Source organism: Ursus arctos, unplaced genomic scaffold, assembly GCF_023065955.2.
Source record: "Ursus arctos isolate Adak ecotype North America unplaced genomic scaffold, UrsArc2.0 scaffold_28, whole genome shotgun sequence".
Lineage (NCBI taxonomy): Eukaryota > Metazoa > Chordata > Mammalia > Carnivora > Ursidae > Ursus > Ursus arctos.
In genome coordinates, this window is record NW_026622963.1 from 6556132 (window position 1) to 6627482 (window position 71351).

The window sequence follows — 71351 nt, forward strand, 5'->3', positions numbered from 1 at the left end:
TCTTTACCTGATGGCATGATGTTACGCTTTGTCAGTAGAAGGTTCTGGAAGGACTCCACAAAAGAGCAAGAGAAAGGGACTTCCCTCCTTGGTTCTGATGTGCCTTCTTCTCTTCTTACCCCTATGGCTTTCCCGTGGCCAGGGACAGAGGGTGGGGCACGCGCACCTCAAGCACGTTTCTGTGGCACCCCCGCAGGAAGCTTCTGTGGAGTTCCACAAGCACCCTCGCTGGCCTCCCAGCAAGACCGGTAGCACTCCCAGGGGCAGTTTCTCAACAAGTTCCTCTAGTGCCCGGTGGTTGATGACTCCTTGCCTGCCCGCCCAGCCCGTAACACCTCAGAGAATTTCTGTGCCAGTCACTGAGTGACAGCTACATGGTCAGCCTTGGGGGTGGGGACGCTCCAACGTGTCCCTTCCTCAGGTACTTGGCCTCAGCCCAAGGGTAAGCCCCAGGCTGCTCCTTCTGTGTGCTATTCCAGTACTCTTCCGAGTTCGCGTTACCCCTCAGTAACTAGTTCTCTGAGTTAATAATTCTTTATATGGCACTTTCCCTGTTCCAAATACTGTGTGGTTTCTGTCTCCTGACCGGATCCTGAATCACACAGATAGAAGGAAAGGGAAGCATTTCGTGTGACCCCCTTGCTTTATAGGTGATGAGATGGGGCCAGAGGTACAAGGAGGCGGATGCGAAAAGTAAGCGCTTTGCCCAAGTCCCACAGCTTGTGAGCAGAAGCAGAGGTGGGAGTCACAGCAGTGACCACGCTGTGCCCACCCGGCACACTGGATGGGCGGATGTGTGCCAGGTGAATGGATCAATGAATTAGGGCTCTGAGAGCAAGGCTTTGTTGGGGAAGGTCAGGAAAGAGAAAGCATGAAAGCCCAGAAATCTTTGATAGTGATAAAAAAACATTATCAGTGAGATAAGGAAAGTACACAGGAGAGGCCAAGACCTCTTAGCAAAGAATTTACCAGTTGCTTCACAATGGAATAGGTTCAACCGACAGCCTGACTTCAGTCCACAGATGGTCAGGGAATTGGGGGGGGGGGGGTAATTTCTTGAGGGCATTTGCCCTCCAGATTCCGGAGTCTTGAACCTCCTTGGCCAGAAGGCATGTGTGTCTGTGTATCCCAGTGCCCACCCACCGACTTTTCAGATCACCCAGAGTGCCTAAATATTCACCAGATGGTGGCCGCTTCCCTGGCAGGGTCCCAACCTGATTGCTTTGTGGTGTCCTACGGGCAGACAGCTTTCTGTTGTGGGTGAAAGCTAATGGCAGTGAGAAAGGCCCGTCCAGAACTACCCCATCCCCCACCCAGGCTCACCAGATCCCTACAGTCCACGAAGCAATGGTTTGGGTTCTGTAATTAACAGTCTGTCTTTTACGAGGAAGGTTTTGGCATAGTGAGTGCCAATACACAGTCTCTTTGAAGCATTGGCCTGGGCCCAGGAGTTGCTTCTGATTTCTAATTAGGGCATGTTTAGATAGCAAGAGGAGAAGGGCCCGTCTAGCATTGTGATTAGAGTAAGAAGGTGGTGGGAAGGGTAAGCCTCAGTTACGCTTACTTTAGACAAGTTGGTGGGGTTTTTTGTTTGTTTGCTTTAAAGATTTGGTTTATCTATTTGACAGAGAGAGAGAGAAAGAGAACAGCAAGGAGAGCAGCAGACAGAGGGAGAGGGAGAAGCAGGCTCCTTGCTGAGTAGGAAGCCCTACCCGGGGCTCGATCCCATGACTCTGGGGTCATGATCTGAGCCAAAGGCAGACGCTTCACTGACTGAACCGCCCAGGCGCCCCTAAGGAAGTTGTTTTGACAAGTTCAGTAAAAGGGAGGGGATTTCAGGGGTAGCAAGATAGAATAGAAAGAACACTAACCTTGAAGTCCAGAGGTCAAGTCCCATTGATAGTGGGAACTGGTTGTATGATTCTAGGCAAGTCACTTCACCGTGGGAGCCCCAATATTCTCACCTATGAAAGGTTGACCTAAATGACTTCTGGACCCCAGCAATAACATTCTAAGAGATTGTGGGATTCAGGGACTCCAGGAAGGAACTAGGAAAATACCTCTCCTCTTCATCAACTGCTCCCTTCAAGAAACTGACTCCTGTGTGTTTCAGAGTAAATGTTATTCTTTTTTAAAAATGGGTTTTCGCTTTGTACCTGTGTAAGAACAAATAGCCAAAGTATTTTTCTTTTTCTTTTTCTTTCTTTTTTTTAAGATTTTATTTATTTATTTGACAGAGAGGGACACAGCCAGCGAGAGAGGGAACACAGCAGGGGAGTGGGAGAGGAAGAAGCAGGCTCCCAGCGGAGGAGCCCGATGCGGGGCTCGATCCCAGAATGCCGGGATCACGTCCTGAGCCGAAGGCAGACGCTTAATGACTGAGCCACCCAGGCGCCCCACCAAAGTATTTTTCTTATGCATTAATTCATTCAGTTCTTCTCTGAGCACCTTCCAGGGCTGAAGGAGGCAGCCAAGTCCTGATCATCGTTCAGTTCACACTCAAAGCTCTCCTCTACAAAGCTGTCCTGCTCACCGGCACACACCAACTCCTTCTTTTCTGTCTTCGTTGCACTTAGCGTTCATACAAGTCAGTGCATAATTAATCCTGTAACCTGTACAGTTCAGCCCTGAAAGTGCTGCTTGCTCTCAGAGCCTTAATTCATTAATTTGTTAATCCGTTCACAGAGACGTTTGCCATGTCTTTATAACTAGACTGTCAGATCTCAAGGCTAAGAAGTGGATTTTAGGCTTTGTATCTCCCAGAGTCAAGTTCAGCGTCCTGCTGTGGTTAGTCCTCCCTTAATGATGCCTAGCTGGCCTATTAGCATTATGGATGTACAAAGGCAGGTAAGAGGATAGTCTTGTCCTCCAGGAGGATTCAGTCCAACCGTGGGCTGTAGTCCAACCGGAAGACTTAGGTGACAATCATCCCTTGGTCTGTGATTCTTTGTATATAAATGAAATAGGTCAGTGGTTCCCAAACTTTGGACCTTGGTTCCCTCAAAATCTATGGGTTATACTAAGCATCACAAATCCTTATATCTGTAAGATGATTCAGACACAACTCAGAAGGTACATACCTTATTTTTAAAATGTATATTGCAATTGCGGGACACCTAGGTGGCTCAGTTAGTTAAGTGTCTGCCTTCGGCTCAGGTCATGATCCCAGGGTCCTGGGATGAGTCCTGAATTGGGGTCCCTGCTCAGCAGGGAGTCTGCTTCTCTCTCTGACCGCTGCTTCCCCTGCTTGTTCTCTCTCTCTCTCATGAATCAATCAATCTATCAATCTTTTTTTTTTTAAGATTTTATTTATTTATTTAACAGAGATAGGGACAGCCAGTGAGAGAGGGAACACAAGCAGGGGGAGTGGGAGAGGAAGAAGCAGGCTCATAGCAGAGGAGCCTGATGTGGGGCTCGAACCCAGAATGCTGGGATCACGCCCTGAGCCGAAGGCAGACGCTTAACCGCTGTGCCACCCAGGCGCCTCTATCAATCAGTCTTTTAAAACATGTATATTGTGATTGCAAAACACATAGCCACTTAAAAGCCCAGGATGTCATGCTATCCCTCGGTCTTCATGAACTTTTAAAATTGTCGTGTGGGTGTGTATACATTTTTTTGAAGTGAAAAAGGAGAGATTATCCTACCTAAATAGGGTGGTTCAAACCACTGGCATAGACGGCCACAGCTTGGAAGAGAAAGTGGCTACTTGACCATAGGTGGGTCAAAGGATTTTTTTTTCTCCTGAAAGAGATGGGATTTGAAGTCAGCCGCGAATAACAATGAGGTTTTTAACACCAAGATCCTATCTAAGGTTAAGCCTATTTCAGGTGTCCTGATGTGTATGAAAGGAGAAAGGCCACAACACTCATACCCACGCACTTTAATTCTCTCCGTGGCAGAGATGCACACCTCCCATTAAGTTACTTTAAGAGCATCTAGAAAATAGCAAAGACCCGAGAAACCGTTCACCCTCGTAATGAATACCAATCAGTCAGGAAACTCGGAAACTTACATTGTTAGAATTTTTTAAAGTGTGCCTTCTTAGCACTGTAGACAACTGCACAACGTCAGCCGCCCTCACAACTTAGGAGGGAAGCATATGCACGAGGAATCATGTATACAAGGGTTGTGCTAAGAACAGTGGCTTCTGTCTGCCTGCCAAGGCGGATGGAGATACGGGTATTAGTCCAAGATTTGCCAAGAAACAAGCTGTGAGTAGCTTCTGGGGCAAGCGAGGCTTTGATCTGATAAAGTGAGCGCTGGACCAGACAAGCTTTTTTTATTTTTTTATTTTTTCTTTTTCTTTTTCTTTCTTTTTTTTAAGATTTTATTTTATTCATGTGACAGAGAGAAAGACAGCCAGCAAGAAAGGGAACACAGGTAGGGGAGTGGGAAAGGAAGAAGCAGGCTCCCAGCGGAGAAGCCTGATGTGGGGCTCAATCCCAGGACCCCAGGATCACGCCCTGAGCTGAAGGCAGACGCTTAACGACTACACCACCCAGGCACCCCTGGACCAGACAAACTTTAAGATCTCTTTCTTTTGGATAGTGGCTATGGTGGGCAGAGCAGAGCCATCTGCCCCCAGGGAAGCTGGAACTGCCACTGCTCAGCCCTCCGTCCCAGGAGAAATGGGTGAGGGAATCGCCCAGGGAGGTGAGCAGAGGAAAAGCAGATGGTGGCTTCCCAGATTAATCTGGAAAAAGTCCCCATAGGCTCTCCTTCCTATAACCTTTTGGTTAAAGTTGTTCTCTCTGCTAGAGGTGACACTTCACTCTTTCCCTTTCTGACCTCTCACTTTAGGCTAAAATTTGCCAGTGAATCTGATTTTTCTTCCTTCCTTCCTTCCTTCCTTCCTTCCTTCCTTCCTTCCTTCCTTCCCTCCTTTCATTCTTTCTTTCCTTCTTTGAATTTGGTTTCACTTACACCCAAATGCTGCCTATTCACTCCTCTTCTCTGCTGGGAGGAGATCATGTAAGATGGAAAACCTTTCAGCATGAAAGGTCACAATGCTTAAAAAGGTTCATAGCCTTTTATCTCATAATCCTACTTCTAGAAATTGATCTTAAGGAAGTAATTCTAAACCTCATTAAAGACCCAGGCGTAACAACGTTCCTCATCAAGTTGTATACTTTATAATTGCAAAAAATTGGAAGCACCCTCAGAATAAGGGAATGGCTAAGTAAGCCATAGTTTCTTGAAACCACAAAATACTGTGTGAACAAATGGTCTTTAAAAGTTTGACATAAAAAGTTGAAAACTGCAGAATGAGAAGTGGCGAAATGAGATACAAAATTGACTGTGTGGTGTAATTTCAACTCTGTAAACAAAAAATGAATTGGAAAATATTGAAAAGCTTTTATGATCATCAGGATAAAAATATAACTCAAATATGAAGAGATAAGACTGGGCAAAATATTACAAGGAAATCTCTTAGTGAAGGATATACAGATGTGATTTATTTTGTTTCCTATTTTTCTGCATTTTCCAATTTAGATATTATTTACATAAGCTAAGAAACAATTGTAAGGAAGCCCACAGTGCAGGAGACCCCAGCAGGACGACTATCCTGGGGCTCCCACACCACACCAACTCTCCACCCCCACTGGGGCCCAGCGCTCATTAGCAGCTCAGTGGCCTGAGGCCAGGCAGAGGGTGTTCTCCTGTGCTGGTCGCTAAATTTAGACTACAGGTGGCAGGAAGGACACAGGAGGAGGATAAAGATCTAAGGGGGTGGCTGCTTAGGATATCTCAGGAACCTAAATCTGGGTTGTGCTGTTGAGTGGAAACACCAGGTCCAAACATCTCAGCCAGCCACGGCTGCACGCGGTGTTCATCCTGAGAACTGGAGGTTATCACTTATCCCCACGCTTAGCCGCGCTTATCCCCACGCTTAGCCGCGCTTATCCCCACAAATGCCCAACCCACGCGTCACCGGCAGGAGTCAGTCGAGAGCAAAAGCCAACGGGACAGATGACCCCACTAGAGACTTGGGGATGTGCTCGGCCCCTTCCCTCCGTTGCTCCAAAAGCTGACAGACTCCACCTGCTGGGAGGTCAGATTCCCAGCAGATTCCAAGCTGGACAAAACCCAGGGAATGCATGAGTTCTTTCCTCCATCTCAAACGTCCGGCATGGAGGTGAAGAGCGAGGGCTGAGGAGCGAGCTCTGTTTGCCTTCCAGCTCTTCCACCAACCGGCTGGGGGACCTTGGATAAGTTGCTTGATCGGTGGCTCAGTTTCCCCACTAGCTTTGAACCTAGGACCTGGCATACAGTTGGTGCTTGATAAAAGGTGTTGAATGAATGATAAGGAGTAAGATAGGGTGGGCCTTGTCAAGCAGTCCCCGGGGAAGGCTCACGGGGGCTTCCCCCCATTGGGAAGAGACATACAGTATGGTGTTGCTTGCCCTACCACACCCATACCCCACTTCCGACAGGTGAATTCCTTTCTGCCCATTCAGGCAACTTTTCTGGCTTCCCTCTTGGCAGGCAGGCACAATTTGACGACCCAGTCCACCATGAGGGATGACTCTGTCTTGTCTCCCGCATCACCATCTCGACTTCATTCGATATCTGTTCAAACACAAGTTAAAGAAATAGGTACTAAGTAGAGCGGAAACATAATAGATACAGAAGATCCAGTCCTTATCCTTACCATCAGGAGCCAGGGAGCTAACTGTGACCCAAAGTGCTAGTTGTAAAGGAGAAGCTGGGATCCAGCGCTCCCTGGGGGCCTTGGATCGTGCGCCGGGGAGGCTGATGGGAAGGGTACCGCAAGCCTTCACCTTTGCACGGATGCTGCGGGAGTAGTGGCTACCCTGACAATTGAACGGGAGCTAAAGGGGGCCCCGCTGCAGAGGACTGGGTGAGAAAGGGAGAATCTGCCTGTTCTGGGGACAGAGTGAAGAGACATAGGGATAGAGAGAGGAGTCCCTTAATGTGGGCAGGAGAGTGCATGCAGTGGGGGGAAGAGGGGCTGGAGCCCTTGCCCGGGAGGGGAGGCTGGGATGGGAGTTTCCAAGCTCGTGGTGCAGAGATGAGGCTCAGAAACCAACAGTGGGCTGAGGTTGGTCTCGGAGCTGTCATAGGGTTAAACAGAGACACACCGCAAGACAGACCGTAGGTGCAGGGAGCAGAGGGCTTCTCGGTGAAAGAAGCCCAGGGCTCTCAAGAACTAGCAGGGAGAGCTTCCTCGGCTCAGGCAGAGAGGCGGTCAAGAGCTAGGCTGGGGGGAGCGTGCCCAGTGGCAGCTGGGGGTTGGTGGGGTAGTGGGAACTGTTTTTGCCCATCGGTCCCACAATCTCCCTTTCTCTAGCCATACTTGCATCTTCGTCTCAACCATGATGTTATTGTATTATCTTTAAAAACGTGGAAAAGCCCCCCACCCCCCTTTCCCACCACCCCTACCCTATTACACTGCCTCTGGTCACACACAGTGGAGTCCAGGCTGGAGCCAAGTGTAACCAGCCCAGCCCACAAGGGTCAAGGGGGCCTCAGGGGACCTTAACCACTAAAGGAAAAATAGCACATCAAGGCATCCCCCAAGGGGCCGGCCAAGAGATGCCGAAGCCCACGCAAACTTCTCCAAGGGTCAAGAGGGGTGGGAGAGCTTCCCTTGAGTGGGCCTGAGGGGAAAGATAAACAAAAAGGAAAAGCAGCATCCAGAGGAGAGGAGGAGAGAGCAGAGGCCACCCCCAAATGCGGCCCGAATGTCTGAGTGCCCTGCGGCCCAGAACAGTTCATCCAGACCCTCTCATTCGTAGGGAATCTCTCCATGGCCTCCAAACCCACACTGACTGTGGTACCGGAGGTAGTTTCCTTTCAACCACTCAAGTAGGGGCCGGGCCACATGAGGAGTGCGTCCACTGCTCCCAGCCACCAGTCCACGCTGGGAATTCAAGCGGAGGAGGGAGCATGCAGCCGGTTTAACGCCTGGCCGGGCTGTGTGGATGTAGGGGCGAGTGTGCTCACATGTGTGTGCACGCATGCTTGCGTGAGCGCACACGTGTGTGCGAGTGTGCGTGTGCGAGTGTGTGTGTTAAAATGGAGCTTGCTCGCCAGTGGATCCGGCCCACCAGCAACAACTGCGCCGGCAGTTGGAGATGAGGGGGCTTCCGGGCGAGGCCAGTGTGGCTAATTTAAGTCATCTGTCTGCTGAAACTTCGCGAAAACGAAGTTTTAGTAGGATGCTTCATGTGGGCGCTGTGGTTCAACAGAAATTCCTTTGAAATGATGTCTGAAGAGTGAGTCAAAATAAGGCCGAAAGCTGGGGATGAGTAACTCCGGGTCGGAGCCCGGGCTGGGCGGAGAAGGTATTTGCAGAGAGCGCCAGGCGAAGTGGAAGGGAGATGCGGGCCTCCCGGGCTCTCAGCCCAGGGCGTGGCCCCCGCTGCCACCCGGTCCCGCGCTCTTCCCGCCCCGCGCAGACTTCAGGGGCTGGACCGAACCTCAGTTCTCCCAGCCAAGCCCCGCCCTCCCTTGGTCAGAATAGAGTTTCTTTCATTGCTTTTTCTTTTTAAAAAGCACCATTGCTCATGATAGAAAATTGGAAAGCAGAGCCAAGCCAGAGGGGGGAAAAATGGTAAAATATCCGTAATCTCACTTAACTTTAAACAATCCCTGGTAACACTATGATGGATAATTAAAATAGCCCTCTAGGTAAATAGCATAAATTCTTACTGCTTTCTTTGGATACATTCCCAGAAGTCAAATTTGGATTCTACAATTTGGATAATATTTTGCACTATTAACACTGTGTTAGATCATTAGAATATTCTCCTGGGTAAAAATAAATATCTGTGCTATTATACATAATATAATACAGAATATAAAATATACATCATGAAATGTGTATAATAAATGTTATACTTTTATATATATACTATATATATACCATATACTATATACGATGTAATATATATAGTATATATACTATATATACCATATACTGTACACCATTTAATATATAGTATATCTACTATATATATACTATATACCATGTAATATATATAGTATATCTACTATATAATAAATGTTATACTATATAGTAGATATACTATATATAGTAAAATACATATAACATGTATTTTATACACACATACATATGTACCTTTTTTAAACAAAAATGAATTCGTCCTATATATATTATTTTTGTGATTTTCCCCCTTTTTACCTAACATTTTCTGTACCGTGGATACATTTATCAACATCCTTTTAATGCCTATGTGTTATCCTATTACCTGAACCACTAAGCTTATTTAACTAGTCCCCTGCTGCTGGACACTTAGGTTATTATTCCAACTTTTTCTCTATTAAGAACAGGGTTGTAACGAACATTCATGCCGCGAAATATTTGCCTAAATTCTTAATGCCTTTTTTGAATACATTCCCAGAAATCAAATTGCTTGCAGCTTCTTGATTTTCATATGTTAGGAAAATGAAACCCAGAGATTGGCCTAAAGGACTAGAAGCACCATTAAACGTGGGGGGGGGGGGGGGGGATGGACAACCCGAGAACCGGAGGCCAGGCCTATTGGTCCCAGATGCAGCGCTATTTGCACTGTCCGAGATCAGGAAGGAACTCTCCAGATTCCTGGCAGTGGGAAACACCAGCTGTGAGAATGGGGGTCACAGCTGAGATACAATGTCTTGTAAAAGCAAGGGCTCTTCATTCAAAGTCACTTACGGGAGCTACTCGGCTTCTAGAGCCTCAGGTCTGTATACTCTTGAAATGCGTGCTACGTCTATCAGACCAGTCGGTATTTACCTGCCTTTAGCACGCTTTGACATTCCATCTCTCTGCCTCCCTTCTCTCCGGCTGGCCGCAGTAAATGGGGACATGTTTCCTTAAATTCCGCGGGGATTTCCTGGCCCATTGTGATACACCTACTTCTCACTTAATATCTAGGCCCTGAGATCTGGAGAACTGTCCAAAGTCCTCAGCACAGAAACACAAATTGTCATATTTGTTAGAAGTAGGGCAAGACTCCTCCTACCCCAGGTCGCCCACCACACTTTAGTAGCACCTCTTAAACTGAGCCCCCTAGTGGCTGAACCAGTGAACTAGGAATCTTCTGCCGAGGGAGGAGGTGGCTGGATGGGGGAGAGGTGCAGGGGCAGATTTATAGAGGACTACGAGTGGGGGTGTACAAGAAAGGAGAGATTGTGCTGTGAAGTCAAAAGAATGTCGGCCTTCTCGTGAGAATCCTGGGCTCCAGTTCTGCCAATGTGCTGTGTGGCTTTAAGGAAGTTGCTTTCCTATTCTGGTCCTGATGATTCATTGGTTAACTAGGCATCAGACCGGTTGGGCTCTACTGTGCCTTTCTGCGTCAGCAGCTCTGCTGTTTTCCTCACTCATCTGGTTCGTTTGTTTAGTAACATTGCAGAGCATTTCTTTTGTGCCTCTTGACAGTCTTTTGTGTTTTCTGAATCTTACGGATGAATTACCAGGAATCGATCCTATGTTAAGGCCATGGGGAAAACTTCACGGCAAGCTCTGATGGTGGAGGCCAAGGTCAAAGCCCTCGAGGCACCTTTCCCGGTCAAAGCCCTGGAGGCACCTTTCCCGTAGCAACAAGCTTTTTTTTTACAGTTGACCACACCCATTGTATTCAAGGCCTAGCACAGGGGCTCCAGGAGCTCGAAGGAAAAGTTCGTCCACCTCACAGTCGCCTCAATAATTCCCACTTCTGCCTCCTTCCTTCAAGGCTTTTGGGTCACCGGGGACTACAGAGTTGATAGAGTCTATCCATCATGCCAGCCTCAGCAAGTGGCAGTGGCATCCTCAACGGTCACACAACATGAGACTCTAACCTTCCCTTCCCAACCAGAGAGACTGCCATGTCTGCCACGCATAAGGAATGTGGGGAAGCGGTGGCATCGCTCTCTCTCACTCGCCCTGACTTACACCAGTCCCAGCTTTCCAGAAGGTTCCTATGCTCCAGGGTAGTGATTAAAAAAAAGTCAGCTCTCCCAAAGAAGATGAGCTGGTGGGGAAAGGAGGTGACAGGTGCCGTCAAAGCAGGCCTGCGTCTCACCCCCAACAGTCTAGTGGCATGGGAGCAAGGGGGGGGCTCCACTGGGCTTCCTTCAGTGGCATTCCCCTCTCCAAACCTCCTCTTGATGTTCAGTTTGAAATTCTTCTGGATCCCATTTTGTTTGGAGGAGGTAGGGTGGGTTGTCACAGTGAAATTGGCTCTGGGCCTCTGGTTTCCATCAGGAGGACGCTGGCTGGATCATTTATGGGCTGGAAGTTGGAACTTCAAAGACAATTCAGTCTCCACTCCTGGCAACAAAAGATTTAGAAGCCAGGCCCCGGGGGGGGGGGGGGGTGGGGGGTGGGGGAATGTTTGATGTTTTCCCCTCATTCCTTCTTTGTGAATGCAAAGTAAAGCAAGTTTAAAATGTGGATTAGTAAGTAGGGTATGGAGTAGAAAACTCCAGAAGGGTTTTTAGAGCAAACTTGCTAGAGCTCGGGAGAGCATGCAGCTCTGTTCACGGCGGAGTGATCCGAGGAACAAGCCAAGATCTACAATGGGAACCTGGGGCTCCACTTTCAGCTTTGTCATTCATGGGCCCCTCTCTGGGCCTCAGTTTCCCCCTCTGTTACCCACTCTGCCCATCCCACAGGGTTTGGGGAACGATCTGATGAGGGAAAGGACAGGAAGGCGCTTTGAAAAGAAGGCTCAAGAGCTATGTAAATGGAAAGGATGACTGTTTGTTTTCACAAGTGGAATTGTCTCTTTGCCATCACCACTGGAGAGGCTGTTTGAGCCGTAAGTATTTGGCCTCTGAACTTTGCTCAGCCTGGAGCAGCTGTGGGTGGCAGGAATGCCGGGAGGGAGGAAATATCAGAGTCAGCAAGCATGAGCCTCAGTCTCAGAGTTGGCCAGGTTTCTAGGGGGAAAAAAATCTCAAGTAGCTCTTTGTGGTCATAAGGAATACACTTATGTGATTGTTTTAAATATTTCAGAGTCTGAAAAAAAGCTGTAAGGGACACATCGAGCTGGACAACAATAGAGGTACTCATTTAACCTAGGCTGCACAAATCCACATGAAATGGACAATAGAGGAAATTAAATAATTCAGTGCCCCTCTTTCATCCAGCATGCACGCACACACGGATAGTTGCACCTGCCGTGATTCGGCTCGTGGTTTTAATTCTTCCTTCTTTGCATCTAGCCAGAATGTTTCCAGTCTTCAGAGTGCTTCCCAGTCCTTTGTCATTTGTCCTTTGTCCATTCCTGGCTCCTCTCGTAGGCACTTGATAGGTTTCTGATCAATGAAATGCCACCTGACCTGGAGGAGACGGTTACAGAAATGGCCTCCAATGAACCTGACTCTGGGCTTGATTTGCCTGGCTGGTGAGACCTTTGTAAAGGTGATACAAGTGGAACTTGAAAAGCACATGAAACTTGCACACCGCATGAAGAAACCTGGGCCGGCCAGCCTGTTGGGGGCACGTGGCCCGGTCAACAGCCAGCCCCAACTACACATCACGTGAGTAAGGCCGTTTCGACTCTCCAGTCCCCATCAAGCTACTTGAGGACTGTGGCCAGACGAAGTCAGAACGGCCCAGCCGAGCTCAGTTCAAGTGCTGACCTGTAGAACCATGAGGTCATATACTGTATTTTTAAGCCACTGATCTTTGGGTTGGCGTATCATACAGTCATAGATAATTGAGATATTACTTCTTTAAAAAGTGCACAGACACCTTTAGACCAGGAATGATAAATATGTAACATCTCATCTAACAAATTTACTGGATTGGTCGTGTCTTCCTGGAAGGCCATGTTGAGTAGAATTTGAAGTCCAGGTGACTGGAAAAGAAAGCCGTAATCCATTAGGAATGTGTGCAAAGAACGTGCGCGGGGTAGTGGCGATATGTATGTCTTATAGTTGCCATCCTTGTTCTGTTTTTTCAGTCAGGGGTCAATGAACAAAGACAGAACAATTATCAAAGCTAAATGCCAAGAGGGCCAATTGGGAAGGGGATTTTCCAGTGAGTTAAGTCTCATTTCCCAGGAACAGTGATGGTGAAGCTAGGACTCCTTGAGTGAACTCAGCCAGACATTATTTATGTCACTGGACTGCAGAAACCCACAATTTGGGACTCGACGTGGCTTCCCAGGTTTGCCTGGGACAGTGTACAAATGGCTCTACTCCGCTCATAGATCCAGTCATCAGCTTGATAGGCACAGAAACTCAGTGTTGTTCTTGTGTCCAGAGCTGATTGGGCTCTTGGGAACGGCCCTACAAGAATCATATTCATGAGATATCGTTAGCAAAATAAAATGCAAGGACTTTCCAAGGATACAACACTTCTTATCAGCTCCCCCGACTCAATTAGTCATCAGAAAAGCTCCATCCCATGGAGGAAGGAAGAGGATGGAACGAGAAGAAAGGAAGTGGGAAGGTTCAGAGGGAATATTTCACACAAGTCAGGAAAAGCAGATAAAATATCTCTGTCTGACAACAGTACTCTCTGTCTAGCAGTGGGAAACCCCAAACCTCAGGTCCAGCGTTTCTCTCCCTTGAGAATAAGTGGACACTGACCAATGGTCGACAGTGACATATCGTCCCAAGATCCTTCTGGGTGATATGCTTCATCAGACATAATAATAAAATTGATTAAGCTACTGCTATTTTTTCGTTCAGAAGCAACTTTTGGGGATCCCACCTTCTTTAGAATTTGCCTGCCCAAGTTCCTGACTGTCCATTACCACCTTGATTTAGAAGGCATCTTTCCCCTTCAAAGATTTGTACATAATGCTTGATTTTGTCCAGCTACCATCTATCCATCCGTGCATCGTTTCATCTCTTTGTCCTATAAGGTCTTATGCCCTCAGTTGGTGCTGGGGGACACAAAGAGGCATAAAGCATGGCCTCTGTCTTTAAGGAGCCTCAACGGTGAGAAAGGAGACGGGAGTCTAGGTGAAGGTCAGTCCGAGACAAGCCCAGGGATGACGTGAGGACACTCTAACTAAGAGGAGAGTGAGCAGAGGTGATTGGGAAGAAAGGGCAGATATCGGAGAAAGGGAGTGTTGCAGAGAGAAAACGGACTGTGACTGTCTGGAGCGTGGGAAGCGAGAGAGAAGGAAGACACTGGAATAATAAAAAATAAAAAAATAACGAAGTATCTGTTACTGTCATTATTATCATTACTAGCTGCCATGCAATGGGCACTTCCGCCATGCCAGGTGCCATTCTAAGCCCTTTATATGCACGAAGTCATGTAATCCTCACAACCAAGTGAGGTAGGTACCATCGTTATGTCCACATTTCAGATGAGGAAGTGGAGGCACAGAGAGATAAGTAAGGTGTCCAAGGTGACACAGCTAGCTTGGCAGGGACAGGATGACCCTCAGTCATCCAGTTTGGTGTCTTAGCGGATGCTTCCTGCAAACAGAGGAACTAGAGGAGGAAGATCCACAGAACAGTTCTAGAAACGTGTGACTTGGGATGCCTTGGGACCATCCCAATGGAGAGCTCCAGTGGGAATGGGGGTCAACGAGAGCATCTGTGCTGGAAACATCGACTTAGACACCATCCATGTCATATGCGGTGGTACGAGCCACAGGTCTGGTATGGCATGTCAAGGACAGGGCCAAGGTCAGGACCTGCATGAAGACCCAAGGCCCCTCCCTAGGGGGCATTTGGAGGAAGAGGAGAGGGGTAGAGAGTGTGGAAACAAATGATTAAAAAATGAGGCTGTGAACCAGAAACAGGAGGTAACATAGCGAGTGAGCGAGTGTAAAGTTTCAAAAAGGGGGCAGCGTTCCAGTGAACACCGCCAAAGACAGCAGACAAATGCGGTCTGAAAGGCAACCACTAACTTAGACATTCCGGCAGTTTGACAAGGAGTGACCCTGACAAGCACACTTTTAGAGGCCTCAACACCAGCTCCCAAAACCCCGGGATCAGTGGTTCTCGAACTCTGGTACGATAGAATCTCCTAGTAGTTGATTAAAATTCAGGTTCCTGGGACCACCTCTAGAGATTTGGATTCATAAGGCTTGAGTTGGGGTCCAGAAACCTCAATTTTTAAAAAGCCTTCCACCGCACAAGGTGATTCTGATCTGGATGTTCCCGAAACTCTATTTTGATAAGCACTGCCCTGAAGACATAGGCTTTCCTTCCCCACCTGCCCCAGGTTCTAATTTCCTGTTAAATGATCCACAAGCTTTCTGTGGGACATCCACACTGCGAGGGGCCAACCTTTGCCGTGCATGCCTTCCCACGGAGGCCTTGCTTCATGGCCCTAGTGATGGAATTCTATCTCAGTGCGACAGCTAGCAGAATGTTCGTGCATACCCCGGACACACAGGCACGCCCTGAGCATACGCAGGATTGGAGAGAAAGCCATTGATCCCAGAGATGAACACTTATAAGCAAATAGATATAAACACGAGTGACTGATCCAAGGAGAAAGAAGAGGAGACTAGAATAAAACAAAAGCCCACAATACTCAAGTGAGGCAAATACCACCAAAGAGAGCGTAGAAATGAGGTTCTTAACTATTAAGTATGTTGCATTTACCCTAAGGGACAGAGTGCTAAGGGAACACGGAGGAAGAAGTAACAAATTCTACTTGGAGAAGCTCTCGAGGGCATCCTGGCGGAGGCGGCATTTGAGTCCTTCCCCGGTAAGAAGAGTTCACGGAGCAGAGAAAGGGAAAGGGAGGCAGGAAGGAGCAGGGTGTTTCCAGGAAAGAGGGAAAGCCCGGCTGAGGCTGGAAGGGAGGACGCAGGGTAGAGGGAGGGAGACGCAGACGGAGTAAGAGTAAACAAGGTTGAAAGCTGCCTGCCTGGGGCTTGTCTTTGGAAGGTCTTTGCTGCGTTCTAAGGAATTTAAACGTGATCTGGGAGGAAGTGGGGAGTCCCTGTGGTTTTTAAGTGGGGGGCGAGTCTTTTGTTTTAGGGAGCTGAGGATGCCCCGGAGGGGAAGCTGGCAGACCCCTTCCTTTCCGCCCACGAGGACAGCATCCAGTGGAAGGGAACTTTCTAGTACAGCCAGGATCCGGAATTCACACCGTCCTCGCGGGCACTGCTTTTGAGTCTGTTTCTTCTCCGCTGTGGGACCTGAAGACTCTCATCTGGGGAAAAAAAAACCACAGGGAATGGGGAGGGAGAGAAAGCTGAGGGAGAAATAACCCTCAGCTCCGATTCCTCAAATGGAAAAAAGAAAGGGTAACGTCTTCCTGTCTAAACATGGATTTAAAATAGTCACAATAAAATGCAGTTTGGTTTTGCAGGGTGGGCTAGGGGAGGAGAACCAAAAATGACCAAAGAACAACAAAGTAGAAAAAACAAGCAGAGGAGGAAAGAGTATAAAAACAGGAAGTCGGCAGGCAGCCATTCCCCATGAGGTCACTGGAAAAGGCCCGAGGGACCGAGTCTCTGCAGGTCCTGGGGAGGAGGCCTCTTCTCGTGGCCTTGGGCACTTGAACGGGTCAGAACATGGGGTCAGTGCCAGACGCATCTGGAAAATCTCAAAAACTGCTTCTGCGTAGGGTGGGGGCGGGGTAGTCTCAAGGCTGCCCAACTGGGCCCTGGGGGTGAAGCAGGAGGCAGTCGCTAAATTCAAGTCAGAAATGGAGTCCTGGGTGTGGGCCTGTGTGACTTCGGGCAAGGGCCTCTACCTCTCTGGGCCCGTTCTCTCATCCGCGATCTAGTGTGGTGGGCCAGGCCTCTCTGTATGGGTGGCAAAGGAGTGCACTGAAACCCAGCTGTGCGCTCTGGCATGAGCGGTGACCAGGAAGAAAGAGTGTTTTGTTTTTCTAATTTACACCAAAACATGGTTGTGCCAGCCAAACCCAGAGCCCACAGGACTGTGACCTCTTAGGTACCTTTCTCTCATATCTGGGAGCTTCCTGGGCTAACGGGAGCTCTGAAGCAGGGTGTGTGGGTGCAGGTTGGGAAAGTGCTAAGCCCCCGTTCCCCCGCCCGCCAGAGAGAGTGTTGCATGACAGGCTAAGGAACTTAGACTCGAGCGTAAAAGAAATGGAAAGACAGATTTGCTGGAGCTCACTTGCCCCACCCCCCACCCCACCCCAGCCCCAGTCTTGCTCCATGGAGAGCCCCTGCTACCACTGTCACCCACCTCCCAACACAGCAGGCTGTCTCGGCCACCCTGGGGTGAGCCCCAGGTTTGGGCATGACCTTTACTGTACCCCATTCTGAGAGGACCCGCCGAGGCTGGCCGCAGAGCTGCCCAGAAGGCCCAGGTACACAACCTGGGGATGGAGGGAGTGAGTTAGTGCCCCACGGGGTGGATTTTGACAAGCGAGAGACCTGAGACACGGAGGAAGCCACAGGGAGACTCCCGGCTCTTCTCCCCAACCCAGGTCTGCAGGGGGGGGGGGGGGTTCATGTGGTCTCCCCAGAGATATCCAGCATGGCCCAGTGGTCCTTTCTTACTCGTGGGGCCACAGCCAGCTCAGAAGAGACCGTTTCGTGTTTTGCTTTTTCTCTGCCTCACTTCCCCTTTCTCTCCATGTCTCCGCCCTGGGATTAACTCCCCAGCCCCGAACAGCTTCAGCATATAAGTTTTGCCTCTTGTCGTTTAAGGAAAATGGGCTAAAGCCGAGGGTTCCTGATGGCTGACACTGGCCATCATTTTTTTTTTTTTTTTAAGATTTCATTTATTTCTTTGACAGAGAGAGAGGGAACACAAGCAGGGGGAGCAGGAGAGGGAGAAGCAGGCTCCCCGCCAGGCAGGGAGCCCAACACGGGGCTCGATCCCAGGACCCCGGGATCATGACCCGAGCTGAAGGCAGACGCTTAAGGACTGAGCCACCCAGGCGTTCCTGACATTGGCCATCGTGCTGACCCTGGCAAGTGAGGGCTTGCCGCCGTAGCAGTGTGACTTTTCTCGCTTCTGAGCGTGTTGGAACGAAGTCCGTACTTGTTGCACACATCCGGGCCGCAGAATCAAGAGGGCCTGGGGTCAGCCAGATGGGGCCTGAAATGCTGGCTCTGTCGCACACCAGCTACATGCGCAAACTGAGACGATGGTGGCCTGACTTCACCAAGTCTCGGTCTCCTGTTCTGCGAGGAAGATGGAGATGACCCATCTTCCTTCATGGAGTCGGTGCTGTTTCAATGATGACATGGTGTTTGTGGGAGAGCCAGCCGACGGCTGGATGCAGGGAGGAGCTCAGACAATGCTGTTGTTGTTGTCACGATGGGGAAAATTGAAGAGTAGGCATCCAGGAGGCCTTAGAGTCAGCCCTGCGACAGCCACTGCAGACAGGGACAGACGCGGCCTGCGGGAGGGGCGTGGCCGTGGTGGCCAAGGCCCGTCTGGAAGATTGCCCAGACTAGATTCGGAGCGTGGGGATTCTCTGTCGTTTGGCTGCTAGTCCAGGTCCCCCAGCCACCCGTTCATCTACAGGCTGCCCGTGCCCGTCAGCCACCCAGCCCGACCTTGGCCTGGAGCATGTCCCCCCCCTCAGCCCTGAGCGCTCTTTCCACTGCTGCTTCGACCCCAGTTCACCCTCAGGAAGGACAGGCTTCTTGCCTGGCACGTTTCCACTCTGGCCTTGGTCTTGGAGACCGGAGGCGTGATTTGGCGGGAGGTGAGGTCCAGGGCAATCTAGGCCAGAGGCTGTCACTGCCCGCAGCCTCAGCAGTCTGCGGAAGCCTCTGAGGCCAGCTCCCATGTCAGCGACTGGACCTCAAGGACGTGGCCACACGGCCCAGCAGCGCTCTTGCTGGGGCCCGGCCTTCACTCCCACTGCCCCACTTCCGCGTGGTCACAGACCAAGGGGCTTCCACCCCCTCCGCTTCCCCCTGAGCCTCTGCACCCGGCACACATCTGAAGCTGAACACCTAGTTTTGGGGAAACTGAGGCAGGCTTGAGAACATGCTACCCTCGGTCATCCGCAGGCTTACGGGAGGGTTTTGCTTGTTCTGTTTCCCTTTTTGATGATGGGGGTGCATGCACATGGAAAAAGCCCGAAAGAGCAATGCAAGCTGGGGGAGGGCTAGCCCTGGCCTCCCTGCGCTGGCTGCTGTGAGCACACACATGTCCAAACCAAGTGGCTTGGCCTCCTAGGAGAGAGATGTGCCACGGGTCTCACTTAAAAAAAAAAAAAAAACCACTTTAAATTCTGTTGACCCACTTCTATAAAAGGATGAAGGGCCAAAGCCAAAGGAACAGACCCCCCAGCTGGGCTCCATCTTTTACCTGCAGGCTCAGGGATTCTTCCCTTTCATTTTGGCAATGTGGACATTCGGCTCTCCGGCGGTGTTTGTTATGTCGCCATCTGGTGGTGGCAAGGGGTAACGGCCTACTTCGGCTCTGGAGTCGCAGTGCTCGTTCCCGCAAGTTCTGCACTGGGTGAGTCCACTCTGTACCAGGCACTGGGTGGTACTTGCGGTCAGCTCTTTACGTTAAAAATAAGTGGTAGGAAACTGCCCTTGGGACGGGTAGGAACTGCCATTCCACCACCTTCCACAGTCGCGGTAGTGGAGGACCCCCTCCCCCCGCCCACCCTCCCCACTCCATTTGAGATTTCACCCAGAATTCTGGAGGCTGGACGGAGTCCGATGGAACGAGGGGGGCACAATTCATTTCGGGTGCAACCAAACGGGACCTTTTCCAGCTGTGGTATTGTGTCATCCCTACACGCCGGTGGTTCTCAGCCCTGGCCGCCCATTAGAATCACCCACAGGCTTTTAAAACCAGCGATGCCCGGACCTCACCCCAAGAGACTCTGATTTAATAGTGCAGGGGTGAGGTATTGGTATTTTTAAAGCTCTCCGGGTGACTCAGATATGCACCCAGGATTGAGAAATGCTGTACAATTGGTCAGCATAGGTCAGACATCACCCTTTCTATTGTCGTTACAACTGGGAGACTTATTCCCTCACAGTCGTTAGGCTCCCCAGTCCCCACAATCAGATGGAGCTTGGGAGCCGCCCGGCCCCATCACCCAAGAATGTCATCTGTCTCTCGAATGACAAGGAGTATCTTCCAAGTTTCCAGGGGGAAACTTCGAGAAGCTCCACAGCTACTATCAAAAGGCGTATGGCCCGTAGGCCCCTTTTCCTTACTCTTGGCCAGACAAAGGGAGCGCTATTGGAAAGTAGAACGGTTGGGGAAGAGTTGAACGTAGAAGAATATTCTGGTCACCAAAAGAATGTAAAGTAAAACCCCAAGGGGGAAGTCTTGCAAAGGATGGGAAGTTGGGGAGAGAAAGTTTGTTTTGTTTTCTCCATAAGGGTCTAAAGTTAGTCTGTGCTCTCTGGGAACTGTCATTGCAAAGGGCACGTGGGCGCGGTCGGTGCATGGATGATTGGAAGAATAAAGAGGCCTATTTTTCAATTCACAGTGGTGAGACACCGGCAGGAGGACCAGATATGGAGTCCCCCACATCCCCCACAGTTTCTCTGGCTCTGAGGCCTTGGGGAGCCCAAGGGCATCTTGGACTATTTTGCTGAGCCATTCTGGACAGAGTAACCAAGATTTAGTTAAATGAACTTCTGGGGAGATGGGTGGGGCTGGGAGATCCTTGGGTGACAGGCAGTCAGTCTCTAAAGATGGCAGGTGGGGTTTCCTAAGCACAGGAGGGGATGCACACCCCGGAGCGGGGAGGTTTGCGGAGGAAGGCGTCTCTCCAGAATAAGGTCATGGCAACAAGATGAAGTTCTGCAGGGTACCCACCTAAAGAGTTTCCTCCTGTGAAATGTTTCATTTCTTGGATGTTTTTCCAAGAAAAATGGTATTGGTGGCCCTTTAAAATTCTCCCTCTTATACGTTGTCACTGTCATTTGTCTAACCTTTAGTGAAGTCTGATGCATTTATTCACGTTTGCGTGACAATGTTGTGAAGAGAGCCGGAGACACAGGAGTCTGTCTTCGCCCTCCCGTAGCCATGACTCTGGAAGGAGCAGGACGCTGGGGGCGGCCTAGCCCCGTGTTGACCTGAGTGGGGCCCACACAGAACCCAGAGCCACCAGGAAGAGAACAGGCCTCAGAGGGACAGAGGCCAGGGAAACTCAGACGTGGGAGAAGGGAGACAACCCCTGTTTCTCTCCCAGATATAGAAGGGGGTGACCCTAAAGATACAAGGGAACGCCATCGCTTAGATCACACCCTAAATGCCTTCATTACTGAGGTAAAGGGGGAAGAGAAGCTTGACTGAGACGGCTGATCTAGAGATGTGATTTTAACTGAATTGGCTTGGGGGCAGCTCCGGGATATTCAGAGACTTCCCACAGAGATGGGGACATATGTGGTAAAGAGAAGGTGGGAAATTTAAGACCAGAGGTACAAGCTGGAGAATCTAAGCAGTATGAAAAACTTCCGGGTGTAACAGCTTTTAGAGACATAGACCAAGTCCTGGCCCTTTATCTTCCACGTGAAGAAACCAAGACTCTGAGGGGGGCAAGGGTCACTGATGTCCCCAGGGCTACAGCACTGATTGGCCTAAGATCTGTGACTTGATCCCACCTCTCCTGACTCCCAATTCAGATCTTGTGTTTGTCTTTTTTCCCAGGTGTCATCTTGATCCTGGTAATTTCAACATTGTCCGTGGTGAACACAAGAAAGACAATGCATGGGGTGTTCTGGGGAACTCACCCGCCAATACCCTTTCATTGGGTTTTCTGGTGCCGATTAAAGGTACATTTTATCTTCTATTTTTCAAAAATCTATTTCTGTTTTGTTTTTAATAGCCTAATGACCAATGTTTGTGTAGGCAGAGTTAAATCTGAGTCAGGACTCTCCCCTTTGCCTTCAGTGCCCTCCAAGACTTTAGGACAGCACGGACAAAGTGTATCAGATGTTTTTAATTTAAAAGGGAACTTGAAACTGAGCCATGGAGCTTGGCTGCGGTCCTTATGCTAAGTGATCCCCATGGAGGCCGGCCTAACCCGTTCTCGGAGGAGACATTTGCCCATGCCCAAGGTGACCAGGGTTGAGAAGAGGAGAAAAAAGGCAGGAAAGAGGTGCAGACACATACGGGATATAAATGGAATGGCCCCTTTGAATGAGAATTGGCTAGTCAGAGACAGCAAAAAGGAGGGAGTGAAGGATTCTTAGAGCTGGGGCTTAAATCTCTCTCCCTCTCCCTGTCTCTCTCCTACAGGCTTATGTCGGTACAGCCATTTTGTCAGCCTGGACTTGGGGCTTCGGGTTGCCGGTTTTGCTGCCAGCCAGGGGGTCCAGCAAACAGACCACTATTGGCGCTCAAGAATCACCCCTTTTCTGCATTGAATGAGAAGCCACCTAAAGTAGTGACTCACGGGCCTTCCGACAGCCTTGACCACACTCATTTTCCAGTTGTTTCTGAGGTCAGAGATGCCAGCCCTTCCCAGGGTGGGTAAGCCTCGCTTGTCCGTGAGGGGTTGGCAAAGAAGCTAGCTCCGGGGAGGTGCTCAGACTTGCCTGGGTCTCCTGAGCGGTGTGTTTATAGCAACGGGGCCCAAGCTGTGAGCTGGGGGAAGCTGGCAATAAAGCTTCTGTGGTCTGGGTCAGGTCGCCCTGGACCTGGGACCCTCTGAAGGCCTGGAGACGCCGTGTTTGCCTCTTCTGAGACAGAAGGCCAAGAAAACACATTGGAAGAAGCCCCGTCCTGCATCACTAGAGTTAGCCAGACAAGGAAGTTCTGTCCAACCACAAGACAGAGCAGGATTTTTAAAAAGATTTTATTTATTTGAGAGAGAGAGAGAGAGCACGCATGCTCCAGTGGGGGATGGGGAAGGGCATAGGGGCAGAGGGAGAGAGAGAGAGGCAGACTCTCCGCTGAACAGGGAACTTGAGGCGGGGCTCAATCCCAGGACCCCTGGATCATGACCTGAGCTGAAGGCAGACGCATAACCGACTGAGCCACCCAGGCGCCCCCAAGATAGCGCAGTATTTTAGTAGCAAACTGTTTTCTTTTCCTTCCTGGTCCTTAGTCCCAGTCGAATGTTTCAGTTATTTGGACCTCTTCTCTCAAGGTATGATTACTTTTCTTTTTAATCAATCATTTTGAAAAATGAAAAAGCCCTTTGCCATAGCTCACTAGTATACATCCGTTCTCCACATAGCAGCAAGGACGATCTTCCAGAAGCACAGATTCGTACCCAAGTGTCCCTACGGCTCCATCTGGGCTTGCCCATCTGTCTGACCTCGCTGACCTTACTGGGTTTGCTATCCACTAACCCCCAGATCTTTGAGTTCCAGCCACAGTGGCCTTTGGTTCCTTCCTCAAGCACTTCGGGGTCGGGGAGGGGGGCCGTGGAATCAGCCTCATACACACCTGACACCACCCATCAATCATTTTTATTGCTTTAAAAGTTTACATGCAATAAACTCTGCTTTTGTCGTACAGTTCTATGCAGTTTTGTACATGGATAGATTCTTGTCATCACCACCACAAACAGGATACAAAACAATTCCAACCCCCAAAGAATTTCCTCTTGCTACCCCTCTGTACTCCATTCCTGCCCCCCTCCCCTCCCCTGGGGCAACGCTGATCTGGTCCTATAGCTCATCCTGGTCCAGACTGTCACAGGAAGGCAATCATACAACAGATGTCTCTTGACACTGGCGTCTTTCACTTAGCATAACGCATCCGCGATTCCTCCACATCGTTGTGTGTCGCAATAGCTTGAGCTTGTCCCTAATTCGTGCTGAGTGCTAGTCCACTGTTTGGACGTATCACAGGGCTTTTGCTGTGTTCTGTTTTGTATTTCCCATGTACTCACTGAAGAGTATTTGAGTAGTTCCCAGTTTGGGGCGATTGTAAATAATTCTGCTACTACACGTCGGTGTCCAGGTTCCGGAGTGAGTATGTCTTCACTGCTCTACAGTAAACGCCTACAGATGAGATGGCCGGGTCAAATGGTTAAGTATGTGTTTAACTTCATAAGGGAATGTCAAACTGTTCTCCAGAACGCCTGTCCTGCACCACACTGCCTTCCGCCACCCCCACCTGAGAGTCCGGTTGCTCCACACCCTTGCCAGCACTTTGTATTATCAGAGTTTTTCTCTTAGCCTTTCCAATATATATGTAATGGTAACTCCTTGTGGTGTTTAATTGCATTTCTCTAAGAGCTAGTGATGTGAAAGGCTGTCCATATGTTTATTTGCCATCTATATATTTTCTTCGGTGAGGTACATGTTCAGATCTGACCATTTAAAAAATTTGGGTTGTTTGTTTTCTTATTGTTGAGGTTTCAGAGTTCTTTATATATTGTGGATAGAAGCCCTCTGTAGGATATGTGATTTGCACATATTTCCTCGGTCTGTGGCTTATCTTTTCATTCTCTTAGCAGCGTCTTCCACAGAGCAAAAGGTTTTAATTCAATGAATTCCAATTTAGAAGTTTTTTAAAGGAACTTGTTTTGTGATCCAAGAGCCCAAAGATTTTCTTCTTTTTCTAATCTGAGTGTTATCATTTTTTTTTTAATTTGACATTTAATTCCATGATCCGTTTTCAGTTATTTCTCATAAACGATGGGAGGTATTCCTTGAGGTTCAAACCTTCCATATGGATATCCAATTGTTTCCAGCACCATCTGTTAAAGAGACAATTGAATTGCTTTCGTACTTTTGTCAAAACTTTGAACAGACACGTCACAAGAGAAAATATACGGATGCCAAGCGTGTGAAAAGATGTTCCACATTAGGAAAAGATCTCCAGTGTTAGGAAAATGTAAGTCAAGACCAGGCTGACTTATCACCACACACATTTTAGACCGGCCAACGTGAAGTGTTGGCAAGCATGTGACAGAGCTGGAATTCTCATACACTGCTGGGGCGGGGGGTGTAAAAGGGTGCAGCCACTTTGGAAAACAGTTTGCCAGTTTCCTTAACAGTTAAACACATAGTTACCATTATCATCAAACCATTCTACTTCTAGGTATTTACCCAAGAAAATGAAAGCATATGTCCACACGCAGCCTTGTTTGTGAGCATTCCTAGCAGCTTTATGTGTCATAGTCAAAACCCAATACAACGCGAATGTCGGTCAATAAGGAGTGGGCAAGCAAAGCGTAATACATGAATATAACAGAACACTGCACGGCAATAAAGAAGAACGAACTACTGACAATATGCTATGACATGCATGATTCTCAAAGTAATTATGTCGAGCTCAAGAGGCAAGACAAAAAAAGTACATTCTGTATGATTCCATTCGTACACAATGCCGGGAAATGTCAAGCAACATATACATGAGAAAGCGGATTGGTGACGACCAGGACATAGGTGGGGAGGAGCAGGAAGGAAGGTTTACTAAAAGACACAAGGAAACTTCTGGAGATAATGGATATGTTGGTTATCTTGACTGAGGTAGTGTTTTCGCAGATATACACATGTGTCAAAATTTATCAAATTGCACACTTTACGCTACGTGTAGTTTGTCGTAAGTCATTTATACTTCAATGGAACTCTTTAAAACTGACCGTATTTCATGAATCTATTTCTGGGTCTCTATTCTGTTCCGTGTTCGTCTATGCCTGTTTGTCAGTCCATACCGTACTGTTTGATCACGGTCATTTTTCTTATAATATATATTATAATCAGTTAGTGTGAGTCTTCCGATTTGTTCTTTTATTTTCATAATTATTTTGCATATTCCAGTTACATTACTTTTACATGTAAATCTTATAACCAGCTTCTCTGTATCGACGAAGAATCAAACTGGTACTTGTTGGGGATTGTGTTACATCACCCAGATCCGTTGAGTCTGACAGTTTAACTGTAGTGAATCTTCTCCTTCTCCTTCTCCTTCTTCTTTTCTAGAGAGAGATAGTGTGAGCACCGGGGCAGGGAAGGGCAAAGGGAGAAGGAGAGAATCTTAAGCAGGATCAATTCCCAGCATGGAGCCTGACCCAGGGCTCAGTCTCACAACCCTGAGATCATGACCTGAACCAAAATCAAGAGTCGGATGCCTAACTGAGCTACCCAGACACCCCTATAGTGAATCTTCTAGTACATGAACAGAGTCTGTCTCCCCATTTATTTGGATCTTTGGTTCTTTCGTCAGTGCTTCATAGTTTTTACCATATAGATTGTGTAGCTGTTTCATTATAGTTAGAGCTGAGTATATCATATTCTTTTTGGAGCTCTTATAAATGGTAATGTTTTTGAATTTTTGAAAGCATTTTGAAGGTTTTGAACTTCAATTATTTTTTAATTTTTGGACACATTACATTCGTTTATTTTATTTTTTATTTTTTTAAAGATTTTTATTTATTTATTTGAGAGAGAGAGCACAAGTCAGGGGGAGGGGCAGAGGGAGAAGCAGACTCCCCACTGAGCAGGGAGCCCAATGCGGGGCTCGATCCCAGGACCCTGAGATCATGACCTGAGCCAAAGGCAGACGCTTAACTGACTCAGCCACCCAGGCGCCCCTAAACTTCAATTTCTAATTGTTCATTTGGAAGTATAGAAAAATGACTGATTTTTGTCTGTTGACCTAGTCCATGACCTTGCTAAACACACTCAGTTCTAGAACTAGATTCCTTGCAATTTTTTGTTTAGACAATAATACCATCTGTGATGGGGGACAGTTTTATTTCTTCTGTTCCATCTGAATGCCTTTATGTCTTATCTTCTTACACTTGCTAGGATTTCCAGTACAATATGGAACAGTTGTGGTCAGAGCTGACTGACATCCTCCAACGATCATCATTTAAAAAAAGAAAAAAAAAGATTTATTTATTTATTTGAGAGAGAGCAAGAGCACGCATGTGAGTGGGTGGAGGGGCAGAAGGAGAGGGAGGGAATCTCAAGCAGACTCCCCGCTGAGTGCAGAGCCTGACATGGGGCTCAATCCCATGACTCTGAGATCATGATCTGAGCGGAAATCAAGAGTCAGATGCTTAACCGAGTCACCCAAGCGTTCCTCCAATGATCATTAATGTAACAAAGACGGCCAGACAGCAAGTCCCTCGTAACGTGATGCAAAAGGAATACACAGTCAGCCAAGAAGTATCCTTGGCAGAACTTGAGCCTGAGACTGTGCAAGCCTGCAGCCAGAGCCAACACTGGGGGGCGCCAAAGAACTCCGTGATCAAGTCCAATGACCTCTTAACACAATATTTCTAAAAATCAAAAGTAATGCCAAAAAATTCATGAGGAACAAATTATCAGTATTTTAAATAAAGACCAAATCAGTATTACTGGTTTTTCCTTTGCCTCAGTTTTCATCATGACTCAACTCTGTTACTGATCTTGACCCCGGTCTAGAGTCAAGATCCAACGGCCATTTTACAGAAAATATAGTGACAGAAGAAACACTGAGTGAACCCAGCGTGTGGTAAACTACAGGTCAGTGACCAGTTTCTTCAATACATAAATTGCAAGAAAAAAAACAAAGCTGGAGCCCTTCCCGAGTGGTAGTCGCACAGATATGTTCGCTTCCTGGTGCTTCAGGTGGCTGCCCTTACGATAGGTGTACTTTCCAAACGTATATCGTAATAACAAGGCTATTTAAAAGACGGAAGAAAAAGCACCTAAATCCACGTAGTTACTACGTTCAGGTGACTAGATTACGGCTATTTACGCAATTTTATTTTTAATGTTTCAATGTTTAGTCATTTTTTGTCATTTATTATTTTATAATCATGTTCTATAATGTATATAACTATGATTGCCATAAAATGTCGATGTAATATGGTTACATAATGTATCATTTTATAATCTATCCAATAAAATTTTGTGAATTATAAATTTATTTAAGCAAAAGTTTTAGAAAACCTTATCTGGCCCTTAATTGTTAGAGATGTGTACGGAAGTCTGCAGGGGTGAGCTGAATGAAGTCTGGGATTTATTTTTAAATACTTCAGCAATTAAATCCAGAAACTTTGCCCTTAAAAACAGAAAAAAGTAAAAAAGAAGAAGGGGAAGGAAGAGGAGGGAGAAGGAGAAAGGGAGGAAGAAACGGGCCAAATGAAGTAGATGAAGAAAAAATAGTAATTGTTGAATCTGAGAAATGTCTTATACGCTCTCCTTTTATATTTGCTTGAAGGTTTTTCATTATAAAATTAAAAATAAATAAGATAGCCTTTCGCACCCACCTGCTATCGTTTCCTACCCCATTATCTCGTTTTATTTTTCCTATTTCTTACCTGAAATTATCTTGCTAACTGGTGTATTGCCTGCTTCCGCCCGGAAGAATAGAAACACCACAGAAACAGGGTGCATCTGCGTCCTTCACGCCTTTATTCCCAGCAACTAAACCAGGTTAAAACGATGAACTTTATCAGCATCTCACATCCAGTAGGATTTTTCAAACAGGTGAGGTGTGGTACTTGAGGGTATTATATGGATGGATGGATGGATGGATGGATGGATGGATTTGACAGAGAGAGAGAGAGAGTACAAGCGGGGGGAGCAGCAGGCAGAGGAAAAGGGAGAAGCAGGCTCCCCGCTGAGCAGGGAGCCCAACATGGGGCTCGATCCCAGGACCCAGGGATCATGACCTGAGCCAAAGGCAGACGCTTAACCGACTGAGCCACCCAGGCACCCCAAGGGTATTTTATTTTTGATAATATTGCAAGAATAAGATCTCAGTACAGTCTCACTTTCTCTGTCAGAGAGATCCAGCTCTTCACACAGGTGTCCCAGCTCATTTCTCCTCGGAGGGTTGGCCAGATTTTGATGGATGCAGAATCCACATCCCCTTCAGGAGTTCTTTGCAATCATTTCCTGGCCCCCCAATCTGGTTATTTCTAAACTGTAATGGCTACAAAACCCAGCACTTTATTTGACCTGCTGATGAATTTTCCTGTGAAGTTTTTAATTTCAAAGACCTTTGGGGTTTGATAGACTCTATCTTCCTTAAAATATTTTTTTAAAGATTTTATTTATTTATTTTAGAGAAAGAGAGAGAAAGAGAGAACAAACAGGAAGAGGGGCAGAGGGAGAGAGAGAATCTTAAGCAGGCTCCACGCCTAGCACGAAGTCCAACTTGGGGCTGGATCTCAGGATCCTGAGATCACGGCCTGAGCCGAAACCACGAGTTGGACGCCGGACGCCTAACCGACTAAGCCACCCAGGTCCCCCTTCCTTGAAGTATTTTAAGGCCATACTAGACAAAGAACAGATGTTGCACTCTACAAATCTGCACTTACCAGCTTCTGGTCAGTTCTCAATGTCAAAGTCAGCTTCTCCATCTTGTGAAGAGACTGTGCAAGTCAGAACAAGCAAGTTTCTCTTCCAAAACATAGCTCATTTAAAGTAAAAACGCAGTAGAATTTTCTTGTATTTCTTGTGTTCAAGGACAGAACACATCTGCTTGTCTGTCTCCTTTATTTTCTTTTCTTGGTTGTGGGCTTGTGGACTTGTGGTATTAGAAGAATCATTTTTGGGTAAAGAAAACATGTATTCATTTTCATAACGGTTGGCATCTGTTCTTTCTCTGAAGTCTGCCCAATGGCCACCTGACGTGACATATGAGAGACTCCAGTGCATGTGTATAATTGAATTCCTCTGGGCACTTGTTAACTGGGTTTGCCCTTCAGATTCCAGGTGTTTCAGGATGGGACCCTCATTTTACACACAAGACAGACAGCTTTGGGGGTCTCTTGACCTTGACTTCCAAAGATCCCAACTGGCCATTGGCCTCCATCCCTAAGCTCTTCCCCATTTTCCCAAAGAACTCATTCTCCTTTTCAGATTCCTTGGGGGTCAGAGCTCAAGAGTCCCCATCCTGACTTAATGATACAGAGCGTGCTTTTCCACACCTTATGTTGGAATATACAGATATGCCAAGGGCCAGAGTGTTTCCGGACTGGTGGAATTGCCACACAGTGCTGGATTACAGAGCCCTTGCAATGTATATGGGCTATAAGAGGATTTGCTTGGATGTTCGGAAACACTAAATTTCTATTGCACTGTGCAATGTTTTTCAGACTGGGGGAAATCAGTTTTTCGTCAGTATCCATTCAACAAATATTTCCCGAGCTCCAGCCATGGGCCCGATACGATCAGATGATTTGAGACATGTGGTTCCTACCTCCATGGTTCATAATCCAGCAAAGAAATGGTGGACAAACAATTGACTGTAATGCAAAAAGATTAGTGCTCTTGATAAGTTTTGCCCATCCTTCTTAGTTAGGGTGAGTTAACTGCCCAGAGTTTTAGTGACAATGTATTTTTTGGAGCGATTTCTTTATTCGAGGATGGTATGAAGCACTTTCCATACCTTATCCCTTTTAATCCCTCCGAGAACATGGGTGTTGTAGGTATTATCACCCCCATTTTACAGGTGAGGAAACTGAAGTTTAAAGAGGTGAGATAGGCCTCATAGTTTGGCAAGTGGCAAGGCTGGGTCTTAAACTAGGGTCTTTTCTTACCCCCCAACCATGGGAGCGTGAGCTGGGCTCTTTGTAGGTGCCAGGTTCTGGGGGCTATGCTCAGTGTGGACACCAGAGGGCGATGAGAGAGAGCAAAGCAGTGGAAGGAATTTCTCTCCGGGGCCACCTCTGAACAGTCACAACAAATCGACCTTCTCTAACTCGTCTTTGAGTCTGTTTTGTTTTGTTTTTTAGAGAGGGAGACAGCGTGCACGTGCACGCGCACGCGGGGCGGCGCAGAGGGAGAGGGAGAATCCCAAGCAGGCTCCATGCCCAGCGTGGAGGCTGTCGTGAGGCTCAATCGCATGACCCTGAGATCGCGACTTGAGCCGAAATCAAGAGTCGGACACTTAACCGACAGAGCCACCCCGGTGCCCCTCAAACTCATCTTTGAAGATGCATTAACTGTAAGAGCAGTGCTGAGAAGGCAGGGCCGAACCTACAGCACATTCCAGGAACAGGTAAGAGCAAGGATCCCTTGGGATTCATCCTTTGCTTCAAGCACGTCAGCTCACTGCTCCTTTACCCATGGTATGGACTGTTCGTGGAATTTAATGGGATGTTTGCATACAGGCACAAGACACACGTCTGCTTCCGCTCATCCCATAGCTGATTCCAAATCAGGGGTGTTGTGCAAACAGCGGCTCAACTAGCAATCGCTCCAAGTGAAAGCAGCTCAGTTCACCCAGGGGCTGGGTACACACTCCAGGCACGTGCCCCCCCCCCCCCCCCCCCACTGATTGCAGCCCCCAGAGCAATGTGCGGCTGGCACAGCCACGGCTCCACGGGCGGCATCCCGAAGGACTGGTCCGCCAACAGGACCGGCATCCCGGGGGCTGCTTCGTGAGGACCAAGGACTCAGGCTGTAGCCTACAGGGGTACTTTGCCACGAAGGGAATGAGCACCCACCAGGATTGCAGCCAGGGTTGGGACTAAGAAGTTGACCTCCCCTAGTCTCAGTCCTGTCCTCCTTAGGGCCGTGTCACCAGCTTCTTTCTTGGTAGCTCTTCCATCCTGTTTACAACACAAAAGGAGGAGAACATGTAGCTGAAAACTACTGGAAAAAGCTAGTTCATTTTAAGGAAAGAATTCAAAAATAATCAATGACCAGTGTGTCTCCAAAGAGTACTTTTTCGTATGTTTCAGTCCCGTGTGGCTGAAACCAAACAGAGCCTTTTTCAACCCGGCCACACCCTGGAGTGACGCAATAGTAAACGAGACAGGGGCAGGGACACCTCTCTGGATGGGAAGCCCGCCCGCCTGCTCAGGAGGACCCCCTACGGTCCCACAGGTGGTGGGTCAATGGAGCTAATGTTCTGAGACCCTTACCCCCAAGACTCACAGCACGGCGGGGGGGGGGGGTTGAGGCAGTTCGGCCCTTATTCTGTGTTTGGGAAAAGGCAGCCCGCGATTTTTTTTTTTTTTTAATAGTAGGGAAGTGATGTGAACAGAACTCTAATTAAGAAAAATGGGTTTGGGGGCGCCTGCGTGGCTCGGATGGTTAAGCGTCTGCCTTTGGCCCACATCATGATCTCTGGCTCTTGATCGAGCCCACGTCGAGCCCCACGTTGGGCTCCCAGCTCAGCACGGAGTCTGCTTCTCCCTCTCCCTCTTCCCCTGCTCATGCTCTCTCTCTCTCTGTATCGCTCTGTCTCAAGTGAATAAATAAAATCTTTTTAAAAAAATAAGAAAAATGGGTTTGGTGGTGTTCCAGGGATAAGTTCAAGAGGAGGATTGGAGACAGGGAGACCTTGAGAGGAGGGCAGATGAATGTGAAGAAGCACCTGGGAACAGAGGGAGCACGTAGGAAACATTGCCGGGCTGCAACTAACAGCCAGAGTTGCTGACTGAGTGTGTGCAGTGGGGGCGGGGAAGCTATAAATACGACAGCCTCACCTTCTCTGAGTGTTTATCACGTGCAAGCTACTAAGCATTTTACAGGGATTAACTCAATTAATTTTGACAAATCGTATGAGGTAGGAATGATTATCCTTTTACCTTTTATGGGAGAAGAAACTGATGCTCAGAGAGGCCAGGTCATTCGTCAAAGGTCACTAGGATTCGCACCTAGGCTGTTGAACTTCCAGAACCCACATTCTTCACATAGACCCCCCAGTCTCTTCCCCAGTCTGGGGGACATGAAAGATGGTGACGTCACTGGCTGAGATGGGAAGTCAGTGGGAGGAGCAGATATGCGTGGGGCGGGGGTGAGGGATGGTAGACAAGGTGGTGTGTTTGGACACGTGCAGTGTTCGGACGTTCCGCCCGCACCATCAAGGGGAGATGTCCAGCAGGCTTTGGGTCCCAGTGTGGAGAAGAAGAAGAAAACAGAAGGTTTTCATTAAAAATAATGAAACATCTGTAAAAATACTGTTGGCTGGGTTTCCCGGTCGAGCTCTTCAAGAGCGGCATGCTGGCTCACAAACAGGAAGCCCGGGCCCCAGCTGAAGGTTTGGCCCGAGACTTAGAGAGGTCAGGTTCATTGGCAGGTGCTCAGAGGCTCAGGACCACTGTGAGGGGGGAAGGGCGAAGCGTGCCTGGAAGGGTCTACCAAAGACGGCAAGCCCAAGCCTTGAAAAAGGAGGAGAGGATGGATGTCTCTAGGCCTTCCTCAGTTTACCCATGGCCCCTCCTCATTCCAACAGACCAGAGCCTCTCTCTCAATGCTGCTTGCCCATTAGAACCAGCCAGGGAGTTTCAAAAACGGCTCATCCCCAGGCCTCACCCCAGAACCAATGAAATCAGACTATCTCAGTGCGGACACACGCAGCTTTGAAAAGCTCTCTAGGTGGTTCTAACGTGAGGCCACGCTTAAACACCAGAGCAACGGAAGAAACGTTTGTCCTTGGGGATGACCAGAGCGCAGGGTAATGACTAACACCTACAAAGTACTTTCCAGTGCGTAAAGCACTCTCGCACACAAGCCTTATGCAAGGAGCGGCTTAATGGCATCCACTGGTTGGATGGGAAACCACGAATCAAAAAGAGAAATGACTTGCTCAAGGTCAAAGTGTTATTTACCAGAAGAGTCAGGGCTACAACTCAGATCTGCTGACCCTCAATTCAGGGTTCTTTCCAAAGGCCACACGGGGTAATACTGCAGACAGAAGGCCAAGTTCTTCTGTAGTCACATAAAGAGGTGAGGGTGTAGGCATTTTTTTAAAGCAATTATGATCCATAGGAGTGACTCTAAAAATAGAGCTGCAGCTGGGGTGCTGAAGGATAACGGGGTGAAAGAGCCTGAATGTAGCCAGGCCAAGGGGCGGGGAGGCCGAGATGGCCCCATGGCCCACGGGCAGGGGTGCAGTGGTGGGGAAGGATCGGCCAGGGTGACTGGGAGCCCAGTGAGGGAGCAAGCCCGGGGAGAGGCCTGGAGCTGGGAGGCCTGGTGGCCTGGGGTCCAGACACAGGCTGTCGGGCCATCTACGGCTAACAGTGGTGGAAACGGCAAATCCAAATAATTCCCGGAGGCATTTACCAGTTAACAGGAATTCTGGGACTTAAGGGACGCGCTATCTTACTAACCAGATAAGCAGCTGCTGATTTCTGTAGAACCGTGTAATTAAACATACACTCGCTTTCTTCCACTTTCGCAACGGCTTGATAGATTACCCTACCCCAGCGGCTTCATGTGTAAAATGGCTACAATATCTTACAGAGACACTGATAGAACAAATAGAAGAATGTGTCTAGCAAAACGCCTAGCACATAGGAGGTGCTGAATAAAATATTAGCACCTTCTGTGGTCGTTTCTGTTTTGAATGTGGATGGTGAGGTGCAGAGAGCTGCGTACCATCTGGCGGTGAGGAGTATGGGCCCTGGAGCCGGACTGCTAGGTTCAAGCCAGCTCCACTCATGTAGCCGTTCGGGCCCGGACGAGGGAGTTAACCCACTTGTTTCTTCCGGTGTAAAATGGAGATATTATCTGGACCTTTCTCGCGTGGTTTTGGGGAGAATTGAATGAGATCATGCCTGGAAAACTCTAAGCATAGTCCCTGGCATCTAATCACCGTTCAATAATTGCTCACGAGGTTCACCCACTAGGACTCGTCTAAAATCCCCCCGACAGCAGGTGGATAAGCCCGCACTTGAATGTCGGCCACCGCTCTTGCTGCTACGCCGGTCAGCTTCCAGGGACAAGGGACATCAACCAAGGGAAAGGAGGCAGTCTGGGGAGCACATCCGGAAAGCCTGGTCTCTACGAAGCCGCCTTTGCCCGGGTAGGATTCACTGTGTTCTCTAATAGCTGCACAAACTCTGCTGACCTCTCAGGTGGCCGGAGCCCCGGGGAGAGTCCCAGGGCTGCCCTGGGCACATTCACGGCATGCGTCTCTGTTCAGCTCCTCAGGGCCTCCTGACCGAACACCTACAGCCTTGTCAGACGGCCCGGACTTCTGTCGGGCACCACCTATGACTTCAAGAGCCAGCACTCCCAGTCGGGGGTTTCATTATTTATTCACTTGACAGGAAATACACATTTGGTCCTGTAAGACACCATGCTACCGGCTGAATGAGTGGCCGTGACACAACAGAACTCCCGTGGGCTCTCAGGAAGGCCCTGCGTGGCCCGCCGAGGACAGCTCAGTCACCGCGGGGAAGAACTCTGTCCCGAAGAAGAGACCGCCGGCCCGACCGGCCCTCAGGAGCGTCAGTCGCGCAGCCCTGCAGAGCCGTAACATTCAGACACATCGGGCATCATCAAAAGAATGGTCATGCTGGTTGTGCGGAACTAGAAGATGTTCTTAAAACCATAGCATACCAGACAACTTATATACATTACAAATATATAAATTAAGAGGTCTACATGTATACAAAATTTTTCGATGGGGACTTAATTGCATCTTATGCCATGCCGGGTATTTCGAGGGAGCCGGTATTAAAAATAGAAGGTATTTATACATAGGCCCTGCCTCTCTCGTGTCCCCCGTGGAATCCCCTGGTGTTGTCAGGGCCCCTGGGCAGTCTCAGCACCCCCACGGGTAACCCGTCTGCAGTCTGCATCTTCCGGGACAGCAGGGGACTCACTCCGGGGCTCTTCTCCTGGGTCCCCATCTCAGCCAGGCGGCGCCTCCGAACCCACGGGCTGCCGGAGGGAGTGATGCTGCTATCAGAAGAATAATCCGTGCACTTGCGGAAGACCTCGGGACTGGTGCTACAGTTCAGCCGCCCCTCCTCGGCCAGCGGGGATTTTCTGGAAACGCCTTTGCGCTGAGCCGAGGGGCTGCTCCAGGGACTCGAGCACGGGGAGGCGTTGGGGCTCAGAAAGAGATTCTGGGGGCCAGAAGGGCTGAGCTTGTTGGCGGCCGCATGGCGCCGGCCGGCCATGGGGGACGTGGGATTGCTCTCGGGCTCGGAGGAGCTGTTGGCGGAAGACTCGTCCCCCATGTACTGCAGCTCCTCGACTCTCTTGTTCAGGGACCTGCTCGGGTGGCTGCTCGCGGCGGGCTCCTCGTCCTGGTTCTTGTCTTTGAGCGGCTTCTTTTTGGGTGGCTTCATGCCGATCAGGACGGCCTTCATGTTCTCCCTGCCCTGAGATTCTGAGCTCATGAACTCGTGGGCTCTAATGGCCGCCTCCACCTCCTCGAACTCCACGATGGCGCACTCCTGGGTCCCCACCTGGCTGTACCGGCTGCTGATCCTCCGGATGTCGGGCGGCAGCTCCCTCCCGGGTTTGAGGATCCGCACCGACGAGATGACCCCGAAGGTCCCGAAGAGCTGGAGCAGATGCTCCATGACCTTCTCCTGCACCCTCCCGTTCTTCTGGGGGGTGGCCGGGGCCCACGGCTTGGGGGACAGGTGGAGATCGTAGACCAGGAGCATCTTGCTCGGGAGGTTCTCGTTGGGGAAGAGCGGGACGGGGGTGGTCCTCCTCACCTTCCGCTGGTCCTCGTTCAACTCGAGGGTCACCGAGTGCTTCAAGGCGTGCGCCGTGGTTCTCCAGTCCCGGGTCAGGTGTTTCACCTGAAGGAGACAAAGCACATCTGGAATGGCACCTCTCTGTCCTCGCCCAGCCCGTGTCCTGTCGTCTCCCTCCCTCCTTTCCTCACCCCCCGGCACCCTGGTCGCTAGCGTCGTACCTGGTGGGTGCGGGCATTCAAAAGTCCAGTGAGCGAACGCACACGCTTTTGACGATGTCAAGCTAGCCAGTACTGTTTAGAGCAGTGCCGTCCAACGGAACTTTCTGTGGCGGTGGAGATAGTCTAGTGCACACACGTTTAGGGGTTAAACCCGCAGGCCCTGCGACAAGGCTGTTAGATACACAAGTCCAAGGCCTACGTCCGGCTGGCGGTAAGACCTGCACTTTCTCAGCCTCTCGGTGCCTCAACTCCCTCATCTGTCAAATGGAGACGCCAATCGTGTCCACCTCTCAGAGTTGTCGTGAGGATCAAATGAATAAGTCACCAGATACGTATCTACATGCAGACACACATTACACACACACAAGACCTAGGACAGCGTCTAGCTCGTACTGAGTACTCGATAGGTATCCCGTGCTATCGGTTGTTCAAGAATTACGTGCTATCGTTTCGACAGAATTCGGAGATTTTAACATCCAAACACTTCTCTGAAGTCATGTTTCTCTGTTGACAATTTGACACACAGAAAGTTCCAAAGATCTTTCATATTCCACTGCAATATCTCCTGAAAACGATGTGGACTGTTTTGACTTGGAGTAAAATCCAAGTAGGGCCTCACAGAGAATGATGAAACCGCCCCTCCCTCCCTCCCTCCCTGAGTGGAAATTGTGCGTATCGATGTGCGGTATATGGAGGCTATGTTTATATTGTAAGACAGTAATTTTCGAGAGGCCCACTTCCGCTGGACGGAATGCCAGGGAGCATGAGTCATCCCATCCCAGAGAAACAGTGGAGGTGGGTGGGGTGGGTAACCTGAGCCAGGAATGGCAAGATCACCCTGAGTCCTCTGAGGCCAGGCCAATGCAGTCGCTGTGCAGAGGAGCCCTGAGACCAGACGGGAACTTCCCAGAACTCAAGAAGGGAGGCTCGCTAACAGGGCAGCGTGGGGGGACCTCGTGGAGCTATCAGCAGAGGCAGGCTCCTGCAGCGGGTGCTGTGCACTCTAGCCTTGGTCTCGGGGTGAAATGGCCCAGACTGGGCTTAGGCTGTGGGACCCACAAGTCACCTACACCCAGAATCAATGGGCTGGTCTCCATGACACACCCCCAGAACAGAGGGTCAGCAAAGGTCCAGGCAAAGGGTCAGGCTTCAGGTGAACGGAATCAGGGATCCAGAAAGGGTGAAGATGTTGACCAAAGGTCACTGCCAAGTTGTGAGGAAGCCAGGCAGCAGCTCTCAGAGCATGACCCGGGGGGAGCCTTCTCCAAAACCAGTCAGGAGGGGGCCACTCAGGAGAGGAAAAGCAAAGCTACTGCCGAAGCCTGAAGCCTGAGCAAGGAGTGCTCAGGGGAGGGCCGGTGCTGCCGCACTCCAAGGGCTGGAGAAGCTGATGGAAGACTGCATGCAATCGAGAGGGAAGCAGGCTCTGGCAAGGACCCAGAACCCCTCCAGAGCCAGGAGCGGGGTCCACTGAGCACCCCCGGGTACCACCTCAGATGAGGAGCCAGGGAGGTGCTTTCCTTGTGCAATTACCGGTAGAACTTCCTAAGATTTTCAGAAACTGTCATTTCCCTGTTTGTCCTATGTGTCTCCCATTATGATCAGCAGGAAAACCTTTGGGATAAAAAGGGCCTTTGTTCTCATTTTGGTGGTGGTGGGGAGTCTATGTCTACTCTGCGGCCAGCTTTCAACAAAGAAGAAGCCTTCCGAACAGAGCCATAGTGGCGGCTTCGAAGGGAAAGAAAGTCAGGCTGATGCTTAGGGTCCCTGGGGAGGAATAAAGGGATGCGAACTGGCTGCTTTGTTTTGGGGTCCCCCACAAACACTTCCGTGTGAGGGTTCACTCACTGTTCTCTGGACATGTGCGATATTTCGATGTAGCGTTTTGATAGGACATGGGGATTTTAATGTTCAAATACTTCTCTGAAGTTGCGTTTCTGCATTTCTGCATTTGATACAAAAGAGATCTTTTGTACCAAAAGATCTTTCATATTTCAATGCAGTAGCTCCTAAAACTGGAGTGGCCGGTTTCAGCCTGGAATAAAACCCAACTTGGAGCCTCGCGGACGGAGAACGATGGAACAGTCCCTCTCTATCATCTATATACATTGCTCTTTGTCCCCTTTCCTGGCACGGAGCTGCCGGAACCCTGGAAATTCCTACGGGACGAGAACACTGGGAGTATCTTTTTTTCTAATGAGGCGATTCTGGGCGGGCTTCCGGGTGGGTCCCGGTTGAGGGCCAGTCACCAGAAAGACCAAGCCATGGTTAGAAGCTTGGAATTTTCAGGGAAGGGAGAGGGGCAGGAAACTGAGTTAACAGTTGATCATGCCTCCATAAAAATCCCAACACTATGGGCTTCAGAGCACTCCCAGGTCTGTGAATACATCCACAGACTGAGAGGGAGGGTGAGACACCCCAAGTCCGCAGGGACAGAAGCTCCTCCATGCAGGGCCTTGTTCTGCATATCTCTTAAGCGGGCTCTTCTCCTGTATCCTTCATCACAGCCTTTATGAAACTGGTCAATCTAAGCAAGTGCTTCCCTCAGTTCTGTGAGCTCTTCCAGCAAATAAACAAATCCCAGGGGGAGCAGGTGATGGGAACCTGTGATTTGTAGCCAAGTTGGACAGAAGCTGTGGGTGACCTGGGGGCCTCCTACTGGCCATTGGTTCCTGAAGTGGGGGCAGTCTCGTGGGATTAACCCCTAACCTGCAGGATCCGATGCTGTCTCCGGGTAGACACAGAACTACTTGGTGGGGAGCCCCTCCCCCAACATAAACGACTGGTGTCAGAGTGTCGTGAGTGTGTTAGAGGGGGAGAGCAAAGGAGCCACACAGGAGGAAGGGGAGGCTTTTCCTTCGCAACATGAAGAGTCCCTCTCCTTCTCCTGTATCCTGAAAATTCCTACTCGTCCTCCAACATCCTATTTCAATGTCACCACTTCTAGAAAGACTTCTCCATCACCCCGGCAGGGTTGCTGGCTCTGACGCACACGACTGTTCTTTTACTGCCTACAGTCACCGGGCAGTCCTGCACTGCTCTCTCTCCGTCACTGGACTTTGCAAGGGCAGGGGAAGCGCCACCTTCGTGTCCTCTAGCCCGTGCCCACCGCGGCAGAATGGGTATGTTTGGTGACTGGGCAAAAGGACAGAGCACTACAGCAGCAGGTGAGGCAGAGAACAGCCCCAGGGAGAAGAGCTCTCCTCCAGGGCTCTCTGGCGAAGTGCACAGGCAGCCTGGCTGGGACCCAGCTGCTACATAGCCCGTTATGCAACAGGCCATGCGGTGCTTTTCCATTCTAGCAAATTCACTTCCCCCACGGAAGACACGGGGTTCGTACTCCAGCTCGTCCGTCCACGCTCTGAGACAGGGGGAATTCACACAACAGGCCAGCTGCTGGGTCCCCTGCCTACACGGCAGCAAGGATCAGACACCCCACATCGCCATACCGATGAGGACGTTGGTCTTACACAGCAAGGCTGCAGGAGTCTGGAAGGAGGCTGGAAGCAACCCCCAGAGTTCTGGGTGCACCTCCTTCTTATTTATTCAACTAGACAAGGGAAAAGCCCGCATTTCACACAATTCGAGGCCCAGGAGGTGTCTCTCCAGGCCACTGAGTCCCCGTGACCTGGCACAGCATCCTCCCGGCCACCCCCTCGCCTGGCAAGAGTGCCTGACCTTTACTAAGAACAAGCCCTATCATTTCATCACCGCCACCCGCTGACATCTGTCCCAACACCCAGGCCCCTTTCCATACGGTGGGAAGAGAAGTCTTCATAACGATCTTAAATCCCTGTTCTCGATCATTTTTCTCTATTTCAGGCCCCAGGGGGGCGAAAAAAAATCACTTGTCACCAGGTATCGAGGGGGCAAAAACTATTTAGAACTGCGCCCCCCCGCCCCCCGAATCCTCGAGTCCGCTTGTGAGAAGGAAGCCTTACCTTTTTGAAGGACGTGAGGAGCTTGACGCTCACGTACCCCAGCTTGTTTCTCCTCACGTGCTTCAGCAGGAAGGCGTCCTTCTCCAAGTTCTCATCAGAAAAGTAGAATTCGATCTGATCCACCAGCTTCCTGATTAACTCCTGGTCCGGGGGCTTCCACTCCCGCTCGCCGTCCTCTCGCTCGTTCTCGCCCCCACTCGTCGTGGCGCCACTGAGACCAGAAGGAGACACCGGGGGTTACAGGCTGAATTGTGTACCCCCCACCGCCCCCAAATTTCATAGGTTGGAGTCCCAAAGCCCTGTAGGTCAGAACGTGACCTTACTTGGACATAGGGCCTTGCAGATGTCATCGGTTAAAGACGAGATCACACCAGAGGGGCTGGCCCCTCATCCAGTATGACTGGCGTCTTATAAAAGGGGGAACCCTGGAGGCATGAGCACGCAGGCAGCATGCCATGTGAAGGGGCAGGTGGACATCGGGCGGATTCGGCAGAAGCCCAGGAACATCAGGGGTTGCCAGCAAACCACCAGAAGCCAGGGGAATGGCCTGGGACCCATCCGTCCCCAGACCCTCGGAAGGGAGCGCTCTTCTGACACCTTGATTCCCGACTTCTGCCCTCCCGAACCGTGAGGCAATCAGTTCTGTCGCTCGAAGCCACCCAGATTGTGGTAGTTTGTTTCTGCTGCCCTAGGAAATGGCACTGGGTCACACTTGAACTGGACTCCTTGGAGGTGGTCATCACCGGGCCACAACGGGGCTGGCTTTTGCCCCACCGGCAAAGAAATCAAGCTTCTGTTTTTAACTTGGACAGAGGGTCATTCAAGTAACAACAGCCTCTACTAACATTTACGGGCTGCCAGGCCACGGACGGGATGCTTTTCACACCCCCTTCTTCCTCTTCCCTCCCCCACTCCGCCCCCCAAATCCCGATTTCTAGAAGATAATTTAGCAGAGTAACTAAGAATCCCAATCCTAGAGCTAGCCCATGTAGGTTCGAATGCTGCCACCACCATTTATTAACTGAGTCCACTCAGGCAAGGAACTCCCCTGCCACACCTCGGTCCTGTCATCTGTACACTGGGACTCACGACAGTCACTCTCCCGACAGGACGGTCAGAAGCTTCAATGAACTAATATGCAGAAATGCCCACACGGGTGCCTGGCATGCCCTCCGAAGCCGGTAGGTGGCAGGTACGCTCGTTTACCCCTCCGATCTAGGATGGAAATTCAAATCTTGTCTCCAAAGCCAGCACACGTAATACTTTCCACGTTTTGTTGGGGCTCTGCCACGGAATCTGGAAACAATCCCATTCACCAGGGCTCTTCTAAATGAGACCCACACCCACCAGCGGCTCCAGCTGAACAGACTTCCTCCCCTTCTCCCTGAGAATATTAGGATATGAGAACAAGCCAAAGAAATCCTGAACAAAGCTTCTGGAGGAAGGCAGATCTCTCACCAAGGGATGACAAAAACTTCAAATCCACAGACATCTAGGGAGTTTATGATGGTCTGCATCATAGTTGACTCTATTAATTAGAAGCTCTCGAAGGTGAGTTCCCGCTGGCATATTTAATGACCAAATTAAATTATGTATTATACAATAGCCTATAGATCTTATTCAATAAAAAGGATTGGTTAGAAATTACTTCCAGAAAAAACATTACCGCTTTCCTACGTGGCAGCTTGATTTCTCGTAACACGACTACCAGACCCAGAGTCTCCATGAACACGTCCTGGGACAGATGCAGACACCCAGTCCACCTAAAGCATTCAGGGGGCTTCTACTCTGTTGGGAGAACCTGCCTGGCTCCCCAGGGGGCTCAGAGAGTTCACTGCAGCATCCTCACAATAGCCAAAAGGTAGAAGTGTCAGGGGCACCTGGGTGGCTCAGTCCGTTAAGTGTCTGCCTTCGTCTCAGGTGACGATCCCAGGGTCCTGGGATCGAGCCCCGCATCAGGCTCCCTGCTCTCTCTTGCTCTCCATTCTCTCTCTCAAATAAAGAAATAATCTTTCAAAAAAAAAAAAAAAGAAGCAAGCAGTTAACACTTTCCTTGGATTGGGATGAAGCCCTTAAATAAAACAATGAACTAATACAAAAAGGGGAGGGGCTCAGAATGTAGAAGTCCGCTAGTACTGCGACAGTGGAAAACTGGAAAAGTACATACATGTATGTCCTTCAACTCCAGCAAAAGTTCAACTGACTCTTAACCCCCCCCCAAAAAAAACAACAACTGTGGAAGAGTCAAGATGAGAATAAAAATGGAATATTCTCGCAGGAGAGAAAATAATAAATCTGTCTCCTGATTTTTCAAATTCAGAAATTATAATTAGCATAAAAGTAGGCGTTGGTTGATTTTAAAATGAAACGTTTTGTTATTTGCCTGCAGACGGTCTGGAAATGTTTTTGAAATACCACACTGATGTCCCAAGACAAATGTGTACTGATGGAAAAAAAAAAAAGGTCTGAGAGACTAACTTTAAAAGTATGTTTTTTAAAAAGACTTTTATTTATTTATTTATTTTTTTTAAAGATTTTATTTATTTATTTGACAGAGACAGCCAGCGAGAGAGGGAACACAAGCAGGGGGAGTGGGAGAGGAAGAAGCAGGCTCCTAGTGGAGAAGCCTGATGTGGGGCTCGATCCCATAACGCCGGGATCATGCCCTCAGCCGAAGGCAGACGCTTAACTACTGCGCCACCCAGGCGCCCCTAAAAAGGGTTTTAAAAACAGGATGGCAAACCAAGGAAATACATTAAGGCAGCCTGTAAAATAAAATAAGTTAAAGGCAACTTAAACATTAGACAAACTGAATATTTTAGAAGTTTCTAGAAGATAGCTGTGGTAGACATTAGATTCACCCAACACCTAATAGCAAACTCTTTCTCACTTGCCTTCCTTTATTATGGAGGCTATTAAAAACAAAAACAAAAACAAAAAACAAAAAAGCCCAAAAAACCTAAACATGTACTTTCTCAGACTTGGTTACAGGTAGTAGCCATCTGTCATGGTATGGCCAATAAAACACAAGTGAAAATCTTTTGGCCCTGCCTCTTCCCTTTTTATCTGTTTTGAGTGTGGATGTGATGGTTGGAGCTGTAGCAGCTATTTTACTACGATAAGTAAAAGGCCAAGAGAATTAGCTTGGCCTAATTTATTGACATTATTGGCCCTGATATTATTGAGTTGCTGAACCAATTCCTCTACCTACCTACTCGCAGATTTTTGATCACATGAGAAAGATAAAATCCATTTGTTTAATTCACTTGTTGGCTGGGTTTTCTATTAATTACAAATAGCAGGATAGTAATACTGCATTGAGAAAAGTGGTCCTTAAAACATGCCAAAGGAAAAGCGCCAGTGGAACAATCACTGGAATGAAAAGGAGAAGCAAGATGGGCAAAACAGATTTTCACTTTATTAGAGAAAGCTTATTCCCTAACTAGTAGTTAAAATATGTACGTTGAATACACCAGATAAAATAACCTCAAATGCATGGGAAAGTCTGAGCCCCACTGACAGGGATGAGAATAAACAGCAGGAGTTGGGGTGAGGTGTGGGGTAATGACCAGTGAAGAGTTTTGAGTGGACTCAGGTATTGGCAAAACGGCCTAATTACTACAAATATCAAGTGTATCAGAGGTGACCAAACCATCAAAGGGACCCACAGCCTAGTAAGTTCTACTCCCCGACTAAAGTAGTTGACGCTATTATAAAAAGTAAACTCAGACAAATAAAATATAAGGGAAAGATGGGGATGAAATTTCTCAATTCTTGGGGCGCCTGGGTGGCACAGCGGTTAAGCGTCTGCCTTCGGCTCAGGGCGTGATCCCGGCGTTCTGGGATCAAGCCCCACATCAGGCTCCTCCGCTATGAGCCTGCTTCTTCCTCTCCCACTCCCCCTGCTTGTGTTCCCTCTCTCGCTGGCTGTCTCTATCTCTGTCAGATAAATAAATAAAATCTTTAAAAAAAAAAAATTTCTCAATTCTTCCAGTGCCCGTTCTAGAGCCTCCCATTCTTTCCGAGGTCTGCCATGGGAAGCCCTTCCTCCCTGCAGATGACTCTCTCTCAACTTGATCGAGAAAATCAATCAGATTGCCCAGAGCTCCCTTGTGCCCACCGTCCCGGCCTGCAAACTCATTCTGTATGTCTGGGCATTGCCACAGCATTCACTGGCCATACCTTTTCTCCACCTTGGTCATCCGGCCCCCACTGCAGGATGGGACACAGCTGACCACTTTCTTCTCAGTACTCCTCCCGCCAGGCTCCTGTGACTTGTTCTTTTCTGATTCTTCTCCCCATTTAACTGTGCTTCCAGTCTACTCATTGTGCTCCCATGTCTCCAAGGATCTATCCCGGACTCTTTATCCCCTGGCGGCCTCTACACTCCAGCCCCTGGATTGCTCACCCAATTCAGATCTGCCTCCTCCCAACCCTCCATCCTTCTCTTACCGCCGGGGCCCGCATCCTCAATTCCTAACTGCCTGCCTGATGCTTGGATAGCCTGTTAGCACTTCAAATCCAGTATGTCCAGAATTGAAACATCACCTTCTGCAGAGCTCGACCTCGGGGAGTACTGAAGCCTACACCTGCCGAGGGACATTCCATCTGGGAAGCTCATCTTTTTCATATAGTCTCACGGTAAGCAATCCACACTGTGGGGGGCTGAGGGGGTGACTCTGCATCAGTTCTTTGCACCGAGTGAGCAGACAGGCAGGTAGCCAGAGATTCCAGAACAGGTGGGCAGTTCTGGGGAGGTGATATAAACCCCTATGCAAGTGCAGGGCTGAGCTTCCTGCACCCAGGACCCCCTCTCTGCATGGGTGCTGTCAGCGGCAACTGTGCCTCTCCAAAGGGGGACCTTGGAAGAGAGGCAGGCCTTTTTGCATATCTGGGAGCATGCTGCCTTGTCTCCTGGTTCCTGCAACAGCCTTTGAATGCAAAGGACCCTGTATCTTTTGCAAACATTAAAGAATTTATATCCCTTAGAGACGAATGTTGGTAACTTCTTGTCAATTACAACTGTCCTATAAAGACTATGTATCTTTCCTCCCAAACTGCCCCACTACCTACTTTCCCTGTTCACTCTTCTCTGCATTTAGGCTCAAAACCCCGGATGCATTTTTAGCCCTCTCTTTTGCCCCCACACTGAGCCAATTATCAAGTGCTGATTTTATTCCGCATTGTCTCCCATCTGTTCTCTTTTCCATTCCAACTGTCCTCATTACTTCTCCCTTGGACACTATTCATAGTTCATCAAAAATGAATCTTAAATATTAAAGTAATACACACACATAGCAAAAAATAAAATAGTACATAACATAAAGAAAGCAACGATTCCCCGCTCCACCTCTCCCTGCTGAGGCAACCTCTATTCACCTATTCTGTTCTTAGGAGAGTTGCCTTGTGGTTCTGTAAAATATGTCTACAGTTCTATTTCTCACTTGCTAATTTTCGACATTCTCTATTCATGTCCTATTATATAAGGTGAGGATTTGGGATCATTCATCTCCCAAAGCCTCTTCTAATTTTTAAAATTTTATATTCTTGTTGGGTTTTTTTAAAATTAGCCTTCCAATTGTTTTAAAATAATACACTTAAAATTCTCTCTTGTTCCATCAACACTAAATGCTACGTCTTGCTTCCTCATTATACTTGATGTGTGTGTTATGACCCTACCTTCTTCCCCTCTCCTTCCATTTCCAACCTTTCAAATTCTATTAGATGTACCTTTATTTTATCTTGTCATGGTTCATTACGTTTACATTCTATCCTGTAACTAACATTCCCTGTTTTGTCTTCAGATACTAAAAGCCGAAAGTCAATCCGTTGTACTTATTTTTATGACTACAAACATTGCTCTGTGCAGGGCGAAGGTGTTTGCTAAGATCACATTTCTTTCTTAAAGTCCTTTTGGTTGACTGACCACTTAGATCGATCCTCTATGTCTCCATCCTCGTTTTCAAATTGTCTGTCTTTGCCGTTGTCTATGTTCTACATGGCAAGAGATTTCCTGACACGACCTTCCAATCTTTCCTGAACTGTTTAATTTCAGGAATTATGTACTCTCTGAGAACTCTTTTATGTCTTCAGATCGCTCCTTTTTAAGAGTATCCTGTTCTTGTTTTGTGTCTGCAATATATTAAATTCTTTCTCGGGTCCTAAAGAGAGTAGATGTATATTTTTATAGTCTCTTTGTTTCCAACAGTGTCACCTCTATATCCTCTGGGATCAGTTTTTCATTGAATTTCATGCAATTGGTTTTCTTCATGGGACTGGTAATCAATTCATTTTTTTCACTATTAAAAAAATTTTTTTAAACAAACTTATTTTAGAATAATTTCAGACTTACAGAAAAATTGTGAAGTAGTCCAGAGAGTTCCCATATATTCCACATCAGCCTTCTTCTGTTATTTTTTTGCATTAGTATGGTATATTTAATGAACTGATATTAATACATTATTATTAGCTGAATTCCATACCTTATTCAGATTTCCTTAGTTTTTACCTAACGGCCTTTTTCACCTTCAGGATCCCATCCAGGATACTACATTAGATTTAGTCATCATGTCTCCCCAGGCTCCTCTTGGGTGGACAGTTTCTCAAGCTTTGTTTTTAATGCCCTTGACTGTGTTGAGTAGTCCTGGTCAGACATATTGCAGAACGTCCTTCATTTGGGATTTATCTGAGATATTATGATTAGATGGTGTGTATGGGTTTTAGGGAAGAGGACAGAGGTAAATTTCCATTCTCCTCACATCATATCAAGGGGACTACGCACATACCTGACATTGCCGATGTTGACCTGGCTGAAGTGGCGTTATCTTGTGTCTCCGCTGTGAAGTGACTACTTCCCCCCCTTCCATACTGTGCCCTTTGGAAGGGAGTCACTGTATACAGTTCACACTTAAGAAGTGGGGACTTGGGCTCCATGGCTATTTATTTTGAAAAATGAAGGAAGGTCTGGGTTGCTTTTTCTTAGTGGGTCAAGTAGGTTTCCTCCGCAGCGGTACAGCGTGATTGACTTTCTTCCCAGGTGGTTCCATAGACGTGGGCGGGGCATGCCCACCGGCAGGCTCCACTGGCAGGTGGGCAGGCAGGAATTATTAAATATTAAAATTCCATGGAGGAGGAGTTACTCTGCAGGTACCAGCTCTAACTTAGCTGCCCAAGTTCACCAGTTAGCTCATTCAATTCCTTTAGAAAATCATCTTAGTTCTTCTTTTTCTCCTTGAAAGTAAAGAGTGTGTTGGTGGCTACTTTTCACGTGAGGTCAAGCAGTGAGGTGAGGCAACTGTTATAAAGGCAGAATTTAAATTACCTCTCAGATATCATTATGCCTTTTAATCCCCGCATCCTTCGCACATTTCCTAACCAGAATCTCTCTACGGTTCTGCTTTCCCACCTCCTACCACCTCCCCCACCCCACACCTGTCGTATTCTGGGTTAAGCCTCTTCCACTCTGTGCCTTATTACACATTTTGAAGAACGGCTATGTCGCTGCTCTACTTTAATACTAATCCTAATGTTTTCTAGTCTATTAAATAAAATCCAAAGTCCTTAGCTCTTTATTCCGATTCACTTCCAATGTGGCTGTCACCAGCTTCCAAAAGTATTTCTATTTCCTTTCAGATCCTTTGTCCTAAAACAAAAGCAAGTAAAAGACGACTAGGTCCCTGTAAGTGTCGCGAGGTGTCTGAACTCCACCCCTGGGTGTATGCTGTTCCATCTCCTTGCACATCTGGCCTCTATCTCTCAGGTCCAAGTCCTAGCCATACACCAAGCTCCATCTCAAATGCAACTCCGCCAGGAAGGAAATCATTTCAACTTCTCCTAACACTTGCCCGCACCTGGAGCAGGGCTCCTGTGCGCATATCTAATTAGTGCCCTGACCCCTCAGCCCCTGGAGCACAGGATTCACATTGGTTTCTTTCATTGTGGCACCAACCCAGAGCCTTGCACGTAGTAGGAATTTACAAAGCATCACCAATGTGAAGCGAATAGCTTCTGTAAGGGCAAATCCCACCTATCAGGATTCTCTGAGACAGGAAGTATGGTTACTGGTGAATATGTCATGAGTGGCCTTTCCAGAGGACTTGGGAAAAAAATGTACGTTTAAGTTTTATGTTTACATTATTGTTTCCTTTTAAATACATCATTGTAAATTGGGGGTACTGATGTGTTCTTTTTTTATAGCTGTAAACCTGCTAGAAATGAAAACAAAGGGTAGAAATAAGGAGGTACATTTCAAAACAGATGACTGGGGCTCCACGGATCAGTGTTGAAATATTTATCGTATTTGTAAATGATCTAGAGAGATAAAGTACAGCATAAAATCTCCAGGGTTGCCTTTCTCATAGAATCTCAAGATAATCTGGAGATATTAATTGAATGGTTAATCAAATGACACCTGATGAATAAAAATGTCCAAGATAAAATGGTGGAGTAATGAGCTCCTCACTATGGTTTTCAACACAGAAAGGACTTCCTGGACTCATCATCTCTCTTTGCAGATGGTCTGATACGGTGCTTTGGCTGCCAATACCAGGAAAACGGTGGACAGCAAAAAGGTGGATATTGAACAAAAAAGAGAAAGCATCATTTAAAACACCAGGGTCCGGTACAATCTGTGTATAGCTCCTTTTGACTTGCTTCTAGAAACGATAATGCATCTGAAAAGGTTCTAAAGGTAATTAAATGGATAACGCAATATAAAAACACAAGGACAGATGCAAAAGATAAAGGTTTTTCAGAAAGACAGGTTGGAAGCATGTGTGTCCGACTTTGCAAAGGCATTATGGGAACAATTATATTTTGAATGCCATTAGCGGACGCCCCATGCTATGTCTGGGTGGCCCATGGGTTCTTATAGACTTATTACAGACCTCACGACCTTCTTTTCTAACCCGGTCTTCTGCCACGCTGTTGTGGCATAATTCCTAGGGCCTGGGAAAGGAGTAAAACTAGTGGATGTCTCTGCAGGTCTAAATAATGGTTTGTGGTGCGAAGCAGAGATAATGTATGCAAAGTACTTAGCCCCACATCTGGTACATAATTGGCATTAATAAACGGAGTCTTTCACTATCGTCACCCAGAACAGAGAAAAGATAGCACAAAGCTTGTGCAATGTCCCTGAAAGATCGTGGAGAGAAAGGAACCTAGATGTTTCTGTTTGTTAAATGAAGATATGCTTCAGTGATTTTATTATTCATGCTAATATTTAGTATTATAATTTTAAATCATTTTTACACATTGTAAGACAAAGCAAACAAGTAAATATGTTAATGTTGTTAGGAATCAAGACTGTCAGCTCAAAAAAAAATAGAAGAAGTAAAACAAAAACCCTATAATGTCAAGTATGAATTGGAATTATCAACATAAGCTTATTTTTAAAAATGTATTTCCTAGCACTATTGAAAGGGCCTAAAACCAATGTTGCCCCAGTGGAAATAAGCACTCTTAATTCCAGGTCTTGGTTTCTAAATACCTTCCTGCTAGTATTTGAAAAATACTAGCCACAGGGATTCCTGTGGAAATGGCTGGATCCCACGACTGGAGTAGGAAAAGTACAAAGCAAGCCCAGAATACCAAGTACCACAAGGCAAGAAAGTGCTCAGAGACTCAAGGGCGCGTTCCAAAGCTATACTGAAGTCCATCTGAAGGGGTTCCCCTACTTAGGGACATTTTGAACATCAAAAATAATGATTGTAGCTAATTTTTATTTTTTATTTTTATTTATTTATTTTTTTTAAAAGATTTTATTTATTTATTCGACAGAGATAGAGACAGCCAGCGAGAGAGGGAACACAAGCAGGGGGAGTGGGAGAGGAAGAAGCAGGCTCCTAGCGGAGGAGCCTGATGTGGGGCTCGATCCCAGAACGCCGGGATCACGCCCTGAGCCGAAGGCAGACGCTTAACCGCTGTGCCACCCAGGCGCCCCAAATTTTTAAAAAGTGAATAAACAAAAGTCCATGAATTGAGGAGGGCTACAGGGAGGGCTCTAATTTCAATTATTTGATGTGACTATTACAGCCACTCCTCTCCTTGAAAACTGGTCACTAAGCATTTATGTTGCCTCTTTAGAAGGGACTCTTCTTGTTCAATCCCAGATGATGAGGCAAAGCTCTCTTACAGAGAAGAATGCCAGCTAATAAATGTACAAAGAATAATAAAATTAGAAAATCACCAATTTGTAATTCCTGAGGAACTGACTCAGGCAAGGATCACCGGCGGATGCTAAAACCATTAGGCGAAGGGCCTTGGTGAACGAATATTCACAGGAAGCCCACATATTACTTGTTAATTGCAAAGGGAGACTCGCACCTTCACAATGGAGAGATCACCTCAGTCAAGTGCTCGAATTAGAGCGTCACCTTGGGGAAAGCCGCCTGAGGGGATGCAACAGAAAGTCTGCGGCATTGCCTAGGAGGTGTTCTTGCCAAAACGTTTAATCCGAATCGAATCAAGCCCTTAGCCTGCCTTCCAATTTACAGGAAACACAGGGTACAAAGGAGCAAGTTAAACTACACGATCAGAACAAAATCAGACCAATTCAAACCGGGAAACGTTCAACAAGACATCTGGCCTCTTATTTCAAAATAGCAATGCATTAAAAAAAAAAAGTGTGAATGTTCTAGATTAAAAGATTCTTAAGAGACATAATAGGCAAATGCCACCACCTGGATTGGATTCTGGTTGGAGGGGAAAAAGAAACATTTATAACATATGATGTGGGACGATTGGGGGAAACCCAAATATGGGACTTGGCTATTAGATCATTTTAGGGAATAAAGTAAGGAATCATTGTTAATTCTCTTAATTGTAATAATAGTGTTATGGTGTTACGGGAGAATGTCATTAGTAAGAGCTCTCAAACAAAGTGCTGAGGGTATAGTAAGTCTTGCGTATATTTCCAAGTGGTTCAGAGGAAACCACCCGTAAGTCCATCAAACGATATGGAAAAATATTAACAACTGTTATATCTAGATGGTAGGTGTATGAATTCTCACAATATTCCTCTTTCACATTTTATGTTTCAAATTTCTATTTCAAAAAGGTGAAAATAAAAAGAAAGACACCTTTTCGGTGAGAGAGGTGTGGGGAAAAGAGTAAAGAACATTTTTCTTATTTCCGTATTGCCTGTACCCCAGGGAAAAGCCAAGCGCTGGGCTGAGGACTGGTGGTATAGAGAGGGCAAGGCAAGGTCACTGCCTTCAAGGATCTCACCGTCTAGTTGGTGGAAAACCACCCAAAGACTTCAACCCGATGGCATGATGCAGTGGATAGAGACATGCATTTGTTCAACAAACATTTAGGGGCACCCACTACAAGCCGGGTGCTGAGGATACAACGAGAGCAAGGCAAGCGTGGTCCCCGAATTCGCGATGCTCGTATTCTTGTGAGGGAGACAGAACTATACAGTTACAATTGAGGTCAATGCTAGGTATAAAATGTGCAGAGTACTACAGCAACTCCAAGGACAGGAAACAAACAGCTTCGGGGTGGGGATTGGGGGTTGTGGGGACAAAGCAGTGACGTGTTTTGTTGTTGTTTAGTTTCAGAGGTAGAATTTCGAGATTCATCAGTTGCATAGAACACCCAGTGCTCCTTAATGCCCATTCCCCAGTTACCCCATCTCCCATCCCCCTCCCCTCCAGCAATACTCAGTTTGTTGCCTTGAATTCAGCATCTCATGGTTTGTCTCCCTCTCAATTTTCATCTTATTTTATTTTTCCTTCCCTTTCCCATGTTCATGTGTTTTGTTTCTTAAATTCCACATAGGAGTGAAATCATAGGGTATTTGTCTTTCTCTGACTGACTGATTTCACTTAGTATAATTCTCTCTAGTTCCATCCGCGTTGTTGCAATTGGTGAAATTTCACTCTTTTGATGGCTGAGTAATACTCCATTGTAAATACATACACCACATCTTCTTTATCCATTCCTCTGTCGACAGACATCTGGGCTCTTTCCATAGTTTGGCTACTGTGGACATTGCTGCTGTCAACACTGGGGTGCGTGTGCCCCTTCGGATCGCTATGTTTGTATCCTTTGGATAAATACCTGGTAGGCACAGTGAAGTTTTAAGGCTGATTAGAGATCGATCAGTTAATCAGAGAGACCCAGAGGAGGGAGTGCAAAGGCACGTAAACACAAAACTGTACCCTACGTTCCGGAGTCTAGAGGGGTTCGTGCTGGGGGAGCACGAATTACTGAGACAGGCGGGGAAAGAAGCAGTGGGCCAAGGGGATGATGTGGGTGGGTGTCACATCTCAACGAACAGCTTTAGGAACCTGAGCTTTCTTCTGGAGGCTCTGGAAACTGAGAAGTGTCCACACAGGGCAGGGGCTGCTGCTGTGCCAGGCTGGCCCAAACAGGGAGACAGCGTGGGTCCTGTTCTTGGCTGCGTTCTCATGCTCTGGATGTCTGCCTGCTGGGCTCTTTCAGCAACACTACCCTGAAGAGTCTTCGGGGATCTTCCGGGGTCAACTCTCTGCCAGTGGGCAGCAGGAAATGCTTCACACTGAATGCTCCATGAGACTCCAGTCCCTGGAGCTGGGAGGGAAGGGTGGCTCTGGAGAGTGAGTGGGGGTAGGGGCAAGAAGCCCCCCCAAATGAGGATCATGTTCTCCTCATCTCCACAGGGGGATCTTTCCAGGCCCAAGAAATAAGTAGGGCTTTAATCCCTGCTAATGGTACCATCTCCAAACTTAGTCCCCAGTACAGGGGGGAGCTCGTCACCACACTCACGGGCAAATGAAATCAGAAGGATCGGCCACTCCGAGCTCTTTTACATAACCTCTGAAATTATCTGACTAGGTGGCTGCCTTCTCCTCGAGACTGAGATGTCAGTGACTATGGATTCATTACTTGTATTCCCAGCACAGAGCTGAACGAGTGAGTGAGTGAATGAATCAGGCTTTACAGTAGAGAGTGCTGAGAGCCCTACTGTAGCTACGGGGTCATCTGCTACGGCTCAGCGTTTCTGCTGGACTTTCGTCCTCAGATACCTCTGTCTCCACTGAACTGCCATGAACTCTGGGTACCTACATCCAGACCTCTTCCACTGGGGAAGGGTCAGCCACTGATGGGGAATGGCTCTGGACCCAGTATTCTCATGCCCTTCCGTTGAGTATTCTGCCGGTGAAGTAAGCATCTGCCTGCTAGGGCATGATCCTGCAGAGCCCTAACCACTACAAAGTACGTGCTCAGAAACCTCCCAAAAAGAGGGTTCTTACTAAGTTCCTGCGGGCATTTCCCGGATATGCAAGTTCTGCCATTGCTCTACTGTCCTGGCTATGGATACTCCATACTTTCATCTCCTTTCAATAGCAGGAACGAAACCACAGACCCGAAAGGTGCCGGCGTGGGTGGACACAAGTCCAAGGTCTCTGGCTGATGCCAGGGCTCGGGGCCCAAAGGCACGGTTAGACAGGTGGCTTCTTGTGCCATCACAGCTCCAGACTGCTCATCACTCAGGAACCCAACTAGCAAGGCTGCAAGATGATGATGCAAGCATAGAAGTCAGGTGGGGGAGGCTGCGCGAAAATAGGAATCCCCGGCCCGCGAGGATGCAAGCAAGCCTTGAGCTGATTCCAAATCTGGGCAGGAGAGCTCTCTGCACCATGCAATCACTCCTCGGATCCCCCAGCAGCAAGTGGTAGCGGGGCCTGGGCTGCCCCCACCCATTTGTACTGATAAGCAGACAGGACGAAGGAGCCAGTGCAGGCTCGGTGGGGCCCCTCTCAGGGGCAGGTGGGCCAGTCCCGGAGGGGCTGGGACTGGCTTTTGGGGAGGTCCGGGGTGAGCGGACGCAAGGAGAGCCTCCTCCGGGGGGGGGGGGGGAGGGAGAAGATGGCGAGGATGGCCCAGGAAGGAATTCCTCCGGGGTGCCAGGGCACGCCTCCGTCCAGGCCCCTCAGAGCCCCGCCGCCAGCGCCGGGAGCTCCGGTCGGGCGACAAGGCTGCGGAGCGGGGCACCAACAACCGCCGAGAGCACGTTCTGCCTCGGCGGGACGCCCAGAGCCCGCGGCGGGGCTGCCTGGAGCCGCTCCGCCCGCGGAGTCGTCCCGGCGCCCCAGCTCGGCCGGGACCCGGGGCGGGCTCCCCTCGGCCGGGCCGCGCCGCCGCGCCTACCTGTGCCCGCGGCTCGGCTCCTCCTCGCTGGCGCTGCCCCAGCCGGGGCTCAGGTAGCGGGCCGAGTCCCCCGCGCCGCGCGCCTCCGCCCCCTCCTCCTCGTCCTCCGGCTCCTCCACGTCCTCGGCCTCCTGAATGGCGACGCGGATCTGCACCGCGGTCTCGGGCCCGGGCAGCGCCTCCTCGCCGGCCTGGGCCATGGCTCGCCGGCCGGCCGGGAATGCGGCGCCGCGGCTACCCGCGCGCCGAGGCCCAGCCAGCCCGGGCGGCGGCGACTGCGACGAGGGGGCGGGGGCGCGGCGAGCGCGTCCGGGAAGGGACGGGGGTCTCAGCGCCCCGCCCCGCGCCGCCGCCGCCACCGCCCCGGCCGCCAGCCGCCAGCCGCGCGCCAGAGCGGGCGGGGCCGCGGCTGGGGAGGGCGACTTCCTCCGCGCGCCCCGCGCCCCGCGCCCCCGCCCGGCCGGGAAAGATGCGCCCGACCCCCGACGCCTCCGCGCGCGCGCGCTGTTCCCTCCTCCTTCCCGCTCGGCTCCTCACGGCCCCGGAGAGGGGAGGGCGCCCCACCTCGGACTTCTCCTTGTGCGGATGACTGGGGGCTGGGGGAGGGCAGGCACGGACGGCACCTTAAGGGACTTCTGTGCCTCCTGGTGTCTCCCCACACGGACCTGCCAAGACGACCTGAATCTCCACCGTTCGTCTCTTTGGCACAATCACTCTCGATTGTGCGCCCTGTGAGGTCAGGGACTTGGTTCCTTTCGTGCCCTAAACCCTGGTCCCCAGACCAGCAGCACCAGCCTTACCTGGGAACTTGAGAGAAAGGCAGATTCTCAGGGCCTAACCAGATCTCCCGAAATCAGGATCTAGGGTTCTGAACTTTGTGTTCTAACAAGCCTTCCAAGTGATGCCGAAGTTCACCAAAGTTTGAAAGCTACTGTCTTGTAGTGCCCTTTGCATTTGCTTCTTAGATTATGCCCTGCATACAGCAAGCCTTCAAATATTGTCGAATGAATAAAGGGAGCTATCGAAATGCCAGTATGTTCGAAAACTCTGTTCATATTCAGCTTTAAGTAAGTTCCATAGCAACCCTGCACAAGTGACCCAGAAACGAGGGACATAAGCATAGACATAAATAAAACCTGAATGTGCTTTCATGAAGCTCTTCATTTACCTCCTTGAACATCATTATTATGTTAATTTGCCAACCTAGGGCTTTAAGCGGACAGAGCCCTGAACCATTATGTTTTGATAGAGGGAAGCAGATCAGAGAGGCTCAAGAAGTGGGGTCTCTTGGAAAGCACCGTCCTTGTAAAAGAACCCCATGCATGGGACCCTGGGGGTCTGGGCTGGGGCCAGGAGAGACCCGGGGGGGGGGTGCAGCAAGGGCAGCCCTTCTTTTTAAGATTTGACTGGAAACCCCTTCCGTGTCTTGGTCAGATTTCTCTTTTGATTGAAGGGGCCAGAGAATGAGTAAGTCAAGGAAGAGAGAGCCCCCTGGGGTCTGTACCAGAACAACTCACAGCCTGCGTCTAAGCTACAGGGAGGAAGGAAGAGGCAGGAAGTCCCCAGGGTCTGCTCCAAGCAAGCCGTGCCTCCCGCCGGGACTGTGGAGTTTGTAGAATGCTCTACACCTGGCCCACTGCGATGAAGATCCGGAGGACAGAGGTTTGCAGCCCTGTCCACACCTCCCGTTCTGATAACCTTAGCTCCTGATTTTCACAAAGCAATCCACATTATCTCATTTAAACCTTCCTGTGTGGCGAAGACAGCAAAGATTATTATCCTTACCCACAATAATGGCTCATATTTGCACCAGATTCTACGGCTCTTGAAGAATTCGTACATACCTATCTCAGAGTTTCCAATTGCCTGATAAGAGTGCCCTGGGGAATGTTCTGAAAATATAGACTCCTAGGCTCCTATAGTTTAAGAACTGGCAGTCGGGGGGTGAATCTTGTCTGCGGCAGTGTGGTATTTGGTTGGAGTTCAGAAAAACTAAATGGAATGATATGTCCTTAGGCTCAAATGTATCTACCTAAGCTGTGTCTGATATTATTTCTTTCTGAGTTCTCATAAAAGAATTTTGAATCTAGAAAGGATGTCAGACATCATCCAGTTTTGAGCTCCTCCTTTTAGGGACTGGGGATCCCCAAGAATAAACCTTGCTGCCAGGCCTCCCCTGAGTGAAGAACCATACACACACACACACACACACACACACACCCCACCTGTTGGAATATATACTTGGAATTGAATGCAAAACTCGCATAGAATTTTTAAAGCAACTCACATACGTTTCTCATTTGTAGTGATGGGCTTAGCATGATGCCTTGGGGTGGGGAGGACGGACACCCCCATCTGCATTACGGGTAGTGTCTCATGGGAGGAGTCCAGCTCAGTCAGTCACTCTTCAGATGAGGAAAGTGAGTTCTAATAAGGCTCACTGGTATTTGCTGTATGCTTAAACACATGATTCAGTGGGTAAATTTATTCCTGAGAGAAGGACCTCTCTGTCCTTGTTACAGCCCCATCCTGTCTAGCAGAAAGCCCTGCATCTAGAAATGTGTGTTGATTTGATTTGATTTGTCCCACCCACACACCCATTCTCTGTACCGCTGGTGAAGGAGCTTTTAAAGGGCCCCTCTCCTTTCCAGCTCTTTCCTTCACAGAGCTGAGGCCCTCGGCTGAGGCCAGCCCCACCCAGGCCTGTGCTGAGCCTCACTGTGGGGGTTCGCACCGGCATCGACTTCATTAGCAGAATCTCCTTCAGCAAAATCATGACCTCAGCTTGGAGTTGGCACCATTCCCTTCCCCTGGAATCCTGAGGGCTCATCTTTATAACAAACTCCGAGTGGGAAATAGTTTTTCCCCTATGGCTTCTGAAGATGAAACAAAAGGAAATACTAATTAACGAGTCATCGGGACGGACTGAGGTTAGGTTGAAGCAAAAAGTCAACCCCGGGGAGACCTTTTCAGTAAAGGAAAGATTGTTGTTTGAGAATCAACTGGAAATAGTTTTGAGTGTCCCTGGCACTCGAGTTGCAAACCGAGGACTTAGAATAAGATATTGATGTGGGGGGGCGCCTGGGTGGCTCAGTCGTTAAGCGCCTGCCTTCAGCTCAGGGCGTGATCCCAGAGTCCTGGGATCGAGTCCCACATCAGGCTCCTCCGCTGGGAGCCTGCTTCTTCCTCTTCCAACCCCCCCTGCCTATGTTCCCTCTCTCGCTGGTTGGCTCTCTCTCTGTCAAATAAATAAATAAAATATTAAAAAAAAAGATATTGATGTGGGGAAATTGGCAGTGGAGGCTAAGTATTGAAAGGAAAAATTGGTAACATGGGGGTGGGGGCTCAACAAAGGGTCTGGTTTTAACTGTAGGGAAAGGAGGCTGACTTATTTACTCACGTAATCATTTGTTTCAGCGTGTAACAAACACCAGGCCCCGTGCTAGCCTTAATTTTGTAAAATGACTAAGACATGATCCATGAATACCAGGAGATGGAGAGAGCCTGGAAAAGATGGCCTTCAGTAATAAACGTGTCTCCTGCGTTCAATGCCACGGCGGAAATCTGTACAAAGAGGCCCAGCCAGTGAAAACATGACTGAGGATGTCTTGAAGCTCCCACATCCGCAGTGGTGTGCGGTGGAAACCACTCGCTCCTGAAACGAGTACACTTGGATCCCGCCGCCAGTCTTGCCACGCCTTAGCTCCATAGGCTTTCTGCTGTTCAGTTTTCGTACCTGTAAAATGCTCGGAATGATCCTTACCTCATTGAGTAGGGTCTGTAGGTCAAATGAGATTGAGGAAGACGTCTAGCGCAGCACGTGGCCCGGATTAGACGCTCGGGATCTGCCAGCATACACTGTGATGTGGCCTTCTAAGTACCTCCATACAGGGGAAATCTCAGCCTGAACGGGGAACACAAACACTCCTGTTGCGGATATGTGTCTTCGTCCATTGTCAATTAAGTAATTGGTATTTTGGGGGGTCAGTCTGGCAAACTTTTATAAGTCGAAGTAGCCTCTCAGAGCCAACTTATTTCTGAACACACTGACCAAACAAAGGACCTCTCTGGGCAGGAAATCAGCATGATTCTAGAATCCATTTCTAGCTTCAGTAAGAACGAAGATACCCATCCACGGGCATGAGATGTTTTATGAGACGTGTCCATCAATATACAGTCTCCCTTGCCTAATAAAACCAATCCCCAGTTGTAGATGGATACAGAGCCCCCCAATTAGAGATTACATTTCCCAGCATGTTTTGCCCATCGTTACAAACACACAACTGAACTCCGGCCAATAAGATGTGAGCAAAAGGTTTGCTCCCATTTCTGGGCTGTGTTTCTAGAAATGTGGGTGTGTTTCCCCGGCCTTTTCCCTCTACCTGTAGCTGGAGCAGCCATGTAGGAACCGAGGACGAAAGCACAGGAGCAAGTAACCAGAGCACGTTAAAGACAGCAGAACCAACAGCCAAGCCCTGGGCTTGTTCAGTGGACCATAATCTGGACCTTCATTTAAGAGAAAAACTCACAGCCTGTTTGATCCTGTATTTTGAGATATTTTTGTTACAGCATCTTAGCCTGTATCCTCACTAATACCTGAGGATTTACTAAGATTGAATGAGATAACGGATGAAAGTACCTAGTTCAGGATCCAGGACATAGTAGCCGCCCAATAAATGGGTGTTGAACTTCAATTTGAAAAATTTGATAACTCAACATGTATTGCATGACGAAAGTATACACATTACGTGGTAAGAACGATGTAAAATTCAAAAAGGAATAGAATGTGGTGTCTCTTTCTAGGAGTTCATATTCTTCTAGGAGAATTGGATTCTTTCTTCTTTCTTCTCATCCCTTCATGACAGTAGCATTACCAGCATTATTAGTGGAAGTCCAGCCATTGCCACAAGTGGAAAAAACAGTGGGGGCTTCCAAAAGGCCCTCAGCTACTGTCTCCCACTCCCCTAAGTTTGAGGTCCCTCCCCGCCCAAAAGAACCACGTCTCAAGTTTGGGTCCCACCATGTAAAACTAACATCTTGCTGTTATGACATTATCTCCTTTTGGCACATTATCCAATTATGTTGGCGCCGACTTCAGAGAGAGTATTTAAGCTTTGCCTGCCGTGTATGACTTGTGGAAGATTAGCTTGTCAAAGGGATGCGGGGTATGAAGCATTAAAAGTAGATGGAGTTGATGTAGGGGGGAGGGAAGCGAGCACAGGACTAGGGGAGTGTCCAGAAACGGCAGGGTTGTGGTCATTGGCAGAAATGCCAAGAAGCACAAACAAAAGTGCTCATTATCTTATTGAGGAAAAGCCTGCAGAACGTACGCAAAGCTGGACCACACAGAGCTAGCGAGTCAGCTGCATTCTCGCGGAAGCGTGAGCCCACCCTTGGTCCTCCAGTTCTTAAGAAGACACACAGCGGCCAATGCATTTGTCTGATTGGGGTGAGGGCTCTAGGAGGTCAGAGAGCCTGCATGTTAGAGTCACCTGGGGGGCTGTAGAGCACTCTGATGCCCAGACTGCATCCTAATCCATTCAGTTCTGATGCCCGGGCGAGACCCGGGCGCTAGAATCTTTCAAAGCTCCCAAAGTGAGACGTGTCCATCAATCTGATCCAATATGCAGTAAAGGTGGAGAACCTCTGTGTAAGATCTTTCGAGCTCCTGTTCTCCAGACCCCTCCCCTCAACAGGTCTGGAGACTGGCTACCGGCTCACTGATCTCCAAGAGAAAGTAACCAGCACAGTACAACCTCAGAGTTTTCCTCGAGTTTCCTGAGACACTGGGTGACTCAAAGTTGAATTTCTCTGTTGTAACATTCCTTAGCAGGAGCGGGCTTCAGACCAGGTTGCTGCAAACAGTTGCGCGTGTTGTGCACAGCACAAGAATGCTTGGCGAAGGGGATGAAGGGGCCGAAATTACAGCCTAAACTCTGCTCACCAAGTCGCACCCCTGGCCTTGAACTTGGTGCAACTAGAAAGGGAAAGGGTGCATATTCCTAATTCTCACAAAGGAGCTGAAGGTCTAGTAGAGTTCCTGGTTCAAGCCTGCCCAAGGTAGAGGCAAAGAGAAATTCCAAGACCATCTGTATCATGATTACCTGGGATCTTATTAAAACATAGGTTCCTGGGCCCCCACCCCAATCTAATGAATCAAGGGATGGGAGCCTAGAAATCTGTGTTTTAAACAATATCTGAAGTGGTCTCCATCTGAAGTCAGGTGACTGCTGGACTAGTATGTGGGATGGTCTTTCAACAAAAATAAATTGAATACCACTTGCATGGCAGGCCCATGGCACCTTTCAGGGATTTTAGAGCAAAAAAGACCCTGTCTCTTACTCAAGCATCCCCATCTAACGGGAGACATGAGCAGAAAGTGTAGGCCCAAGCTAGGGTTCAGATGGAGCTGGCATATACAGAGAACAGGAGAGCAGACCCAGAGATCTCTCCAGGAGGGACTGAAGCTCCTCCCAGGAGGACAGTCATCCCAGGGAAGAGGGAGCCAGGCACCACAAGCCAGACCCACTAACAAAGGCTCCATTGTCAGAAAGGAGGAGTGAGCGGTGGGGGGGGGGGGATAGCTTAGTGTCTGACGTGTGTTTGCATGTGGGCCAAGGCCCGACTGCCCAACCCTGTTTATGCTCCATGATTATTATCTGAGTATGGATGAAAAGCTGGGGCTTGTGCATGAAAACTGAAAGGGTTGAGGGGCGCCTGGGTGGCTCAGTCAGTTAGGTGCCTGACTCTTGATTTCAGCTCAGGTCATGGTCTCAGGGTCCTGGGATCAAGCCCCTCGACTGGCTATACCCTCAGTGGGGAGTCTGCTTCTCTCCCTCTCCCTCCACTCCTTTCCCCTGCCTCTCCCTTCTCTCAAATTAAATATATAAAATCTTAAAAAAAAAAAAAGAAAGAAAGAAACCTGAAAGGTTTGCTTCCCTGTAACCCATTTAACTATCCAGGCAGAAGGAATATGACTTTAGGACCTCCCTGATTGAACATACACGCAAAGGGGGAGGCAATCTTGCCAAGGCATACAACATCTCACAGCTCTGGCACTTCCTGTGCCCCTCCTTGGCTGCAGGAAGGAGTCTGTGGCACCTGGTGGACACAGCTGTGTCCAGGGCAGAGGGCATTATCTAGCAGAGAAGTGCTGAGACGGTAGAAGAAGGATAATCCGTAGATACCAGGCGATGCCTAGCTACACTTGTCCATTCAGACACGTGAGACACCCCAGGAAATGTCCACAGATACTTGGGGAGTGTCTGAGGGGCTGAGATCCTACTAATCTTCCAGATTTCAGCGAAAATATCACTTACTTGGGCAGACCTTCCTTTCTGGAGTTACCAGTTTAGCGCACGAGACAATAAAATCCATAAACTCAGATGTGGAGAAAATGTAACTCTTTGGGGTGACAGAAACTGAGGATCAGTTTGAGTTCAGGCTCTTCCCATAACTTGAACTTGGATAAAGATTCCAGACAACTGGTCACCAGCCATGTGTTTGCTCAGGAATCTGTCTACTGAGATGTCTGTATCATCAGTCAGGGGCTCTCTTGGCTGCTTCAATGCCAAGTCTGGGGTATGTGGGTCTTTGCTAGGCTCGCTATGATCCCATGTGCCTAGAGTCAACAGCACCGACACACAATTATCCTCCTTTTTAGTCTTGCTTCCATTCTAGAGGAATCATTTTCTCGTTCAAGGAGAAGTTCCTTCATCTCAAACTCTGTCCTGCTCAATGGTTGCTGGCTTCTTTCCCAAACCTTTGTATTACTTTTATACAGAAAGGTTGAAAGAATAACACATACTCATCCCTGGAAATTCTACTGGATCAAGAATTGTTAAAATTTTGGGGCGCCTGAGTGGCTCAGTCGGTTAAGTGTCTGACTCTTGGTTTCGGCTCAGGTCACGATCTCAGGGTTGTAAGATCGAGCCCCGCGTTGGGCTCTGAGCTCAGCAGGGAGTCTGCTGGATATTCTCTCTCTCTCCCTCTGCCCCCCATCCCCCTTAAAATAAATAAATAGGTATTTTTTAAAAATTGTGAAAATCTTGCCATCATTGTGGCCTGACCTCTGCGCAGTCCAGCCTATGTCTTCTAAAAGGCAGGGCATTTACCTACATAACTGCAACACCACGGCCACATCTAACAAAATTATCTGCAGTTGCACAAAACCACCAAATATCTACTTCATTTTCACATTCCCCTGGAATGTTCCATTCCAATAATTTTTTATGCTTAAAAATAAGCACCAAGATCCAACGAAGAGTCACACATGACATTTTCCTTCTAGGTCCTTGTAGTCTACTTTAATCTGGAAGGTGCCTCCAACTTTCTATGTTGTTGCTGCTTCAAGGCATTGACCTTTTTAAAGCATTCGGGTCAGTTAACCTAAAGGACTCAGGCTTTTGGTAACAAAAGCCGGAGAACTCTGCTTCAAACTTTTTGTGAGGCGTGAAGCGTAAATAACCCATCCTGGTTTTGCCCAGGACTGAGGGTTTTCTCTGACCATGCGACTTTTAGTCCAAACCAAGAAAGTGCCACACGAGCAAGGACGAGCTGGTCACACTAGAGGCAAGGAGGCACAAAACTGGGTATTTGCTTGAATGGTTGCGAGGCACAGGGAAAACTCTAAAGACGATAACCCAAACGGTACGGCCACACTTGATCAATAAATGCTTTCGTTCTGTTCTCTGCTGACCCCTTCAGAGAGCTCATGTATAATTTTGACTCCCCGTTTGATGTCTAAAGTTCCCAATAGATAATAAATGCCACGAAGGCAGGGACGTGTATGTCCTCCTCGTGACTCTAATCCTAATATATCCTCGTACTTCTGGTACACATTAAGCGCTTATTAAATAGTTATTGAGTGAAGGTATATTTGAATGATGGCAAAGAATTTCAGAAGCGAAGGTACAAAATAAAATTCAACATCTATTTTTGGAAGGACCGGCTAAGAAATTTTTAAACCGTAGGACTGCAAACTCTGGTTGGGAATTTCCAGACCTTAATTACTGAGTATTATGATTAGGTTATGTTGTCTGCATACAAGTCTTTTTTTTTTTTTTAAGGATTTTATTTATTTATTTGAGAGAGAAAGAGAGAGAGAGAGTATGAGCAGGGGCGAGGGGTGGAGGGAGAAGAAGCAGACTCCTCGCTGAATGGGGAGCCCAACGCGGGGCTCCAACCCAGGACCCTGGGATCATGACCTGAGCTGAAGGCAGACAGTTAACCGACTGAGCCACCCTGATGCCCCTCTGCATGCAAATTTTAACAATTATCCTGTGCAATTGTCTTGGCCTTACAGGTGAGACTCTGGAAGTTTAAATAATCTTCAAGATTAAATTCAGACCTTAGCTCCTAAGTTCTCAGAGGCTTCAGGCAATGAGGGGACAGATAAGGGGGGCGAGTATCTGGAAATGTGGAGGCACAACCCATTACTAAGTAACACTGGTCCATGTACCAGGGTCCTAAGGAAATCAATCACACTCTAAGAAATTTCCATTAAATCAGGTAGAAATTAATATAATAATTGTCCTCAGTCTTTGTCCTGTTCTCCAGATCTGAATCCCTCAGTGCCAATTAAATGTTGGTCCCTGAGAGGCCAAGAAGGAAGGGTTGGAGTTGGGAGGGCGGTTGAAATCTGGTATAATTCTGGACATGGCCTGAGCTTTAGGTCAAGTCTGGCTTTGGGGAAGTCTCCTGGACCAGGGATTTTGAGACAGACTTGAAGTAGCATGGGGTACGTGTTGGTAAAGAATTCAGTTGGCAGCTGAGCTGGGCTGGAACCCTGAAGGCCCAGTGCCCAGGACTGGCAAGGTCCAAGCAGATGACTCCACAATGCCTGCTTTCTCATTCCTTGCTCCCCCCCGACAGGAAGTGTGGTTGCGACCCAGGCTAATTTCTAAAAGGATGGTTTTTTGCAGAATTCTTAGTTCAGATGCTCACCTGAGCAAGAGGTGTTGGGGTCACCGTGAAGTATGAAAAAGACTGATAGACAAGAGCGTTTAGAGAAGAAAAGAACTTCCTCGCTCTGAAGGGATCTCGAACTGCATGATGATGAGATTGTGTGTGTTTTTTCTGAGGTTCAACAGTATATTTTTTACGGGTTCCCCATACGAGGGCGGGGGCTGACATACTGAGAAGACATCAAGTCCTGTAAGGAGATAAAGGGAATGACCTTTCATGAAGCAATGACCGTCTCCTACGCACGTGATCTCATTCGGCCCTCGCAGCGGTCCCAATGCGGCACTGTCCAGAAACAGAAGTTTAGCAAAATTAAGTGACTCGCTGAAGGTTATGCGCCTCGGACGTGGCAGAACATGAAGATTGACACATGTGCTGTCTGACTTTTCCCGCTCTCCCAGCTTGCATTGTTCTAGAGGAACAACGGGGCTAAGGCCCGAACGACCTCGTTGGGGGGGGGGGCTGTGCGGAGGGTCTTATCAAATCCAGGCGAAGAAGACAGCCATAGCTGCCATGCCGTCTGAGGGCACTGGAAAGACTGAAAAGCCCGTTTTTTCTATCGCACCTCCCACACTGCCTTGACATCCTGGCATGCATCTCTTTGAGATGAAGATCGGGGGTCGTGCCTCCCACAGCCGTTCCAAAGAACGAATTTGACTCAGAGGTGATGGGGCGAGGTGCTCTGCGCTCCTCCCTGTCACCTCTATTCTGATACATTCCAGATGCTCCAGCAGCCCCATTGCTCAGTATCAGCCGTGAACTTGAGAGCATTGTGTTTTTCCTTCTCTTTGGCTTGATTGTCCTTTGCCCTTGGGGGAGGGGGGAGGGTAACTAATGGCCTGGAGGGTAGCCAGAGTATTCCATTTTGCAATCTCCAGCCACAGCTGCTAAAGAAAACTTATATTGTGTTTTCATTCAGCGGGGAAAACATGTTTTGTTTTGCACTCTTGCGTAACCATGAAACATCTGGGGTAACTTAGCTTAAAACTTCCCTCCAGTGTCTCATTTAGGATAAATGATATAGAAAAATGTCCACGTTGAAATGTAAGCTACAACAGTGTAATAAGTCATTATTACATGTGTCTGGACGCACACCCAATAGGGAGTCTTACAGGACTTATAACCCGGGCCCTCTTAACGGAACTACTGCCTTTATCCCACGTTATTCTGTTCCTTATAAATGATCAGGGCCCAGAAAATGGCACTCAGAAGGGGGTGACACTTGGGAGGGCTTAGAAAGGGCTCTTCAATGCTTTCAACTGATGGTTCTCAATCTTGACCGGGCATCAGAATCACCTACAGGACTTACTAAAATGCAGGTTGGCTCCATCCCCAGAGTTTCCAACTCAGTAGGTCTAGGGCAGAGTTCAAGGCTTTGCATTTGCAATAAACTCCAAGGGATGCTGATGTTACTGGGCCGGGGACCGTATCTTTAGACTTTGGTCAACCTACGTGAGGAATTAAATACGATACATGGGACTGGCAAAGACTGTATACAGTGGCAATGTCCAGTTTCATGCTTTGTTTTCTTTTTCTTGTTTTTTTTAAAGATTTCATACATTTATTTGAGAGAGAGCATAAGTGGGGTTGGGGTGGGGGGAAGGGCAGAGGAAGAAGGGGGCTCCCCACCGAGCTGGGAATCTGACCCAGGGCCTGATTCCAGGACCCCAGGACCCCAGGATCATGATCCGAGCCAAAGGCAGACGCTTAACCAACTGAGCCACCCACACACCCCTGTTTTGTTTTTCTAAATGGGTAAGAGCTGGTGCTAAAATGAGCTGACCACACAGCCATTGCTAATGGGTGGACATGTTGGTACAAGCTTTCTAGAAAACTAATTGGAAGTAGAATAATATTGGGGCGCCCTGCTCTGCTGGGAGCCTGCTTCTTCCTCTCCCACCCCCCCTGCTTATGTTCGCTCTCTCACTGGTTGTCTCTCTCTCTGTCAAAGAAATAAATAAAATCTTAAAAAAATACAAGGAAATGGAATAATATTTATGGGCATTGATCTAGTAATCGCACTTCTAGGTCTCTCTGAGGAAATAATCAGAAATGCGCACAAAGATTAAGGTACAGGAATGTTTATTGCAGCTTTATATTAAGTAGTGGAGACTTGAAAATCACATAAATATGTAATAGTTCGTGTATATATACACACAAATATTCATACAATGGAGTATTGCACAACCGTCAAAGTACTTGGAGAAAATTTTTAATGATGAGAGGAAATGCTTATGATATACAACTAAACAGAAAACCCAAGGCACGGAGATGCATATATAGAAATATGAAGCATATTAATACATGTAGACTGTTTCGGTGTTTCGGTGTTTTTTAGTTATAATGTCGCATCTCTTTTATTCAATCGTAATATAATGTGGTTCAAAACTTAATCACATCTATGGTTTCCTTTAGTACTTAGATGTGTTTGAGCACTGAAGACATTTACTGATTTTAATGGACTTAAAACATTGAAAGTTCTTATTGCCTATTGCTTTTTAAATCTGTATTTTTGGGGATGCCTGGGTGGCTCAGTGGGTTAAGTGTCTGCCTTCGGCTCAGGTCGTGATCCCAGGGTCCTGGGATGGAGCCCTGCTTCGGGCTCCCCGGGGAGCCGGCTTCTCCCTCTGCCTGTTGCGTCCCCTGCTTGTGCTCTCTCTCTGACAAATACATATAAAAAAAATTTTAAAAAAAGATGCTTAACCAACGGAGCCACCCAGGCACCCCACCAAAAGGGGATTTTGGGGCTCCCTTCCAGTGATAGATGACTGGACCCTGTATAGACACCTGACCCAAGGTGAACCTCTCAGGGACTCCCTCACAAAACTAGAGTAGTACCCCCAGAAAGTGTTTGATAGCTGTGGGATGGGTACATGCAGACTTAGGGCTGTGGCCATCTCGGGTGGCGTGTCAGTAGAGGGGCTGGCTAGTGCAGATCTCCATATCTGTTAGTATTATGGTCTATAATTCAGGTTCAGTAGCTCAGTAGCACACGCAGGTATGTACACACACACACACACACACACACACACACACACACTCTCCTTGAGGGGCGCCTGGGTGGCTCAGTTGGTTAAGCGTCTGCCTTCAGCTCAGCTCATGATCCCAGGGTCCTGGAATGGAGCCCCGCATTGGGCTCCCTGCTCAGTGGGGAGTCTGCTTCTCTCTCCACTCTTCCCCCCTGCTCGTGATCTCTCTCCCTCTCTCTCTCAAATAAATAAATAAATCTTAATTTTTTTTCCTTAAAAAGCACAGTGGGGAAAGATCGTAAATATTATGCTGTAATGCTTTGTCCCTGCTATGCTTCCAATGATCTCCCTTTTGTGCCCGAGCTAATTAGAGAGGGTTTCTTTTCCTTGTAATTGCATCTTAAATTAACAGGTGACTTTTATTTGGGTATTCATACAGGATTGTTTTATCCTAATCTCCCACACTGGATGTATTGCTGCTTTTCTTACAGGAAAATATTGAAATGAAAACACTGAGCTGGGCTGAAAACTAATTACTTACTAGAAAGCTTCCTAGTTGATTACTAGCCCTCACTGACAAACCTTCCTATTTTTGACACTCCGACCTTCAGAGGTTTTCCTGGGTTTCTCTCAGTTTGGTTCGAAACCCAGGGACAGTTAATTTTAAGTTTGGAAATGTCCATGCAAAATTTGTAGCCAGTACTGAGCTAAGCTCTGTCACTTCCCCCAGCAACTCTGAGGATTCCAGCAGCAAAGACTGATGTCCAGTGAAAGATGCAGGGAGTGCATCTTTCCCCACCGCCTTGAAGACCGGAATGGGTGAGTCATAGCAAACTGAATTGGGAGGGATTGCTGTAGAACAGCCCACACTTTGTCATAAAAATTTTACTGCAATATCACACTAGTTCAACTGTGGTTTTTCATTTTTAGAATATGAGTGAATGCCCTAGAGTTGCTTACCACTGTTTCGTGACACGTCAGATTCATGTGAAGTTGTATCAAGCAGCCCCAAGGGTAATACGGTTCAGGACAGGACTATCTTATCTGGAATAAGCCTATTAGGTAATTCTGTTCCCTCTCAAGGTTATCATCTCAACCTCTCTTTTCCACTGGGAATCAAATTCTAACTAACACATGGCTGGAATTGGTTTTCAGAATTTTTTGATATGCTGTGAGATATTTAAGGGAAGGGCTGATTCTTCCACGTTCATTGAATGAGCGAGAAACTATTCATATTGTGCTGAGAGCTGAACTGAACGGGCGAGTACTTGCAAGTAACGGCCTGAGGGGTCCAGGGGACCCAGACTGTGGATTAGAAGCCTGGGATGATGTTGGAGATAAAGTCATACTATAATGTAGGGTTTCCAAAAGTGTGTGCTTTCTGAAAGGATGAGAAGACTGTCAAGAAGGAGAACGTTATTAGCACTTCAGTAAGAGAGGAAATTCAGGGCGCCTGGGTCGGCTTGAGCGTCTGACTCTTGGTTTCGGCTCTGGTCATGATCTCGGGGTCCTGGGATCAAACCCCACATGGGGATCCCTTCTCCGTGGGGAGTCTGCTTGTCCCTTCCCCCTCTGCCCCTCCCCCTACTCACACCCTTTCTCTAAAATAAATAAATCTTTAAAAAAATAATAGAGGAAATTCAGGCAGAGAAGTTAAGTTCCATTGGCAGAGTCTAAAAAAGCTGTCACGTCCACGAGGAGAGTGGTCTGGATCTGAAACCATGCAGTGGATCTGATGAGGGAGCAGAGGGCAAGCGGAGAGCAAAGCCCAAGCTGACACCCCACAACCCCTCCCCCCACCCCTACTCCCAGGTGGGATCTGTGTGACATTCCTCAGGCACTCCTGGCTGCCCTAAACCTAAGGGAAGGGAAACAAATGGTTAACTTAGATTCCAATTCTGCAGGACACCAGTCTCCCTCCCTTTACAAAAGTCTTAGTGATTTACAAGAAAAAAAGTATTCTTATCAATAGCCTAACTTCCAGAAGGAAATGTAGATAGCATTAAATGTCCTTAAAACCTGCAGCCCATTGACAGATACTTGAAGCTGGCAGAGTGTGCTGTTCCTCCAGGAAACTCCCAACTGGCTTCATGGAATGCTCTGCTAGGGGGAAAAACAACCTTAACTTGACAAGGCCAAGGCCTCCAGTATCTTGTAGGCCCTCTTTAGCATAGGAAAGTTCTTTTGAAACCTCCCTTTTTCCTTATCTCCCCCACTTCCCAAGTATATAATCAGCCACCCCTCACAACCCTGGGACAGCAGCTCCTTCTGCCCATGGGTCCTGTGGCTGTACTTTCATGAAACCACCATTTTGCACCAAAGACATCTCAAGAATTCTTTCTTGGCTGTCGCCGCTGGACCCCACAAATTCACTAATATGCCAAAAACTGCATCATTTGGCACCCAATGTGGGGCTTTGAGTCTTTACATCTGGACTCAGCTTTGGTACAAACTTGGTGAGTACTTTCTCTTCTCTTCCTTTACTCCCATTTCAGGGGTTTTTCAAGGAGTATGGTCTTATTGACATGGCTCCGTCTGTAATCCTCTAGCCCGTGGCTACTCACTGTGGGGGAGAAGGCCTGCCTTTTGGCTGGAAGTTAGCACCCCGGCTGGGATGATAATAAGACCCAGAAACTTGATATCCTCTCTTCATTTCTGTCCTTATACAAAGTTGTCTGTCTTGGGCATGGGACACCCACCTAAGTCACCAGGACGGCTGCCAATCTTAAGACTCCTGCGTGAGGTTTCTTCTTCATTGGTCTAATGTGCTCCCCCTCACATTCCTGCTCCAGCTGCTTCTGACCATGAGACATTCACTGGGAGCTGACTGAAACCGGTACCCGATTGAATTACAACCCAACCGGGGACTCTTTCCTTGGGAAGCGGGCTGTAAAGACACATGTGTTGGAATGTCACTTAGACCATAATGGATTTCTATCTTTACTGTCTTCTGTCAATATCCTCTAACTACTTGAGTTACAAAATTAGGTAATTTCCCCTTGTAAAAAGTGCTAGTCTTCTCCATGGGCTAAAAGTGGTGGGTTCTTCAAGGCCAGGTAAAATAAGGCATGACCTTCAAGGCACGACCTTCAAGGCACGTATTTCAGTCCGTATGCCAGGCACCCATTTGTAGCCTAGGATGCAATGGGGAAGCAGGAGGACCTAGCATCCCTCCTACAGGGGCCTTTATCAGCGGTGGTGGTCATAGCAATTTTGTTCGGGGGATGCCTGGGGTTGCTTTGACACCAGCAACCTCTGACATATCCTGCACGTGGGACACCACCTGGGAGTTGGGGGGAATTTTCTAGGTAATGGACATTCTCTACTTTTCTTCTTCTCTTTTCTTCAGTTTCCAAGGAATCTCCCTTGGGGTGCCTTTTAACCCACTGGAAACAATTCAGATTGCAAAATTTAGGAAAGGACTGAGCTCCTGTAACACTGCATAGCCTCGGTGGGATCTATCAGTTAGATCTCTTCTGCAGAAAATAGGGCAAATGGACCTAGAGTATCTCTGATGAAGGATAGTTTGAAGAGGGGCAGGCAGGGATTAGAGGCCCCCACTCTAAGAGGAAATCACCCTTACAAGGATATTACAGCACCCTGGAAGGAGCCCTCCACCCTTTTCCATGTGATAGATATGACAAAGCCTGATTGGGTGACAGGTGCAGGGAGGGTTAATCAGATGAAAACAGCCCTCCAACAAGCCCATAAAAACCCCCAGACTTAGATACTCTGGTGGCAACCCTCTCGGGTCCCCTTCCTCTTCAGGAGCTTTGTGCTATCACTTTGCTGTCACTCGGTAGACTTTGCTTTACTGCCCACCACTCTTCTCATCTACCTCTTCATTCTTCGAAGCAGCATGACCAAGCACAGCGGGCATCGACAGAGAAGAAATCCGGGAACAGCTTCATAGCTTGCGCCTAGGCCTTCGTTGCCCTACACCAGGACCCCAACCTAAGGGCCTCTTGTA

The 71351-nt window shown here is 48.3% G+C and overlaps 1 protein-coding gene and 1 long non-coding RNA gene across 2 annotated transcripts; one reads left to right on the top strand and one right to left on the bottom strand.

The window, feature by feature from the left end:
* The first annotated feature begins 21450 nt into the window (after nucleotides 1-21450).
* Nucleotides 21451-23318, top strand: LOC130541956 (uncharacterized). Its single transcript, XR_008956104.1, has 2 exons — nucleotides 21451-21626; nucleotides 22093-23318. It is a non-coding gene; the product is annotated as an uncharacterized LOC130541956 (long non-coding RNA).
* An 11415-nt stretch (nucleotides 23319-34733) lies between these two features.
* On the bottom strand, nucleotides 34734-54760 carry LARP6 (La ribonucleoprotein 6, translational regulator). Its single transcript, XM_026478426.4, has 3 exons — nucleotides 54450-54760; nucleotides 40314-40524; nucleotides 34734-36256 (listed from the first exon to the last, which is right to left on the bottom strand). The coding sequence occupies exons 1-3, from the start codon at nucleotides 54647-54649 to the stop codon at nucleotides 35189-35191; spliced, it is 1479 nt and encodes a 492-aa protein (XP_026334211.3). The 5' UTR covers nucleotides 54650-54760; the 3' UTR covers nucleotides 34734-35188.
* Nucleotides 54761-71351: the final 16591 nt, after the last annotated feature.

Excerpts from the sequence above, each read along its gene's own strand:
- LARP6 (XM_026478426.4), bottom strand. The coding sequence starts at position 54,649 with ATGGCCCAGGCCGGCGAGGAGGCGCTGCCCGGGCCCGAGACCGCGGTG. Across the intron at positions 40,525-54,449 it reads GAGCCGAGCCGCGGGCACAG|TGGCGCCACGACGAGTGGGG; the intron begins GTAGGCGCGGCG and ends TTCTGGTCTCAG. Across the intron at positions 36,257-40,313 it reads TCCTCACGTCCTTCAAAAAG|GTGAAACACCTGACCCGGGA; the intron begins GTAAGGCTTCCT and ends TGTCTCCTTCAG.